Genomic DNA, 60,948 nt, shown 5'->3' with positions numbered 1-60,948 from the left:
AGCAAAAAAATATTTTCCCTCAATTTTAAAAGATAAATGTTTCGATACGCATTAGATTTTAATTTAAAAAGAAAAAAGAGAACATAATCTTTTTCTTTGGACTCTCTTCTATTGAGAGGGTTGTGGTACCATCACCAAAATAGTTGTAAACTTTCCCAGACTCAGGAGAAGCTACATTGTAAAGGAGAATCATAACGGTTCAGTGGTTAGCAAGATCCTTCGGAACCCACAGACAGACAAACAGTCATCCTGTTACTTTTATATAATGATAAAAAAGGTAAAAAAGATAATCAGTTACCTTTTTTCATATTTACTGCTAAGTATCTTTTATATCTAAGTCAGGAGTATATATCAAAGAACTGCAGTTCAATACCCGTTAAATACCACATCAGCAATCTCATAAACAGAGCAATTTAACCAGAAAATCCGGGGATCTAAAGGGATAGGACAATGGCCAATAAATTGATGTACATCCCTAAAAATAATACAAAAAATAACCCTTTTTGTAGATTACAATTAGCAGTTGAAAGCTGTGGACTCTCAACTTAATGCACCAACCAATCAAACTTCAATAATAGTCCCCAAAGTTGTTGAACCAACGAATTATAAAACTTTGGAGACTAGTGTAAAAAACAGCCTATGTCCCCTACCTCCCTGAAGAAATCCGTGATAGGACAACAGATGCTAAATGACTTAAATTTTTAAAATCTGGTATTTTTTAAGGGAAATTTAAAGTTGTTGGAAATTCAATCTCATCATTCTTTATTTTAACAATTTGATAACATCAATAAAAGCGAAGCTCTGAAACGGTAGGACAAACGAACATTAATACTTATAAATTATCAAAACTGAAAAATTAAAATAATTCTTTTGAAAAACTGCTTAAATACTGGATAATGTTTAAGGACATGCTTACATCTTTGGACGCTTCGCCTATAATATTGTACTTTGTTGTCCAAGGAATCGGTATTCCAAAAATCAGATCGATCGGATAATCATATTACATAAAAATTGTTGTTGTTAAAAAAGTTAAGAATAAACATGCTTGAAATGAACATACGGACATTCTGATAACGATTATAGAGTTGCTCTGCTTTCTAAATCATACCTAACTACTACAGGAATCACCATGTAAAGTTTAAAATTGATGGGACAAATATAACATTTATGAATTTACGGAAAGAGCTAACTGTTTCTCAAAGTACAGAATGTTTGATATGGAGAAAGAAAAAGCTCAAAAAGCATGTTTAAATGGTCATACTAACTTCCTCTTAATGATTATAGAGTTGCTACGCTTTCTAAAATGCACCTATTTTTTTACAGAAGAATAATAATCCTTAGTCGTATCTGATCGCGGTTTCCTGTAGATATATGATCGACAGGGAACACATGCAGGGGTTAATCATAGGAAAACAAAATATAATCTCTCAATCATCTTATCTTTTTCACATGAAGCATTGGGGTTTAAGTGCTCGATAGGCCCATTAAGGGACAGCACCACGTAAGTAAATAAAACAGAGCCGCCTAGTCGCAATAAGGCTGGGCGGTTACCGAGCCATTGTTGAAATTTAAATTGTAAAATGATGACATTGGCATTGAAACTAATGGAAAAGAGATATCAGAGAAATAGATCCCTGTCAAGCTGGAAGCTTTGTATTGACATACCATTCTTCTGGTATATGTCAACTATATGACATATAATAAAGTGGTCATGGTTGACATATCATTGAAATTTTTTCAATCCAATAAAATTATGATTATGATTGTTGATAAAATTATATCACAAAAGATTGACTTGAATGATGAGGGGCAAATATGGAAAATATCTGATAACTATAAATGGGTGGGATTAGGGTAAGGGGTACAGTTAGATACATAAATAGATTTATGTGAATTTGTATTGATTTTATCTTTCAGAGATCTTGGTACAACACTATTTAAAATAAGATTTATCATCATTAGTTTAAATAAAAAATGATTTATTCATTATTGTAAGATCTCGCTAACCACTGAACCGATTAAGAAATTCTTTTTTGGGAAGCTTCACAGGTCCTGGGAAATTTTAAGGCTGCTTTTATCTTTTCCTACCTTAGATGTTTGGGGAGCTGCCACTAGTCTGATATATTAAAAGACCCTGATTTGGTTTTTAAAACAAATAGATAATATTTCTAATTATACTAAAACAAAAAGTATAAACTGATTCATATTGTAATTAGATTATACAAAACTAACTAAGAAAATCATCTGAAATATAGTGGAAATATTTAGTGGCTACGCCCCTAGCATCTAGGGGCTCTGTACTCGTAGGGGAAGAGAAGGGCTAGAAAAATAGCCAATAACTATTCCAAGATTTAGATTTGATTATAAAATAGCCTAAAACCCTCAAAGGGCCCATGTTAAGCTTGCCTAAAATAAGAACCCAATCGGTTCAATAGCTATCGAGAACTTAAGCTCCAGACAAAAAAACCTTACTACTTTTTATAGTAGGATAATTGCTATATTAATTGACAATAATCCATTGATGTATATATGGCCAAGGGGACGAAGAATGGGGAGTGGGGGAGGGAACAACTATTTTAACTTCCAAATGAATTCATCTCTATTCTCCCAGATCAAATATTGAATCAGAATTCATAATGGAGAAACTTAAATTTTCACAAGAGGCTGAAATTTTTGTTGTTGTAAATTATGGTTCAATTGAAGTTTACTGATTACGCCAAAAAATTTCATATATAATCTGTTTGTCATTCCGTAATGCTAAAGAGCAAATGTGACTTTCTTGGTTGTTATTCAAGTTAGATTCCCATTTTTTTGTGTGTAAAGATGCCCCTAACCAAAAATCATGCAGTAAACGACTCACTTTTGTTGGTCCATCGGTGATGCTAAAAAGATAATTGTAAAAAAAATCTTCTAACACCTATTCGCGTGTACTTCTTTCTCTTTTTTATCCTTCTCTTATGTTATAGCCACTAAACATTTACTTTATAATTCACTTTGTCCATTTGTCAATCCATAATAAATTTTGGTTCTTCGCTACCTATAAATGTTTACATCCTTGTTTTATACTTAGTGTGTACTTTATGGAATTTATGAAAGCATTGGTAAATTTCCAAAAATACATTTATGTAAAAATCATTTGATCTTACATTCAAATGTTTTCCTCGAATTTTGGAAAATTTGTTGATTTTGCTTGTTTGATTAGAGCCAAAGATGTGCTTTTTGTCAAATAATTTTTATATTTACTTATACTTTGATAGTTTAAGGCTTTTCAAGTTTTTTTTTCTCAGTGGCGTGGGAAGAACTTTGTCTGGGGGGGGGGGGGCATTTTGCACATTTTGCAACCCCCCCCCTAAATAAAAGTGTCCCTGGGGGGTAAATAGCTTTTAGGTACCAAGGCCAATTTAGAATAAAAAAATATATAATTCTCTTACTTATGAAGTTAATCAAGTAATGGTTACAGAATATCCCTGATTCATTTTATAAACATTTTTTATGCTAATTCTTTTTAATTTTCATGATGCAAATAAAATTTTAAAATATTGAACCCTTTACATTACTCTAAAATGCATAATATCATTTTTCTTTTAAAACGAAACTTCCAATTTAAGTATGTCATATTTCTCATCTAAAATTCAAAAAAATATTTACATTTCTTTACATAGCGCAATCATGCACTTATTAAACTTTTTTTTATTAATTTCTTGTTGAAATAAAAATTAATAAAATTTATTCTAAAAAACGTACCACTTTATATTATAGGATATATAATATCTTTATTTTAAAGGATATTGAACATAGGAAGGAACTGTCGGCCAACACAAAATTGAAAACTTGAAAGAACTACAAAAAACTTTTTGATTTTCAAATAATTTTTCATCAATATTGGAGATTTTCTTTTCCTATACATATATACAGTTTGACAAAAAGTTTTGCCATTTAATATGTATAAAGAACATATGAATAGATAATAGATAGTTAGTAGCGCAGTTCCTCTATAATTTGGGTATGACCGTCCATTCGTCCGTCACTCGTTAAAAACACTAGGTATCTTTTATCAAAACTTTAAATAACTGAGTATTTGTTTCCTTCTTCTTCTCTTTTCTTATATAAAAGTAAGAGGGTGTTCGTCTGTCTGTCTGTATCGAAGGTTCTTGCTAACCGATATGGTTCTCCTTTGCGGCGAAGTTTTTTATTGGTGAAGGCAAGTTCTATAACTATTTTAGGGGAGGTTACCCTCCTAAGAGAAATCGTCCCCAGGGATGGCTTTCTTTTCGCCCTTTTCCTGAAGAGTCCCAAGAGACATCTAGTGGTGTAAAAGCTTCTATGAATAACACATACTCTTTTTATTCCCTTTCCTAGTCTTCATTTTCCTGCTATAGCTAAACCATCTTCAACCTTACCCTTTTGCTTTGTCAAATATAATCGGTTTGTTATTGTTGTGCTATTTATTAACTGTATTATCCTTGTTTAAATTTAAATTTCTTATCATCTATTATTTATCTTTTATTCACGAATTGAAAGGGATAAGACAATCAACGATGAATTTATGTATATCCTCAATGATGATAAATAAACACTTTAGTATATTAAAATTATTGGCTGAAAAGATTGGAACCAAACAATCAAGATTGAATAGAAGTACCCAAAGTTTTAAGCTAACGAATATGACAAAAACTTTGAGTACCAGTGTGACTTACAGATCAATGTCCCCAACTTCCCTGCTTTTATTCAACTTTGTATATTTGTGCACAATAAAATAAAATGATAAAGTTGAAAATGAATTTTATATCTTTCGCATTTCTATATATGCTCTCTTTTTAATATTAATAGATTCTTTTAAAACATCTTTGTATCCTGTTCAAAAAAATGCAAATATTATAAATATTCCCTTTGTTACTGATTTTAGTCCTTTGAAATAAAAGTAATATTATATTTTGTTTCATTTAAAACTATGATTATATTATTAGGAATTATTAGTTTAGATGCCTTAGAATAAGCTTAGAATTTAACAACAAAACAATAAGTTGATGAAAACCCTAAAAATTAACAAAATTAATATTCTTTAGATTAAGATTATCAATGGAAAAGTTTTGACAACGCTAGTTTGTACTACCTAATCAAGATTTGGTTTAAGTCCCTAAAATTTTGAAAACTAGTTACGACAGAGCGTTTATAAAACCTTGGGGACAAGTATACAGTATGACCCTCGAAAAAGTATTTTTAAGCATCTGCAGCCCTTATTTCTCAATGAATTATTAAAAATTGCATATGTCCTTGTTCTCCATAGTATTCCACGTAAGTAGATATAAAAATATTTTTTTTACCTCCATTAACACCGGAGATTTTTAGAGCTAAAGTTTTGAAAAAGTGACTGAGAAAAAGAATTTTTTTTTGTTTCTCTTATTTTTTGGATGGTTATACTATGGTTACTGGCAACTGAATAATGAGACACAAAGAAAAACAAGTTAACTAAATATTTCTTTTTTATTCCACAAAAAAATAAAAATTTTTAATGGCAAAAAATACTACTGAATGAATTGATTATTTGCAAATTTTAAGTTATTTATTAACCCTTATTTATAGAAAAGGATTAATTATGACAGTTGCTCCGCCTACTTTTCTGACATCTCAATTATTTAATAGGGGGTAAATTAAGCTTTTTAGACTAAAATATCATTATGTTTTATTTTTATTTTCTTTATAACTTTTTTGTTATTAAAGTTAGGATTGTGAAAAAAAAACAATTTTCCTGCTATATTCATAAAGATTTATTTGTTTTTTTAATCTTAAACAATTTTGCCTAATAAGTAAGTTTTTCAAAATATCATTAAACTAAAAAGACTCAAAAAATATGTGTAAAAAAATGCTTTTTACTCAAAAACTAAATTTTTTATTTCATTTTTGTATAAAGTTTCTGCTAGTAACAAAAATAAAAGGATTTCTAGCTTAATTTTGCTAAAAAAATCGTTTCATGTTAAAAGTTACTTTTTCCTCAGTCACTTTTTCAAAACTTTAGCACTAAAAATCTCTGGTGTTAATGGAGGTAAAAAGAATATTTTTATATCTACTTACGTGGAATACTATGGAGAACAAGGACATATGCATTTTTTAATAATTCATTGAGAAATAAGGGCTGCAGATGCTTAAAAATACTTTTTCGAGGGTCATACTGTATATTACAGTTTAATGTCTCCCTCCTCACTGTTTTACCTCTTATAACCATAGCCATAAGTTTTCTTATTGGTCAATATTTTAGACCTTGCCATAAAAGGTTCAAATCCTTGCAATAAAAAGTGATTTTTTGAAAATTATTTCAAACCTTTGAGATATTATAAATATCATGAATAATCTATCTGGTAGTATTATTCTATGGAATCTATTGGTATGATCTTTACAAAAGCTATATTTCTATGATTTATTATGTTGGTATATACCAGTTGGGTAATTGAAAGTGTATTCTTTTCAAACAAATTTCTTAGTGTTATCAGATGAAACCTTAATCTTGACAACTAAACCCTTAGCACTGATTATTTCCAGCTTTTGCTAAATTTCTACTGCCCTCATAAACCAAAATCAAGGGGGTGTAGAGTTGTGTGGGATTTATAATACAGACAATTTAAGGGGGTGTTATATTATCATTAAAGATTTTAACAGAGGGGTTCCAACCTCATATACAAACCTCTTTCTTTCTTTAGTTGAGTGTTGACAACGGTGTCACTGTTTAACACTTTGAAATGTAAAAAAATTATTGCCCGTACTGGTATCAGAAAAGAAATATTTCTAGTTGAAAGTGGTCTCGTTTGGTCTAGTTGAAAAGCAACAGGATACCAGATATTCCTAGGAAAACAGATTTATTTTTAAAATTCTGAAGAATTGTTGTTATGACTATAAACATATATTCCAAAACTATCTAGTAAAATGGCTATGTTTGTTCTGGTTAAAAGTCAGCCGTTTTCAGATTCCTATGTTTTTGAAATATTTTCAAGGTTTAGATCTATAACCAGAATTAATACCAAATTTAGTTAAGGACGAGTAATAAATACTAATATTTAAAATATCCCAATTATTATTAACTCGGAGAGGTTTTGTTAACTTTTTTTCTAGAATTATTTTAAAGAAGCACAGTCCCTTGTCTCGGATTGTTATATGTATCTACAGGATTCATTGCACATTAATATATTTTCTTGTTGAGGTTTTGCACCCATTTTTGTAAAACTCATTTGTCAATCATTTTCATTGTTGAGATGTTAGTTGTTTTAGATGCACAGCAACTCAATAATTCAAATGTTTTCCCCGAATTTTGGAAAATTTGTTGATTTTGCTTGTTTGATTAGAGCCAAAGATGTGCTTTTTGTCAAATAATTTTCATATTTACTCATACTTTGATAATTTTAAGACTTTTCAAGTTTTTTTCTCTCAGTGGCGTGCGAAGAACTTTGTCTGGGGGGGGGGGGTGCATATGGCACATTTTGCAACCCCCCCCCCTGAATAAAAGTGTCCCTGGGGGGTAATTAGCTTTTAGGTACCAAGGGCAATTTAGAATCAAAAAGTATATAATTCTCTTACTTATGAAGTTAATCAACTAATGGTGCATAATATCTCTGATTGATTTTATAAACATTTTTTTATGCTAATTCTTTTTAATTTTCATGATGCTAATAAAATTTGAAAATATTGAACTCTTTACATTACTCTAAAATGCATAATATCATTTTTCTATAGTACTATTAAAGATAAACTTTTAACAATTTAAGTATGTCATATTTCTCATCTAAAATTCAAAAAAATATTTACATTTCTTTACATAGAGCAATTATTCTAAAAAACGTACTACTTTATATTATAGGATATATAATATCTTTATTTTAAAGGATATTGAACATAGGAAGGAACTGTCGGCCAACACAAAATTGAAAACTTGAAAGAACTACAAAAAACTTTTTGATTTTCAAATAATTTTTCATCAATATTGGAGATTTTCTTTTCCTATACATATATGTATACAGTTTGACAAAAAGTTTTGCCATTTAATATGTATAAAGAACATATGAATAGATAATAGATAGTTAGTAGCGCAGTTCCTCAATGATTTGGTTGTGACCGTCCATTCGTCCGTCACTCTTTAAAAACACTATTTTTTATCAGATTAAAGATAACTGGGTATTTGTTTCCTTCTTCTTATATAAAAGTAACAGGGTGTCTGTCTGTATCGAAGGTTCTTGCTAACCGATATGGTTTTCCTTTGCGGCAAAGCTTTTGATTGGTGAAGGCAAGTTCTATAACTATTTTAGGGGAGGTTACCCTCCTAAGAGAAATCGTCCCCAGGGATGGTTTTATTTTTGCCCTTTTCCTGAAGTGCCCCAAGAGACATCTAGTGGTGTAATAGGTACTATGATTAACACATAATCTTTTTATTCCCTTTCCTAGCCTTCCTTTTCCTGTGATAGCTAAACCATCTTCAACCTTACCCTTTTGCTTTGTCAAATATAATAGGTTTGTTATTGCTGTGCTATTTATTATCTGAATAAGCCTTGTTTAAATTTAAATTTCTTATCATCTATTATTTATCTTTTATTCACGAATTGAAAGGGATAAGACAATCAACGATGAATTTATGTATATCCCCAATGATGATAAATAAACACTTCTGTATATTAAAATTATTAGCTGAAAAGATTGGAACCAAACAATCAAGATTGAATAGAAGTACCCAAAGTTTTAAGCTAACGAATATTAAAAAAAACTTTGAGTACCAGTGTGACTTACATATCAATGTCCCCAACTTCCCTGCTTTTATTCAACTTTGTATATATGTGCACAATAAAATAAAATGATAAAGTTGAAAATGAATTTTATATCTTTCGCATTTCTATATATGCTCTCTTTTTAATATTAATAGATTCTTTTAAAACATCTTTGTATCCTTTACAAAAAAAATGCAAATATCATAAATATTTCCTTTGTTATTGATTTTAGTCTTTTGAAATAAAATTAATATTATAGTTATTGAATTTTGTTTCATTTAAAACTATGATTATATTATTGGGGATTATTAGTTTAGATGCCTTGGAATAAGCTTAGAATTTAACAACAAAACAATAAGTTGATGAAAACCCTAAAAAAATAACAAAATTGTTATTGTTTAGATTAAGTTTATCAATGGAAAAGTTTTGACACTGCTAGTTTGTACTACCTAATCAAGATTTGGTTTAAGTCCCTAAAATTTTGAAAACTAGTTACGACAGAGCGTTTATAAAACCTTGGGGACAAGTATATATTACAGTTTAATGTCTCCCTCCTCACTGTTTTACCTCTTATAACCATAGCCATAAGTTTTCTTATTGGTCAATATTTTAGACCTTGACATAAAAGGTTCAAATCCTTGCAATAAAAAGTGATTTTTTGAAAATTATTTCAAACCTTTGAGATATTATAAATATCATGAATAATCTATCTGGTAGTATTATTCTATGGAATCTATTGGTATGATCTTTACAAAAGCTATATTTCTATGATTTATTATGTTGGTATATACCAGTTGGGTAATTGAAAGTGTATTCTTTTCAAACAAATTTCTTAGTGTTATCAGATGAAACCTTAATCTTGACAACTAAACCCTTAGCACTGATTATTTCCAGCTTTTGCTAAATTTCTACTGCCCTCATAAACCAAAATCAAGGGGGTGTAGAGTTGTGTGGGATTTATAATACAGACAATTTAAGGGGGTGTTATATTATCATTAAAGATTTTAACAGAGGGGTTCCAACCTCATATACAAACCTCTTTCTTTCTTTAGTTGAGTGTTGACAACGGTGTCACTGTTTAACACTTTGAAATGTAAAAAAATTATTGCCCGTACTGGTATCAGAAAAGAAATATTTCTAGTTGAAAGTGGTCTCGTTTGGTCTAGTTGAAAAGCAACAGGATACCAGATATTCCTAGGAAAACAGATTTATTTTTAAAATTCTGAAGAATTGTTGTTATGACTATAAACATATATTCCAAAACTATCTAGTAAAATGGCTATGTTTGTTCTGGTTAAAAGTCAGCCGTTTTCAGATTCCTATGTTTTTGAAATATTTTCAAGGTTTAGATCTATAACCAGAATTAATACCAAATTTAGTTAAGGACGAGTAATAAATACTAATATTTAAAATATCCCAATTATTATTAACTCGGAGAGGTTTTGTTAACTTTTTTTCTAGAATTATTTTAAAGAAGCACAGTCCCTTGTCTCGGATTGTTATATGTATCTACAGGATTCATTGCACATTAATATATTTTCTTGTTGAGGTTTTGCACCCATTTTTGTAAAACTCATTTGTCAATCATTTTCATTGTTGAGATGTTAGCTGTTTTAGATGCACAGAAACTCAATAATTGTCCTCTCACCTTTCAGATTGTCTGTCTTCTACAAAGTTTGATACATTTTTATATGAACATAAATAAATAAAAATTAATAATGCCACAAGACGAATAAATGTTTACCGATGATAAGTCAATTAAGACCATTTTTTACATGTCATAAAGTCAGCTTAGACTATTACAGTTGCAAATTGACTGAATGGTTCTTAGCTGTTTTGTAAATGTTCTAACAATATAAAATACAATATTACTTTTTTATCCTATTCTATTCTTATCTCAGTAAAGGAAAGAAACCCGTCAAAATAAATTAAGCATGAAAAGTTGTAGATATACAGTGTGTTTTTTTTATGAGAACTTTTTTGAAAGCAATTTTACCCCACTTATAGTTATCAGAATTTAATGATTAATGGCTTATTTTCTTCGTTTTTTAAGGGAAATTATGAAACAAACAAAAAAAATTACAGTTTTTGTTGAAAAAGTACAGTAAAGTTGAAAATTAAAACTTAGGTGTCAACATCTAAAAATGGTTTTAGCGCATTTTTCTTATGTTCAAATATTCTACCTTTTGCAAGAATGGCTGCAAAACGCTTCAAAGTTGAGATATAGAGCTATAAATTTATACAGATACTATTGGGGACATGTACTAGAATAGGTCAAAGTTTGAAGGCCATATCTCAATCAGGGAGAAAGTACTGGCCCCCCAAAGTCGACTACTGAAAATCCAATTTTTTTCTTGCAAAGGGTAGAAGATTTGAGCATAAGAAAAATGCGCTAAAACCATTTTTAGATGTTGTCACCTAAGTTTTTAATTTTCAACTTTACTGTACTTTTTCAACAAAAACTGTAATTTTTTTTGGTTGTTTCATAATTTCCCTTAAAAAACGAAGAAAATAAGCCATTAATCATTAAATTCTGATAACTATAAGTGGGGTAAAATTGCTTTCAAAAAAGTTCTCATAAAAAAAAACACACTGTATATGCTATATTTTCCTTCTTTCTATGTATATTTTAAATAATCTATATATTTATCATATCCTTATACAATACATATTCTTTTCTTTTCATATAATTTGGTTTAATTAATACAGGGGTCGGCAGCCGCGCGTCAGACGCGACTAAGTCCCTAATTTAAACCATTTTGGATGCTTTGATAAACTTTTGGAAAAGAGAGACTGCAATAATAAGGATAGGTTTACAGCGTGAAAAGCTGTCTATAATACTATGCAATAAATAACTTTTCTTAATTTTTCTAACGTTAATAGTTTCAGATTAGAATGGTGAATGCTGCAGTGATAATGTAATGATATTATGAAAAGACCTGATCCTATTCTCATATGGAAATCAATTCTTGTGCTTCTTCAATTCATTTACTGGGTAAGCAGCAATATACAGACAGACATACATCTTTATTTGTATAATGTAGTTCTGTTGAATATCAAAGAATATTAAGGCTATTAGAGCAACAACTTATAAAGTTTAGATGAGATATCAAATCACGTCCAAGCTTTTTATTTGATGGGTAATAATGTCTATAATTAAACATTTTGTGATAAAATTTTTTTTTGAATGAATAATCAAAATTTTATTAGGCTTTAAATCATGACATGATGTGCCCAAACATTTTTGGGCTTCTTTTGAGATTTTTTATTGTGAATTTAGCATCTAAGAGCGATGCTATCAAAAAAGCTAATACATGGAATCAATATTATTTTTTTTATATCAGACTGGAGGGCTATTTCTGTTTTGCGTATCAATATGGGCCTACCTCAATCCTATAAGGTATAAATGTTAGTTTTAAACAAGAACAATTAGATACATTACAATATTTTTCTAATTCTGTGTATCAATATGAGCCTACCTCAATCCTATAAGGTATAAATATTAGTTTTAAACAAGAACAAGATCCATGGCAATATTTCTCTAATTCTGTGTATCAATATGGGCCTACCTTAATCCTAAAAGGTATACATATTAGTTTTAAACAAGAACAATTAGATCCATGACAATATTTCTACTTTTTGTACCAATCCAATATGGACCTAACTATATCCTATAAGGTATAAATATTAGTTTAAAACGAGAACAATTAGATCCATGACACTAATTCTGTGTATCAATATGGGCCTTATTCTATTTGTTTCAAGTTATTCCAATTCATTTAAAATTATTGTAAGTTAGACCTCATAATAGCATTTGACATGTTACCATTTTTGTGCTTTTTTAAAATTAATTTGTTTAATTTTTTTCTTGTTCAAAGTTGTTCTTGCCAATCGGTCAGTGTCCCTTTTTTCGGTTATGAAATTTAGAATATAAATCGCTATTTGAGAATAATAGAATACTTCAAATAATAAATATAACTGACAGGGATTGATTCAAAGACAATTATTTAATATTTACTTTAAATTATTTTAAACACGTGATTTTACATGATGTCTCTGAATTGGTTATAATCTTATCGACATAAATCAGAATTAGAAAAATGTGTTTTAGGGGAGCTTTCCTGACAATTATTCAAACAGCGGGAGAGGTAAATCTTTTTTAGTAACGAAGATACTCTATAATTCGAAATACCTCTCTGTCAGTCACCTAAAATTAGTAGAAAATGTGATAATCTTTATTTCTGACCAATGACCATATTCTAAAACACCCTTCCTGTATGTCCATCTATTAGTTTGCTTTACATATATTTCTAGTTGACTATTCTTAATATTTAGGACCTGCTATAGTTTATATGCCTACTAACAGCTGTACTGGGTTGTTGGATATTTCTAGTTAAATATTCCTAATATTTAGAACCTGCTACAGTTTCTATTGATATTTTTAGTTGAATATTCTTAATATTTAGGACCTGCTACAGTTTCTCTGCCTGCTAACAGCTGTACTGGGTTGCTGTATATTTCTTATTGAATATTCTTAATATTTAGGGAACACAGTAATAGTGTCTGACTGATTATGACGTAACAAAAAAAAATTAGCCAATGAGAGGCCGTTATTGACCAATGGTAAAATTTATAGTGGCCTCTCATTGGCTAATTTTTTTTGTTACGTCATAATCAGTCAGACACTATTACTGTGTTCATATTTAGGACCTGCTGCAATTTCTATGGATATTTCTAGTTGAATATTCTTAATATTTAGGACCTGCTACAGTTTCTATGGATATTTCTAGTTGAATATTCTTAATATTTAGGACCTGCTACAGTTTCTATGGATATTTCTAGTTGAATATTCTTTATATTTAGGACCTGCTACAGTTTCTATGGACATTCCTAGTTGAATATTCTTAATATTTAGGACCTTCTACAGTTTCTATGGATATTTCTAGTTGAATATTTTAAGTAATTAGGACCTGCTACAGTTTTTATGCCTAGTAACAGCTGTACTGGGTTGCTGTATATTTCTAGTTGAATATTCTTAATATTTAGGACTTGCTACAGTTTCTATGCCTGCTAACAGCTGTACTGGGTTGCTGGATATTTCTAGTTGGATTCACCGGAACTATAGGAACATTTATTTTCAATAAATCAAAAAAATAAATCCACTAAAAAATTTATAATCTTTCGCTGCAGACAAAGCTAGCGGCTTTGCTCCTAGAATCTGGGAGCTCTGTATTGCAAGGGTAAGTAGGGAACATAAAAACTACCCCAAACACCGCCAAGACTTAAATCTAAATATAAGATAGGGAATAAAGGCTTTCTTAGAATGGAGAATTCAATGAAGAAAGCTTATGCTTCAGACAAATACAAACATAACTTTATATAATAGGATACCCGCCAATTATTAAACTTTAGCCTCAGCAATTAACAATATGCCTTAAAAAATTTTCAGAATCAATTAAAATGTACTTCTAGCTAGCCAGATCCCTAGCAAGGATTTATGTGTATGTGTTACTGTTTGTATTTTTCTTTGTTTAATGAGACCTGATTATTAATGGACTTAAAAACGTACATTGATTACCCTTATTTACATAATCATCGCTATAAAATGAATCTTCAAACTTTTATTTTTAGACTTTACATACGTTGTATGTTTGAATGGATGTTTAGAGGTAGACAAACTATTTAGGCCTCATTTATTATTGCTGATTACCTACAATCAACAATTTGTGTGTGCTTGCAGGGATCTTAAGGGATAAGACAATGGATAATATATTGGTGTACATTTGAACATCCCTTAAAATAAAAAATGAAATTTTCCTGTAGTTTAAAATTGTTTGTTAAAAATGTTGAACAAACCAATAAAGTATCAAGAAATGTATTTATAGTTTTTAAGCCAGTAAATGTGACAATGTGTTTATAAATCTTTGGATATAAGTGTAGTTTAAAGTCCAATGTTCCCTGCCTCCCTGGTCTGTATGTTTAACCCCAGGGATCTAGAGGGATAAGACAATGACCGATAAATTATTGTAATTATTGGTCGAAACGTTTGGACACTGAACTTAATAAATTCAATAAAAAGAAAATGAAATTATATAACTTTGGGGACAAGTGTAATAAACATCCCAATGTCCCCTACCTCCCTGGTCTGTATGTTTAGTCCTAACTTTGTGATTACAAGTAAACACATTAAATTAATTGATTATATATAATTATAGATAACAATATACATGAATAGTCCACAAAAAAATATTCTGTTTTTAGAGAGAAGTGGTTATAAATTTCGAATCTTTAATATTTTTTTTCAAAATGTATTTTATTTGATAAATAGGAGTAACTGGACAAAGTGTCTCAAAAATTAGCCACGTGACGTCAAAAAATAAGAGATCTCTTTTTTAGGGGCTTTCTTTTTCACTTCTCCTCGCATCTCCCTCATTTTTATGACGTCACATGGCTGATTTTTGAGACACTTTGTCCATTTACAAAATTGGCTATCAAAACAAGTATGACACTATCAATAAAAAAAGATATCAATAAATGAGATAAAGGAACGAAAACAGTAAAAGTGTCTGACTATGACGTCAGAAAAAATTAACAATTAACCAATGAGAAGCCAGTATTCACAATGGTAAAATATATAGCGGTCTCTCATTGGTTAATTGTTAATTTTTTCTGACGTCATAGTCAGACACTTTTACTGTTTTCAAAGGAACAAAATTAACAATTACAGACAAGCAACGGTTTTAGTATTTGAATTTTAATAAATAAAGCAATAAAATGTACTTGTATACATATGTTATATGTACTTGAATATCTTTATATTATGACGGACAGAACGACAGATACAGACATATAGATTAGCTTCGCTACTAATCAATTTGTTAGACAAACTTTATATAATCAGAATACATCATATAATGCTTGTTACTATAATTGAAAAGCATGAGCGTGCACAGTATAATGCCAGGTTGGTGCTCTATCATTCACTTTGTCTGTCCGTCCGTAATTCTGTCCGTAACGCTATGGGGGAAATGTGATTTTCTCAGCTCCTATTCACGATAGACAGCTGATTTTTTGTGTGTAAAAATTCCCTTTACCAATGAGCATCAAGTATGTAATTTACTTTTGTATGCTACAAAATGTAGATACTAAACAATAACACATAAATATAACTGAGAAATGTTAAGTGATGTTTTATGATGTTATGGATGTTATCATCCTTGTTGAATTTTTGACTGCCTCCTCTTGTATATATAATTGAGGAGAGGTTTATATCAAATTTTAGGGGAGTTTAAAATTGGATGCAAAAAGTATAGGAGGCAAAATTCAGTTATTGCAATTAAGGTTTGCAAAGAGGCCTCAATACTTTTCTCATGCTCGCCCCTGGTTTCAAACTTTAAAATGAGTTTGTGTTAACTTTGAAATAACTTTTAGTAGGACAGTAATTCACTTGTAAACTCATTTAAAAGCTTAATATTCACCAATTATGTACATAGTATGGAAGATAAAATTCAAATTCAAATTCAATTTATTAACCATAGATCCAAGAAGCCCCCGATCTTGGCCAATTATCCTCCACCGGGAAATAATATTTAATATTGAATATTAAAATGATAAAGATAAATTATATACAATTTTAATAAAATTAGGTATATAATATCACATGGTTATATATATATGATGGTTTATATTTTATTTCCCATCCAATCATTATGGCATATTTATTAGCAGTAATAATATAAGATAATAATTATATTAATAATAACTATAATGATTAAGTTTGCGGATAATGCCCTTGTCTAGCTGGCCAAAAACAAAAAGTTTGAACTTAATTTAATCTTAGAAAGAGTTTCTTCGTATTCATTCGAATCCGGTGGATAGGAACCGGTTCTTATCCATACGAAAAAAACTATGTCTAGCATCGTATCATATCCAGCTTTCTACGAATATAAAAATGTACAAACATAAGATTAAAACCAGTTTTTTTTAGCCCGTGCCTTCGGGGTAATAGAACGTACATAATTTTTGAATTTTTTAAAGTCCTTACTTATTGACTGTAATATTCATTAAAGTTTGGCCTAACTAAATTGTAGCTATTATTCTAGATAAATCTGGTTTTGAAAACTATTCATCTATAACTCTAAAATTTAATTTATTGCTTATTGTCCTCTCCCTATATTCCAGGCATATCTTTTACTTTTGTTGAAAATATGAATATACAAAGTATATACATAATCTTTACATAATGGTTTTAATATGTTCTACCATAATCCAATTTCCTATCATTGACTCCTATCACTTTAAAGGTCGGGCATAGAGTTAACAAATATTGATATAACAGTAAACATTCCAGAATAAAGCTAACCTTTTTATTTGTTACTGGCGGCTTTGTCCCTAATGGCCTCTAGACACACGTAAAATTGTTTATTTTTAATCTATGTTAAAATCGATCTCTCTCCCAAAATAGTTATAACCCTTCCTGGGACCTATGAGAAGCTACCCTGTAAAGGAGAATCATAACGGTTAGCGAGATCCTTTGAAACAAACAGACAGACAAACAGACACACATCATGTTGCTTTTTTTTATAAGGATTTAAGAATTTTAAAACATTAGATATTGGAAAATAACTTAATGAACATCACCAATTATGCCAAACTAAGTTATCCCTTCTGTAGAACATTGGAAATTGTTAGTTTGAGCCAACCAATAATAATTAGGGTTGTCCCCTTATTCACTGTTATTTAAGATAAAGGTATAATTTAGCTCTATATAATTAATCAAATTTAATCAAAGCAAACTTAAAAATTATAAGGGGTAAAAAACAGTGATAATAAAAAGGAAATACTAAAACATACTAAAAAAAAGATAATAAAATTGTTGGATGTAAAATTCATTATCTTAAAGTTTTATTCCCCCTCCCCCTATAAATGCCAGATATTTTAAAACATGGAATGTCAGAAAAGGCTTTGATCTTAGCATTCAAATTTACTTAATTACCCTCTTGGCTAGGCAATAAGTTGTGTGACATCATTTTGTAAATATCCTTAGAACCAAGAGGAAGTGTGAAAGTATGAAGAATAGATATAGTACATCTGGATGATCAATCTGGCCCTATAGACATTTTTCGGCGATATAATTTGCCGACAGCTAATTTTATCCTAAGAAATTAAACTATTCATAGGTGACTTATTAATATACTAGCGGCTACGCCCCTAGAGGCCTCTAGTGGCACTTTAAATGTTTTTGTTTGTTAAAGTTTACGATAATTCTTTATATTACGGATACCTCTTAATGTTACGTTGAAGTCTCCCAGATATTAAGAAAATTTTCCATTTTTTTGTCATTTCTTTTGGGAGGGTGGTAGTACCCTCCCCCAAAATAGTTAAAAACCTTCCCAGGACATATGAGAATCTACCCTGTTAAGGAGAACCCGATCGGTTCAGCGGTTAGCGAGATCCTTCGGTACAGACACACAGACAGACAAACTCCATAGAATTAATATTGTCTTAGTAAATGATCTATGTATGAAACTGCGTTGATAAGTTGTTAAACCGATTTAAAACAAATTAAAAAATGATAAATTATAAATTTTTTTCTTCATAGAATGCTGAATTATTAAAAATAAATTTATGTAGGTGTTGTGCAAGATAGAAAGAGATTTCTTGTCATAGTAAGCAAGTTTTAGTAGCGAAATTACTCAACAAGTTATTTCTATTGGTGGGTCTGTCAACAAGGACATCCAAGCTTTTTATCATCGAGGGAGGGGGGGGGGGGGGTAAGTAAGGTTTATGACAACAAGGTTATTTTTGGGGTAATTACCGTTCCTAAAACTTTTTAATGGTGCCAATAACTCACATAAAATAAAAATGTCAAAAACTAAGGTCTTTTACCCTTGCGCGAAGCACTGCAAATTTTTAACTACCTGTTCCTTCACAGATAGATGTAAAAATCCGACTGGAAGTTAATTTCTAATACAAGCTTTATTATCAGCAGGAGCAAAGCTGCTCTATAATTATTCTGTTTCAGAGCCTTGTAGTGAATGTTTGTTTAATTCTGGTGGAGCTCCTTGGATTATGTCTCATTCTTGGCAATTATTCTACCATTAAACTTTCATTCAGGTAACTTTTAAAAATAACAATTGTATCCATTTGGACAAGGTATTTCTTTATTTAACGCACTTACTATTGACAGAAGTTAATAATAAATATCTCATTTTTTTCATTGACGTTGGTCATTTGGACAAAAAAAAACCATTTTATTGTTTTCAACAAATTAAGCCTTAAAAATTTATGACGATTCTAACGGTGTATATAATTTTTCTAATATTAACAAAAGCCGAAAAAACAAAATCTTTAAAATGGATGCATTTTTGCACACCCATTAAATTGGTCATGGTCCATTAATCTTTGAAAAAACTTTTAAAGGCATAACTTGTTAAAAACCATGTAACCAGTCAATGAAAAAACTGAGATATTATTAATTTTTGTCAATAGTAAGTAGGTTAAGAAAGTAAAACGTTTGTTCAATTAATAAAAACACACTGTATTAGATTTGAAATAATAAGGATTAAGGAAGGTGGTGGGTTCGAATCTAGGCTTAACAACGAGTCATAACTAAAGAAAACAGGTGCAAGCAACTCATTACCATGTTCAGTCAGGACGTTCAGACAAAGGTTGTGGAATCAAAGTTTTGGCTGTCTGTTGGGTGTTACTTGACCTAATATCACGATTGTCCTTGGTTGTTGGACCTGACGTAAATTATTTTGAAGAGCAATATTTAACTAGTAGGTCAGATAAAGGGCATGGTTGCCCACCACTAAGCCTCGAATGTAAACCCGTTTGGTTGCTTATAATTAAAATTGTTTTGAAAAGAGGGATTGTCATATTTGGGTAAGGTTTAAGCTTCCAGTTAATTTTTTAAATTGTGAGTGGTTGAGGCTTACATGCGGCTGACGCTCGGCAGCCGAGCCCTGGAAAGATTTTTTGTTCTTTATTTGAAGCAGCCTATCCAGCAGTTTTAGAGATATTTGATTTAAAAATACCTTTCTAATTTCAAAGGAAATAATGTTATGAAACGTTTCTTACTTAAGTATTTCCTGATACAATGAAGGATATCTACTAGAAGAATATTAATATAAATACATAAGAAGGAAAATTGTATCCAAAATTAGCGCAGCAATATCAAGATAATATAATTTAAGTAATTATTAAACACTTATTTATACAATAATAGATTTTTATGATCACATAAAGATAATTCTATGTTTCAAACGTTGAATAACCTGCCACTCACTAGGACGTATTAACGTTGTGACACACAGACAAACCCCAGTAATAGCTACGCTGCAACAAAATAAACTGTCGTATATACATTAACATTCTTTCTGCCCTCCAATCCATTTATGTAAGAAGATTATTTTTGTGTAAAAACATAATCTCATACAACTAAGAAAAAGGGGTCCGTGTAGAGTAATTTGTCAGGGATCTAAAGGGATAAGACAATGGCCGATGAATTAATGTACATCCCCAATGATGATATACAAAATTACCTCTTCTGTAACCTACAATTAGTGGTTGAGACGTTTGTACACCCAACTTAATAGACCATTCAAAAAAAGTTCCCAAAGTTGTTGATTCACCGAATTAGAATACATTATAAAACTTTGGAACCAGTGTAACAAACAACCCAATGTCCCCTCTCTCCTGGTAATTTGTACATTGTACCTGTTGGACTTTTGGATGGTATTGTATCGACTTTTGAAAATTTTCGTTATTAAATTGCGTTGGAAAACTAGCGGCTTTGCCCCTAGCTCTTGGCCTCTAGGGGCTTTGCCCTAAGTGGTTATGGGAAGTCCATATCATATGATGAATCGTTATTAAAGCTAAAGAGATAATAAATATTTTAAAATTTCCCTGGGTCATTATGTATATTCCCTGAAGAGTAGAACATAGACGTCCAAGGGGGGGGTAATGGGGCGATTACCCCCCCAATATAAAATTTACCCCTACCCTGGGGGTGCCGTAGGCACCCCCAACAATTTAGGAGGGGGTATTTACCCCCCCAAACAATTTTGGGGGGGTAAATACCCCCCCCAAAATAAAAAATCTCTAATAAAAAAAATTTTTGCATTTGCATTTTTAATACTATATATTTAATAAAATTTAAATTACCCCCCAAAAAATTTTACCCCGGGGGTAAATTTTGGGGGGGGGGTAAACTAAATTTACCCCTGCCAACAGATTTCAGGGGGGGTAATTTACTAATTACCCCCCCAAGAAAATTTTACCCCCAGGGTAAAAATTTTGGGGGGGGGGGGGTATAAAAAATTTGCGGCACACTTCGCGCGCCATTTTACCCCCCACAAAATGAATTACCCCCCCTTTAAAAATTTTTTACCCCCCCCAAAAAAAAGCTTGGACGCCCCTGGAGTAGAACCTAATCGATTCAGTGGTTACCGATATCTTAAACTTCAAAGGACAGACGGATGGGCATTCATCGTTTTACTTTATGTTATAGATAACAGAAGGACCTCTTTTAACAGCATGTCGACAATTTATCAGTTTCGGTCAATTTTAAATGGTAAATTGTACGTCAACAAAATGCTTCTACGTTTATCAAGGGTTACTTCATATACATTTGGTAAATATAGTAATTATAAATATTTTTCTTTCTAGTAAATCTTTTTTTTCTCTTTCCAAAAGTGATGACGTAAGAGTAGATTACAGAACGTTAAAGGTATCTTAAGGGGGAAGGTGAAGGGTAAGTTTTTCGATTGTTGGTTTACAACTTTAGGTCAGGTTAGGTTAGGTTATATTTGTTACAAGGTAGCTCCCAGTCCCGCGGTGGTTAGGCTTGAAAAAAAACTCCCCAATCCTAATTTCAATTTATTAAAAAGAGAGGAAGGGGGGAGTCAGTGTTCGACAGGCACTTTGTAGGAAAGCAACAATTACGTTAATTATTCTTTTTTAGGGATGTGCTAAAACTGAGAATAGTGTCAGAATATGGCAAACCAGAATATCAACATTTCATCAAGGAACAATTTACAGATTTACTTAATCAGCTAATAATGAAAAAAATATAGTACAGGAGCTATGTGCAACTCTCCTTCAGGGCAGAGACCTTTAAAGAACAGAAAGCAATTTGCTAGAAGACGAACAGGGTCTCTGCCACTTAAGGCAGATAGTTGTCTGGATTATATATCTATACTTATACATTTATTAATCGGCTGCACTGGCTTTAATTTTCATTGTTCTTGATTAAAAAGTAATTATCTACTTAATTTATTTTGTCCATACATACAAATTGTTCCTTGTGCTACTATGTCAAATGCATGGCATAATTTTGTGTGTTGGACATGTCTTGGTCCATAAATAGGCACAATGCTCTACTTTGAAATAATAGGACTTCTAAACAAAGATTAAATGGCACTAAACATTTTGAAATGAAAAAAAAGGGATTACTTGTAGAAAAGTTTCTCTTCTAAAAATTACTTAATAACTGTTTAATAATTTTGCAAAATTTATAAGAATTTAAAAATAAAGTTTCATAAATAAAAGAGATTATGGTATAATATGATATAAATAAAACTAAATTTAAGATCTGCTCAGAAAAACAAAGTAGAGCCTTTTTGATAACTTTTAAAGGTTAGTAGCACATAGAAATAATTTGAATTTAACCAAGACCGATTCATAATAAAAAAATTCTCTGAATTTATGTAATAGGCGACTTTACTTATTTTTCATGCACTTTCCGTGTATTTTTGGTTCAAATCTATTCCAGTAGATCATGTATAATGTCCTTTTGGTTTTCAACTTTAGGTCAGCTGTTTGGCTGCTAGCAGACTTTCAATTTAAGAAAGGTCTTTTTTATAATTCTGACTAGATCCTAAATTTGTGTTTATCTTATGGAATAGTGACGTAGTATGAAAAATCTACATAATTTATTTTATTTTCAAAGTTGAATAAAATTCCAGCACACATCAGGAAGGGAGAGAACAATGGATGATTGTTACACTAGTCCCCAAAGTATTTTGATAATGTTTTTTATTCCCTAGCTTTGGGAACTTTTATTGTTTTGTTCATTAAGTTGAGTGTCCAAACGTTTCAACCACCAATTGTAATCTACAGAAGGGGTAATTTTGTTTATCATCATTAGAGTAAGTAAATCAATTTCTAGTTCATTGGCTTATCCCTTTTATCCCTGAGTACAAATACATATTTGTTCAGAAAACTTTTACAAGATACACAAAATCCATGAGAAGCAAAGCTTTAAAGTTTATGTTTCCGCTTATTAATTGGTTAGTTGAGAAATGGGTATGGCAAATTAGTTAAAATGACGACTTGAATTTGAATTTATGACTTTGACAATGGACGATAGATTGACACTCATCCCAAATGATGAGAAAAAAAATTACCCCTTCTATATTAATATTACAGTTGAGAGTTTAGATACTTCTATTATCAACCAATCAAAATTCAGTTAAATTATTCAAAAGTTTTGAGCCGACGAATAAGGTAGAGTGGTTATGAAATAATTTGCAGTCTAATGTCCCCTCCCTTCCCTGTAGAACCCAAAAGAAAATCATAATGTTTGTTTTGGTTTTCCTTAAGAAAAAAAAACAAAACACTTTGCACTTTTTTTTTAACTTACTTTGTCATTATGTCCTTACAACAATTGAGAAAAGTTAATTTTCTCAGGTGTTATTAAATTGTGTTGGCTTTGTTCGATTTGCATGTTATCTATAATTCTTAAATTACTTATATACCTCACTGTTATGGATGTTGTCATCCTTGTTTCTCCATTATTTTAATCACTTAAATCTTTTTTTAAACTTGCAAAATGAAAAATTACAGAAAAGCTGCACTGCTAGAAATGATGATTTGTGTAGAATTGAAATTCCAGCTCCCCCCCCCCCCCTTCATCTAGTCCCTTCGCACCTCAAGACTATTAATAATATCATTTGGAATGCAAACTTTCAAACTCTCTCTCTCTCTCTCTCTCTCTCTCTCTCTCTCTCTCTCTCTCTCTCTCTATCTTTCTTTCACTCTCTCTCCCTCTTCTCTTATACATTATGGGTGTTAGAATATACAAAAAAATATACAATAGTTTAATTAATTAATAGTTAGATTTGGCAAAGAAGCATAAAGGTAAAAGAAGTAAATATCAACTGGCTAATAATGTAGATATGTCTTACTCTTGAAAACACACAAAAAATTGTGTATTTTGGTTTGCACTATTATCATTTGTTTGTTGGACGAACCGACCGCAAACTACTGCTAGCCAGGCAAACCAACATACTCGTAATCTACGGACTAAATTATAAAAATACTCTAACCAATATTATCGCCATTCGTCGTTGCTTAACCTCAAATTAACCATCCAGCACCCCCTTGTTTGAGAAAAATTAGTGGCATGCGGTGTTCTAACCCTGCGGTTAGTACCCAATATAACCTAGCCTTACCAGATCTAAAGTAATAAACAAACAAATAGAATAACTCCACCCCCCCACTTGTTATTTTCAATTTATTTCAAAATAAGGGAGGACAAGGAATGATAAAGAAGAAAGACGACATTTAACATTACAAAAGATTTTGCCTTGGGGTAAATAAATAATTGTGGCACCCTTAACTTAAGAATGCACTCCTATCTTCTCTTCCGCACAAATTTAAAGTGTGACTTAATTTGTGCGAGAAAACAGTTGAGAGGATGAAATATCTCACAAATCTTAAAAAGAAATTTGAAAAAAAAAAACTTTAGATAGATATTAACAATCATTTCGCCATAGAATAAGGAAGCCCACATATTTTTTCATGAATTTTTTGCATAGTACAGTTTTTGTGACTTACTTACGGCTTATTGTTATGAACTATTATATAGAATAAACAAAAGTAGGGCACCTGCCACACTGTTATGAGATTCAAATATTAACTATTATAAAGAATAAACAAAAGTAGGACACCTGCCACACTGTTATGAAATTCAGATATTAACTATTATAAAGAATAAACAAAAGTAGGACACCTGCAACACTGTTATGAAATTCAAATATTAACTATTATGAAGAATAAACAAAAGTAGGACACCTGCCACACTGTTATGAAATTCAGATGTTGTGCATATATGTATATTGCCTTCCTATAATTGTATCTTATAAATAACACACTTAAATAAAGGTTACTGTAGGGTAAAGCTTATAAAAACATAACAAATAGCATTTTTACTTTATCCAGAGCTATACTAGATAAAAAGCTACCCTTTAAAATTTATTAAAGTAATATAATTAATTACAAACAATTATAATATAGCATAAGTTCATAAGTATTTTTTAATAATAAATTTTAAAATTTAATTTCTAGTCGATTAGAATTTTGGAAATACCCTAATTATAGAATAGCTTAGTCATAGAAAAGAGGTAACATGTCAACATAAAAAAATCTGACATGAGAAATAATTGCCACACCCAACTGTGAAAATCTTCTTTATTTTGGCTCTGCAACTCTACAGTGTGAGATGCAACAAAACTTTTCAAATAAATTTCTTTGTTTTTAGCTAAAAATAAGAGAATTTATACTTTTTGTTATACCTGCACTTTCTAAACAAACAAATTAGTAGAGAATTAATCAGTTCTGTAAAAACAACTTGCAGCTGCACCTCTAGCCTCTGTGTATGTACTCAATTTAGAGCTTGGAAATGTAATATGGGCTTTGCCTTTACAACTTTTCTGAGCATAAGGAAAAAGGATAAGAGGATGAATACTCACCCCTTTTTCATGGTAAAATACTACTTCCCCATCCCTAAATTTAGAAGCAGACGAAAATCAAAAACCGCCCAGGGCTTTTTGTAAGTCAATCATAAATAATAATGTGAATAAAAAGAAAAGCGATATGAAGCAAACAGCCGTGGGCGGTCAGAATCAGCTGAATGTTCATTATGAAAAAAATTTCCCCCTTTTTAGAAATAGAAGGATTCATCTTTAATGAACAAATTTTTTTAAATAAAAAAAAAATTCTATGTAATTTTTAATAAAACATTAAAACGAAAATATCTAATCTAATATTCTTGCCCTAAATATGGAAATAGTAAAAAATAAAAAAAATATTTTTTTAAATAATTTTTAATCCTCCCATTTGAAAAGTAGTGGAATAGCAATAAATTTTAGCGCGGCAACAGCGCTAAGTAGGCCTCTAGGCCCACTGCCTATTTTCGTCTTCTAGTTGCTTCGATTCCTCTCTTTTATTTTTTTCTCTATGTTTCTGAGCAATTGTAAAAGAATCAATGCTACTTTAATTATCTAGGTGGGCATTAAAAAAGAATTAAATAAAAATATTTGTTTACTCTATACATTAGATTTTTTTGTAAGCACAATGTGATGCATCCATAAAATATAAATTTTAAGTAAAATTTCTTTTACCAAAAAAATCTTTATACCTTTCACCTATTTTATATTTATATTTATACAATTCATATACATATTTCTCGTATTCATTTGAATCCGGTGGATAGGAACCGGTTCTCATGAATACGAAAAAACTATGTCTAGCATCGTATTATATCCAGTTTTCTACGAAAATAGAAATGTACAATCATAAGATTAAAACTAGTTTTTTTAGCCGGTGCCTTCGGCACCACGGGGCTAAAAAAACTAGTTTTATTCTTATAATTGTACATTCTATATCCGCGGAAAGCCGTTTATAATACGATACGAGAAATAACTATTATATTATTTCCTACATATTAATTTTTAAAGAAAAAGCATATAATCATCAAATTTTTGAATTTGTAAGGATTTTTTTTCTTAATCTAAAAACGTAATCATGTACATTCTTATGTTTGTTAATTTTTACATAAAAACATGTAAAGAATAATTTTGTTAGACTTTCTCTGAAATATCAATAAAACATTCATCTACCAATCAGTCCCACTATTGTTTTCATGCTGACAATTTTATGGGAAAGATTAATGATATCATCTACAGATTTTACAATTTGAAATGCATTTTATTTTAAATTTCCTGATGCTGAAGCAATGAGCTGTTAATGTTAAAAGTTAAACTGTAAACTGTTCCATGCAGGCTGTTGACATCACACAGTTCCAGGTAATAAACATTATAACTTTGTTACTTTACTGGCAGCATAGATACTCTATATCCTAAGTAATTTGCATGGACTTTTCAGGGTTAAGACAATAGCTGATAAATTGATGTACATGCCAATGATTATACAGAAAATTAGCCCTTCTGCAGATTAAAATTAGTGATTGAAGTGTTGAAACTCACCATTTAATAAACCAATTAAAATTACCTTAGGTTCGCAAGATAAGCCAATGAATATGAAAACATTATTATTGAACTTTGAGGAATAGTGTAATAAACAGCCCTTTGTCTCTTCTCTCTCTGTGGGCATTAGGGTGTGCTTTTCAATAAACTTTATTAATATTAAAAACTCATAAATTTTTTACACTTAGTTACATGTTAATAGACCAAAAAAATTTAAATTGAGTTAGTCTGTCTGATTTTTAATATATATATCCAAGACATTCAAATTCAAAGTCTTGGACGTAAAATAGACATCACATTTATTAATAAATATGTTTCTTAACGGTATATCTCATGTAAGATAATTCTCTTATACTGGGTAATTTAAAGACAAATATCTAATTAAACAAAAACAAAAAATTAATAGTTTTGAAAGGGAATCTAACAGGACATGCTTTGTATTTATATTTTTTTCACAAAGGGAAATGTAGCTTCTGCAATATTGTCAAATGCGGTTATTAAGTCTAACTGTTCTTAAACACATAGTATTATCAACGCATAATTAAAAACAGTTTGACCTAATAAGCACATTTGGCTGGAATCTTACTCACAACTTAATGCAATATTGCAGAAGCTACTGTTCCCATTGTCATGATTTTTATAATTCATCAAATATGTTTAGAATTTTCTATAAAAATTAATCTTTTACAGGAAAAAGTTAAAAAGTGCTGAAGAGTTTGATAAATAGTTTTTAATATGTATGGCTTTGAAGCATACAAAATTAATGGGACTATCTTTCATATTTAAATTTCAATACAAATTCTCAGGTCATTGAAATAGTGAAAATGAAATATGCATTCGTATTATTATTATTGCACATATATTATACAAAAAAGATTTACAGCAACTGTTACCACAGATCTCTAAAACGGTAAAAGTGTATACATAATGAATCTTAACACCAACTCTTTTTAAAGAAAACATAAACTTTTCTGCAACTCTTTTTTCATTTTTATTTCTTTTTCAAATTGCATTAAAAAGAAATATTATATTCTTTGAAAAATTTCCTTCAAATTTATTAACAATACTCTTGAACAGTGGTGTGAAGAGGATTTTTTTCTGGGGGGTTGGGTGTGCGAAGCAAAAGGGGAGTGTAACGGGTGGGTACAGGAGTTGTAGACCTTAACAGGGGGGAGAGGGGTTTATAGGGTTGGACACCTATGGTGTATCTAACCCCCTCCTGCACGCCCTTGCTCTTGAATGAGATATGATATGATTTTCATCCTACATCATCATTTTATTTATCATATTATGAAGTAATTATTATCCCCAAACAAAAAAAGTTTTACAGAACAATTTGATATGAGTTAAACAATTTTTGCCTTTTTAGATAATGGTCTAAAAATTTTTCATTTAATAAAGAATTTTTTTTATCTTCCAAGCAAAAAATTTAATCTTCAGTGAACCAAATGTATTTTACTTACAAATTGTAATTTTGCCAATTCAAGGTTTCATCAAGATTATGTTTTTAAAATACAACAGATTCTTAAACTAAATTGTTGTTTTGATGGGGTCTAGGGAGGGTTGTATTTCTTTTCACATAATGCAGACAGAGAGATAGAAATCATCTAAATTAGAAAGATTTTACAGTAATAGGTAATTTATTTTTTGAAAATTACTTCTTATATAAAGATAAGACTTAAGCAAGAACTATCTATGTATATGTATAATTAAATTTTTTGCTAAATTAAGTAGGAAATCTTTCATTATAAATCTTCTATCCCTTTTCATAGAATAAAGAAATCGACGAAACAGGAAAACCCTGTAATTTTGTCCATATAAATCTAAATTTTATCTATATAATCTTCCATTACCCATCCTTGTTTCTCTATTTTGATGAAGGAGATCTTGATACAATGTGCTATTATTTTCGATATAAAAAGCACCAACTGGGTATACTGCACAAAAGATGATACTAAATTTTTACTACACTAAACGATTTAAAGATACAGCTAAGGCAAGTTTAACATTGCCTGATATATTTTTAGGATTCATATATGACAATAAGATGTTAAATTGTTAATCTTTTTGCGAATATGTAGGGCACATTAATCTGGCTATTTTGACAGTTTTATAAAACCATTTTAGTGCGGAATTGTATTGACACCAACTATTAATTGTCTCCATTATAGAGATGAACAAACAGCCTGAAGATATTCTCTCTAGGACACAAAATAAATACACAGACCAAACAAACAGAAAAACTATATTGCTTTTTAAACTTATACAATGGTGATATATAACAACTAGAGGCTTCGCTCCTGTATGAAAGGGGGGGGGGGGTGAAAGTTCGAACTCCAACATAAAAAGAAAAAAAAATAAGGGCTGAGGGATAATCTTATTCTAGCACGTATTTCTTTTACTAGGATGGAGGTAACCTTCTTAAAAAAGTTAAAACATTACTATGGCCTATAAAAAGCCCTACTGAGTAATATTACAGACATCCTACCTTTTTTTTTATAAAAATTACTTGTAAACATAAAATTAAGATAACAACATTCATCTAAGCCTAACAAATTAGACACTCGGACAACCGAACATTAAAAATATATAGTAAAAGCATTTTTGATATTATAGTAACATAACATATTTCGAAATTCAAACAAGATTTTGTTAAAATCTTTCGTTGATAAAAATGCTAAATATATACGTACTTTTAAGACCCAATTATGGAAAAGCTAAATTATAAGACTATTCCTTACCGTTCATAATGGATCAAATAAGCAGTAGTACATTTAGATCATATAAAAATTGGCATTAAAGTGAATGTACAGACGTTCTGTTATTGATTATAGAGTTGCCTGGCTTTCTTATTAAAGGATTTATCATACTAAGTCATATTCAAATAGATATAAGAAATTAAACACTTTTCTAAAGTCAAAAATACACAAATAACCAATATGTTTAACCAATGATACACATGATTATGAAAACAATCTATGACTCGTTTGTTATTCTGATGTAACGGATAGCTCTGATATTTTTAAAAGCGATTTTTTTTATAATTAGGGTCAGTCCGTCCGTACGTCCGTACGTCCATACGTACGTCCGTCCGTAACGGATAGCTTTTTTCGTTAATTTAGGCATGTTAGAATTGTCCTATCGATTTCAAACTTTGCATGGTGATACCTTTAGTAGTTAGGTACGATTTAGAAACGTAGCAACTCTATAATCATTATCAGAATGTCCGTACATCCATTTTAAACATGTTGATGTTTTTACTTTTTTAACAACGAATTTTTATATGACCTAATTATCCGATTGATCTGATTTTTGGTATATTGATTCCTGGGACAACAAAGTATAATGTTATAAGCGAAGAAACTCTATAATCAAGTCCTAAAAATGTAAGTATGTCCATAAACATTATCCTGTATCAAGCGGTTTTTCAAGAAATTTACTTACAATTTTGCTTCGATTCTTATACATCTATATTGTGATTATTCAGTTCTGACACTATACAAGTGTTAATGTCCGTTTTTCCTACCGTTTCAGTGCTTCGTTTTTATGGATGTTGTCATCCTTGTTTCTATTTATTTATGGTACAATTTAGGAAGTGTAACAATTATCTCATCCTTGTCATTTCATAACAAATTTTTATGACATAATTGTTCTTTTTTGGGGGAAGATGGATTTCTAGGACGATATGGATCCTATATTTAAGAAATTTAGCAAAATATTTTAAATAGAGCTCAAGACTTCAATTATATAATATTCAGTTTATTATGTATGAAAGGAGCTGACACTTTAAAAATGTTTATTTTATTTTGTTGGATTGTATGCTTTGTTGATCTTCGCTTTTATTGAGGTTGACATCCTTGTTTTTTTTTATATGCATTGTACTACTATACATGTATTTATGCGTAACTTTGTGCAAAAAGAAAAAAAGAAAAATGCGAACAAAGTTTTTTAATCAGCTAACCTTTTCCGGCAAATTCACCTAAAACAAAAAAGGGCCACAAAAAATAACACATATCTGATTAGTTTAGGTTAAATTTAGTAAAGATTAAAAGATCCTTGCAGGGTTAGTACCTACTAGGGATATCCTACTGCAGGATAAGAGTTTTATTTTTGGAAAAAAATAAGGGGGGTTTCCAATGGTCCACATATAAAACCTTGGGATTTTACACCCTTTTTACCAGGTTAATAGTGAAACACAAATACACTTTTTTCTGAGTTTTAAATAGAAAAGCTTTACGATTATCTAGAAGTGGCTGTCTATAGAGCTCTAGCAAAATGGGAATAGGTGGCCTACCTATTCTATTGACGTCAGGAAATACCCTATACCTCATCTTTTTTTTAGGGTTTTTCCCCCTTCCCTTTCGCTTCCACTATACTATGACGTCAATAGAATAGGTAGACCAAAAGCAGAGACACCTAACCCCATTTTCCTAATGTAATATATAACCACAGCCACTATGGAGAATATTCACATTTAATTTCAGTCATCTATCTTTCATAAAAGCCTGGATATTAATCATCTTGTTAATAATAAACTTTGTTGTTACTATATTAATATAATTTTGTATTTAGTTTTCTTGTTGTGGAGTAGACAGCTGGACAGATTATACTAAAAATACACAAATGAGGTAAATTCTTAGACTCTGGATCAAATACAGATAGCTACTGCTAAACAAGTCTTTATTTAGCTGCTTAATTTTTTTTGAAAGGGTTGTACTTCTTAACATTTATTATACTTGCAGCTACGCCCCTAGTAGCCTCACTGTAAAGGAGAATCAGCGTTTAGTGAGATCCTTCGTTACAAGATGCTATCAAACCTTATTTACTGGATTGTTCACGATCAGGCCATAGGTGCCTGATGAAGGTCCCTAAAGGGTCCAAAGTGGACAGGATTAAATATACCTGGACTCGGCAGCCGCGACTAAGCCTCACATTTAAATTCATTTTGATGCCTTGACAATTTTTTGGAATGAGGAATTGCCATATAATGGTCAGGCTTAGACTTCCAGCTGATTTTTAAAATTGTAAAGGGTTGATTTCATACACGCGGCTAACGTTGGGCTGTCAAGCCCTGAAATATACCAATAAACATTAATATAAAAAATGTAGTAAGCACAAAAGCTTGCTGTACTTTAATAAAATTTCACACACTATTAGATTTGATCCATTGACGGGCTAAACAATTTTCCACAAATTTAGTAAAGAAACTAAAAAAGTAAAATGTTTTTTTTTGTTCATGGGAAAAATACTTCTTTAAAGACTGTAATTTTAGTAACTAATAGCGGTTTTGCTTTTTGTCTCTGAGGTCTTCTTTAATTAGGAAATAGAATGTATTACAATCTTTCAACTACCAATAAAAAATTACCTGAAATTGAGAATTCTTTTGTTTCATAAGTTGAATTCAAGTGATCGTAAAAGAACCATTTTGAAATGTATTAAAGAACTTATTGCCTTATTACTACTAACGTCTGCGCCTCTAGCATCTGTATTTGAAGGGGGAGAAGAAAGGCAGACAAATAGCATAAAACCATCTCAGAACCATGTATAGCTTCCATAAATTAAAGAATTTAATCGGTTCAGCTAATAGCAAGATCTTACGAGAGAAAAAAACAAAAATAATCTGATACTTATATAAGTGAATATAAAAAGACTTACCCAACTTTATAAACGTTTTTAAAAGCGAAGCTTTTCTATAATTAGGGTCGGTCCGTCCGTCCGTCCGTCCGTACGTCCGTCACGGATAGCTTTTTTCGTTAATTTAGACATGTTAGAATTGTCCTATCGATTTCAAATTTTGCATGGTGATTCCTTTAGTAGTTACGTACGATTTAGAAAGCGTAGCAACTCTATAAACATTACCAAAATGTCCGTACGTCCATTTTAAACATGTTGATTTTTTTACTTTTTTAAATAGCTTTTTTTGTTAATTTAGGCATGTTAGAATTGTCCTATCGATTTCAAATTTTGCATGGTGATTCCTGTAATAGTTAGGTACGAGTTAAAACGCGTAGCAACTCTATAATCATTACCAGAATGTCCGTACGTCCATTTTAAACATGTTGATTTTTTTACATTTTTAACAACAAATTTGTATGTAACCTAATTATCCGATTGGTCTGATTTTTGGTATACTGATTCCTAGGACAACAAAGTACAATATTATAAGCGAAGCAACTCTATAATCAAGTCCTAAAAATGTGAGTATGTCCATAATCATTATCCTGTATCAAGCAGTTTTTCAAATAATTTACTTAGAATTTTGCTTTGACTCTTATACATTCGCATTCTGATTATTCAGTTCTGACATTATACAAGTGTTAATGTCCGTTTGTCCTACCGTTTCAGAGCTTCGCTTTTTTGAATGTGTTTCATCCTTGTTTTTTCTATTTCTTCCTCGAAAGAATTACCACATCATATGTAAATGGGATGGAAAATTTTAGTTTAAGAAAAATTATGTAAGTTTTTTTTCTCAAAATTACTTAATTTCCTTTAAAAGCGATGCTTTTCTATAATTAGGATTGGACCGTCATTATATCCGTCCGTAACTGGTAGATCTTTTCGTTAATTTAGACATGCTAGAATTGTCCTACCGATTTCAAACTTTTTTTTGTGTGATATGATTATCTTCTATATCTGATTTTTTTAATACTGATTCCGAGAACAACAAAGTACAATATCATAAGCTAAGCAACTCTAAATCAAGTCTTAAGAATGTAAGTTTGTCCTTTTATATTCTGCTTGTTCAGTCATGACACTCTACAAGTGTTAATGTTCGTTTGTCCTCTCCTACTGTTTCATTGCATCACTTTTATGGATGTTGTCATCCATGTTAAATAAGAAAAAAATGATAAATTGTAATATAAACTTTTTCGAATAATTTACTCCTCTGTTTCTTTATTGCACTCATTCTACCTGTTACTAAAAATAGCCTGAAACCACCCAAATGAAATTGGTATTTGTGTTAAGTGATTCTGAAATCTAATTCAACATTATCAAACAATTTGAATTTTTAATTCAAATGTATAGTCTTAATTATATCTCTTAAGCTAAATAAAATACTTTGTTAACTATTTATAGGGCATTGTTCTGAAGCAGCTTATAGTGCCTAATAAAAATTACATCATACAATAAAAAGGACAAATGATAGGCCAGTATACTTTTATATTGACCAATGGTAAAATATATACTGGCCTATCATTGGTCATTTGTATTGTATTACGTCATTTTTGGAGTTTTGGAATAATGATTCCTAAAACATCAAAGAGCAATGTTATAAGCAAAGCATCTCTATAACAAAGTCCTACGAATTAAATATTCATCTTAAGCAGCTTACTATTTTTCAATGCTTGTATTGTGTATATTTTAAACGCTACTTTAAATATTTTCTCTCTTGTTTAATACAAAAATTTCTTAGATTATAATTGTGTGTTGAAAAAGAAAATTATAACAGAACCACAAAAGCAGTGTGTCATGATTTCCACATAATATCAACAGGGTATTTTGAAATTGCCGCCTTTAACAGAAAAATATTTTATTATGTTTTCAAGATGTTGCTTTAGTCGAAAACAACAATAAATGATATTTTGATATACGTCCCCAATGATGATAAACAAAAAAAGTAGATTAAAGCTATATTTGAAAAAAAAATTTAGATACTACACATGAAAACTAGTATATTAAAGTTTAATAAAAGTACTCGAAGTTTTTAAGCCTATGATAATAAAACTTTGGGTATCAGTGCAATTGACAGTCCAATGTTCATGGTATTATTATTTTTTACCGGTCTTAATTTGTTTGGCAGTAGAAATTTTTGTGTAAGTGATGATACACCCACAATAGCACATTTTCAACACATTGTATTAAAGGATTAGGAAAAAGTTTACCAAAAATATTAAACTTGTATCAAGATGAAAGTAGAACAAGTAAGAAAAGCATCCAATATTGAAGAAAAAAATAGTTTTGGATCCTATAATAATATATATGTATTATCATTCAAGATCGTCAAACAAAAAAATTTAATTATCTTAAAGTTTGAAAGGTCACTGTATTGGTATTTGAATAGTATGTTTCCCGTGTGGATTCGAACTCATTTCCTTTCCTTTCCTTATCCCAATAGGGTCACCGGAGGGACGCTAAAACTTTTGAATTTCATATGAGCGCGGCATTTCAAACAATAATATGCGTGCTATGTAAACAAACTTTCCTATTGCTTTGTTCCCCCCACAAGACACGGAGCTTGTGTGTATGAAAAATCATGTTTTGACAGAAAATGTGTATGCTCTGTGCTGAATATACCTCGAATGCTTCCCTGCTTGTCATGTTCAACGATTTGGTAAATATTTAATTCTTTTTTAAGCCTTAAAATTAGAATGGAATGATATTTTCAAAGGAAGCAAATTAATTTCCTTATTTTTTATTAAAATAGACCAAGTAATTGATTTATTTTTGTATCAGAACATTTTTATAGTTATTTAAAATGATTCTAAAGGGTGAGCAAAAAAAAATGCGTAGATTTTAAAAATTTAAATTGCACGGCTTGTGTTAATAGTAGAAAAATGTTACGCATACCATTAGAACCGATAAGAAGTCTATTTTTTGGAAGTATAAGAACGATTCCTCTGCTACGTATAGTTAGGGAGCTACGTGATAAAATGTCCCAACTGACTTAAAACTTGACTTGCGAGTATATTAGTAGATATTAGACAATAATTCTTGCAAAAAGACGTGCGTACATTTTTAAAATTCAAATTGCGCGGCTTGTGGTAATGGTAGAAAAATGTTACGCATATCGTTAGAACCGCTATGAATTGTATTTTTTGGAAATATAAGAATGGTTCCCGTGCTACAAATAATCTAGGAGCTAGGTGGTAAAATGTCCCAAAATTTACTTGCAAGTCAAGTTTTAAGTCAGTTGGGACATTTTAACATGTAGCTCCCTAACTATACGTAGCAGAGGAATCGTTCTTATATTTCCAAAAAATAGACTTCTTATCGGTTCTAATGGTATGCATAACATTTTTCTACTATTAACACAAGCCGCGCAATTTGAATTTTAAAAATCTACGCATTTTTTTATGCTCACCCTTTATCTAAAAATTATCAATTCGTATTATGTTTTTGATCTGATTTTTGAAGATTTAATTTTAATCTTTTGTTCGCGTATTTAAAAATCTATTGCAAATCACAAAACCTGGTTCGATTTTTAGACAATAAGAATTTTTAAGTTTTGATAACATTTTAATATATCTGTATTAATTTTGTTATTTTTATTTCAGTGCCCACCGTTTCATAGTGGTATTGTCAATAAATACACAATTTGTAACTGCACTTGTGTTTGTTCATGCGGGAAGTAGTGAGGAATCTTGCTTCTGCACGTTAAGATCTTGTATACGGCCACGTCAGCCCGTGTACCGAAACAGTCACATTCTTTAATCAAATCAATTAAGTCAATCAAAGCTTTTAATTGCTAAGTTTCATGAGGTGGTTTAGCATATTTATTTTGTATAAATGTTGTTCGGACGGTTATTTCTGAAACTACATAGTCGGGCACAGAAACCATCCCGCCTTATCTTATTTTGAAATAAACTTAAATTTTTTATGCCTGTGAAAATAGGCATATAGTTTTTTTCCCACGGTATTTGTTCTGTTTTACCTAAGAATAGGTAAGGTTATGTTATTTAGGATACAGGGTAGCCCCCCATTGTTTGAACCGCCGGGGTTAGAGAAGAAAAAAACCTACCCCATCATTAACTTCAATTTATTTATAAAACTAAGGGAGGGGTTTCTAATCTAGCAAGGCACGTTATTGGAAATCACAGTTCCACGTCTTCAAAGTTGTTTTAACTTGTGTGTGCATATATATAGTGAGTAATCTAAATTAGTTGAGAAACACCTACATTACTGACTTACAGACCAACTAATATTAATGGAGAATTAGGGCCAATCTACTTATAATTCTAGTTATGAAAGAATAACAATTTAATGCATTTATTATTACATGGATTTTACACCAGATTATCATATACTCTAATAAAGTGAAACTTGTAACTGGCTAAAATAACGATCTACGTTCTCCCCTTCCCTCTTTCTGGATAAAGGAACCGACCAATAAATAATGTCCATGTCAGCAACCTAAATAGACTCAATTTTCCACTGTCATAATATCCGTATATACTCTATATCCATTAAAAGGGTATGAGAGTACAAATGTATTTATTGGAAAAAAGAAGAATAATGAATGAAAATAGACTAAATAGAATATGACAGCCCTATCTCCAATACCAATATATATATAAGACTAATGTTTGCCTAAAAATATAATGCTTTAACCCTTTGGTGTTAGTATTTTGTATTAAATTAATGTTATCCTAGCCTACCCCGTTTTGTTGTTATTATCCGGGGTGGATTTAAACTATTTTCTGCCTTTCTCTACGCCTAAAGTTTTAAAGATAATTTGGTTATAAAACTATGGAAATCAATGTAATTTACAGTCTAATGTCTCCTCCCTCCCTAAGTATAAGAATTTAATTAATGGAGAAAGGGAAGATTGAAATCTAAATCTCACACTACACTATTTTTAGTTGGCGGAAGCTTGATATATCTGAAGGGTCCAAATTTTCTTTAACAGTACCAAGAACTTGTTGTAGACTTCTAAATCACCAGGTATACTTTCGTTTACAAGCTTTGGGTTTAAATAACATAAATGGCTGATTAATAGTGGCTGTAAATTGTAATTATGTGGAATAAATAGTTTGTGTAATTGGCTTGTTTTCAAATATTTTAAGTTCAACACTCAAAATATTTTGTATGTTAAGAATTGCACTAATTTTGATATGTTTTAGTACTTTGTGATGTTTGTAAGATTAGCCATAGTGTCTTAGGGTTTGTAACAAAAACTCCTGGAGTATGTTGAGACACTTTTGTATTGCCGTAAGGTCCACCTTAAACGCTCCACGTTCAAGTATGACTCATGAGAGCTCCTCATTATTACCTCACCCTCGCCGATTTTGAGTATGGCAGGTAACCCAGATTAAGTCTCAGAGGAGCCTGGGATTAAGGGGTGGTTGGTATTATACACTTAATTATTAGGCATCCAAACTAACTAACAATCTCCCTGGGGGAGGTTGCGTGATTCCACATTGGAGAATTTGAGACAACATGTTGTGATTGCAACATGAGTCTTATTTTGTGATGTTGCTTTTTCTTGGTTCTGGAAAAGAAAAAGGTATTCTTTTTATAAAATTACTGAGCTATCCTTAGATTTTATTACAAATTATAAAGAAAACTTCAATGTTTTAGTCCCAGCGAGCCTGGGAGAGACCCCAAGCAGAGAACCTTGCAGGCTGCCAGTCCCAAGCCATTCAAACCTATCCTGTGTTCAGACATACTGAGGTAAAGACCCTTAAACAAAAATAAAACAGCTTTTACTATTACCTCTAAGGGTTTCGTATCAAAAGAAAGTTTCAAATACCCTTACAATTTAATTTTGTTTGAAAAATAAGATATAAATTTTAAAATAAAGGAATGTTTCAAAATGTGTCATTTCTCTTAAGAGAGTTGAAAACCCTTCCCTAAAAATACATGAAAACTTCCTAAGGGGGGCTTAATGAAAATTTCTTGAAAAGGAGAATTTCATCAGACAAAAACAATTTTTTTGATATATTATTTTGTGAAAAGTAATGCAATGAAATTCAAATTGTATGTTCTAAAGATAATATATTTTTAGGGTTGTTTCACCGTGATAGACTCTTGGATAAAGTCCAACAATATAGCAATAATTATAGCCATAGTAGCATTTACATTAGTACAGGTAGTATGGTTAAATTTTCATACAAGGGCCTTTTTATAAAAGTAACAGAATGTTTGTTTGTTTATTAAGATTTTGACAACCGCCGCTGGACCAATATGATTCTCCTATACAGTGAAGATTTGTGTTGGGTCAGAATAGTTGAATAACTATTTTGGTGGAAGCTACCTTCACCTTCCAAGAGAAAAAGCCCTGAATTTATGTCAATTTCTTTTATTTAGATTGAATATTTCTCACAAATGCCCCTAGAGGCCTTTAGGGGTGCTATTCGGCAGTATAGCAATAATATGATTGTAAATATAAAATGAAGCTCTGTAAAAATTATGATTTTTATATTTTTAAATTTTGAATATAAAAAGACATTTGATGATATAATCCTGAAAATTAAAATTCAGCCAGTCAGCCAACACCTGTCTTTCTTTAGAAAATTTAAAAAAAAGTTTAAAATTCATAATGGGACAAGGATGAAATTCATAGGAAAGATGTTAAATTATCAATATAACAAAGAATAATAGATAATATGCATAAATTAAAAGAAATCACGAAATCTTTTAAAAGTTAGATTTATATCTTTTGAAACAAGACCGAAAGATAGACAGACGAAACAATATATAGAATAAATGCGCATACGTAAAAGGAATCTTTACAAAAGATTTCAGCTGTCTATCATCAAAAGCAGTCGAGAAAATCACATTTCCCCCATAGCGTTACGAACTGACGGACATACAAAGTGAATTGAAGAGTAGCTTCGCTCTTAAAAAGTGTTGAGAGAAAAGAGATCTAACAAAGTTCAAAGTAGTCAGGAGCTGTCAAAGATTAAACCCTTTGTTTTATTAGAATTTTAAGTTAAGATTTTGACATTTTATAACTCGTTTAGTAAGTTTTCCTATTGGCCAAAATAAATTATAAATTTTAAGCAGGGTTCGTCAGCCGCATGTTAGCCGACAATTAGCCTCAAATTTAAACCCGATTGTGTGCAAGAAATGACATCCAGCTGAATTTTTTAGTTTGAAATGACGATTTCAATGAGGCTTACACGCAGCTTACGCCCAGCTGCCGAGCCATGATTTTAGGATATAATTGTTTTGTACTAATATCATTTTAAGATGCAAAGCATCTCTATTAGTATCATCATCCCTCACTAACTTACTACTCAATACTCTTTCATTCCTCGAGGTCGTTTTAAACGGTCATACTAAAAAAACTAACTTTAAAAAGGTAATAAAAAATGAAGAAGAAAAAAAACATTTTACTGTACAATAAACGATTGGTTTTGTATTTGTAAATGTTTTTCTTTTCAAAAATACATGCGTTTTCTTTTCTGTTGAATATTTTCTATTTAATGAGCTGAAGTGTTTTACACATTTGTTTCTATACTGCCAATTCACACTATGGGCCAAAATTCATAAATTGATTTTAGTGTTGATTGCTTATGAAAGCCTTTATTGTTTTGTAAAATTAAGGTCTCATTAAGAACATCACACAGTGCGTATGAAGGTGCTTTGACTTTTGTGTCAAAACCTAAATTGGGACATAGTGCATTTCATTACCATAGGTTAGGTAACTTCATTTCACTTTTCAACAAAATCTTAAATGCAGCCGTTTTTGAGAAAGTTAGATTTGAAAATTTCAAGTTCAATTTTCATCCACTAGGAGTTACCGCATAATCACGACAAGAAAAGCAATTATTATTTATTTAAAATTTTGAACAACTTTGCTTTCATAAAGTCTGTCATAAAACCTCTCTATATATGATTTATTTAAGGCTGAATTTCCGTGACATTAGCAAAGCAACTGATAAAAATGGCAATTAATCAACTCACTTAAGGAGTGGTTTTATGAAGAACTTTATAAAAGCAAACTTGTTCAAATGTCCCAATTTAGGTTTTGACACAAAAGTCAAAGCACCCTCAAACGCACTGTGATCAAGGAATGATATTGAAGCTGCTTAAAGTACCACGTAAAAAAGGAAAAAATGTTACAACGTTTGGCCAAACTATTTTAAATTACGTCACACTAGAAAAGGATATAATATCAATGAATATAATTCGGCTAAAAGTTTTTTATTTTGTCCCCTATTTACATGGTTCTTTTACAAGCTTCAATTGTAGTTCTCAAGGATAAAATTTTTGTCCAATTTGAAACCATTGTGATGTATTGTATAACAAAATATTGGTGCCTAGGGCTGATCAAAATCTGCTGAAGGTTTTAAAACAAACTATTTTTTAAAAAAAATCTTTCTAATTTCCTTCATAGTTTGTCTTCTTTTAAAATGTAATACAGAACAAGTAGGATTGCATAAGATGCTGTCAAGATTATCTATATTCGATGAAAACAAAGTCCAAATAAATACAAAATCATTTGGCAAAAAATGCAATATAATAGGTATTAAAAAAAAGATAAAAAAGGTATTTGAATTTTAGAAAATTAATTAAGAAAAGAAAAGGCAAAAGATTCTTTGAATTTATAACAAAAAAAGGTTTTAAAAAAATCCTGTTAGTAAAAGTAAATAAGATACGATAATTATTCATAAAATTACGGTCGGTCCGTTCGTACGTCCGTAACAGATAGCTTTTATCGGTAATTTAGATAAGTAAGAATTGTCCTATGCTTAGGTGTTGATGTTTGTTTGTCCTACAGTTTCAGTCCTTCGTCATGTTGTCATAAAATTTCTCGATATTTTTCAATTTTTGTCACAAGCTTATAATCTAGGATATAAGAAATCGTATAAAACTTTACTTGTGTATAAATTTCAGATAATGACTGTATGGGGAACAATAACTATACTCAGAAACCTCATCAACAAGAGAAAAAACCTGGTTTATCTTTGATTAAAACAATCGGATCATGGAAAGAAAATGAAGTTTCCGGTTTCGTCGTTTTTTTCACAGTAGCCTTTCTCCTATTTCTAGCCCCTGCGGGGCATATTTTCTAACCCTGCGGGGCAAAAATTAACTTTTACTTAACCTAACCTAACCTAAAATAACCCTTCAAAAGCTACTGTGAAAATACGATAAAACCGGCAACTTCGTTTTCTTTCCATGATCCAAACAATCTTACTCCTTCACATTACTTATTATCATTTATGTTATATCAAAATGGAACATTTTTTTTGGAAAGCTGTAGATACGAGAGCAAGTATTTAAAGTAACTTAAAGGGCATCTAGCTTAATGGCCGCATAGAATGAATTTAAAAATAGCAAAGACTCAATTATGCAAAACAGAGCATGTATTATAAAATTAATTGTTTGCGCTTTTTCTCTAGTAATACGTTCCTTGTGAATTATGGATTTTAGACCATGTTTTGCCTATTCTAATAATGTACAGTCAGCTTTTATGCCATAATTGTACTTTTGAGTTACCGAAAAAATACCTTTCTTCGAATTTCTGACTTAAGACTTCAACAGTGCCAAAGCAGCCTTTAGAATAACATTCTTATTCTTTAAAAATTACACTTCGATTATTTTTAGGCAATACAAACTTAAGATTATCTTATGTAAGGAGTGGGTGATTGTTGTAGAGGTCTCGTAATCCTAGTCTCAACCCAGAAAGCTAAATGTGCTAGCATAGCCTACTAGAAACAGATATTAAGAGGCAAAATTGTATCTGTTTACATGAAATTTGTTTCCCGGATTTTTTTTTGTTTTCATTGCTGCTTTTAAGTGTTTTCTATTTACTTGATACTAATATGGATTATATTATCTCTACAATAACTCCCCCCCCCCCCCATCCATGAAAATGGAAACTTTCAGTTAATCATGTTAATGTAGTTATATTCTGTTATTTGTAGGGCTCGGCAGCCGTGCGTAAGCCTCTCTAAGCCTCAGTGAAATCAACCATTTACAAATTTATAAATCAGCTTAAAGTCTAAACTTGACCTATACATGGCAATCCATCTTTTCAAACTTGAGGCTAAGTCTCTGCTGGTGCGCGTTTGCCGAGCCCTGGTTTTTTATATTTGTATTTTTTTTTGAAAATGCCTTCTTATTAATTGTAAATGTTTGCAAGAAACATAAAGTGAAATAGCTTAAAAAGATTAAGCTATTTATTTCATAAATGCATAATAAATGTCCATAAATGCAAAGCGTAACAAATCTATTATAATTTTTTGCTTTGAAAACAAAATTCCCTCCTTACAAAGGGAAATATTTTTTTTCTTTGTCATTTATTATTTTTTAAATTTTGTTAATGTAAAGAAATAACAAACATGGCAATATCTATAAGTAGCGAAGTACAATAAAACTTGGGACATGGTGATTTAAAATGTGTAAATCAAGAACTAATCTATTAGAAAAAAACACAAAATCTTTTATAATTTATAAATTATATACTGAATGCTTATTGACAAAGGGAATATTCACTAAAAATCAGCTGTCTTTCTTAAATAGCAGCCAAGAAAATTACATTTACCCCACAGAATTATGGACTGACAAACGCAAACAAAAAGAATAGTGAATTATAGAGTAGCTTCGCTACTAACAACTTTATAGATCCTGTATTAGATCCTTTAGTGACAATCTTTGTACATATTTTTTGATGGGTCCATTTTTGTGATCTACATATGTTTTTTCATAATTTATTTAAATCATATTTATTCTTATATAAACAAGGATGACAACATCCATAAAAGCGAAGCTCTGAAACGGTAGGACAAACGGACATTAACACCTGTATAATGTCAGAACTGAATAATCAGAATGCGAATGTATAAGAGTCAAAGCAAAATTCTAAGTAAATTATTTGAAAAACTGCTTGATACAGGATAATGATTATGGACATACTCACATTTTTAGGACTTGATTATAGAGTTGCTTCGCTTATAATATTGTACTTTGTTGTCCCAGGAATCAGTATACCAAAAATCAGACCAATCGGATAATTAGGTTACATACAAATTTGTTGTTAAAAATGTAAAAAAAATCAACATGTTTAAAATGGACGTACGGACATTCTGGTAATGATTATAGAGTTGCTACGCTTTTTAACGCGTACCTAACTATTACAGGAATCACCATGCAAAATTTGAAATCGATAGGACAATTCTAACATGCCTAAATTAACAAAAAAAAGCTATTTAAAAAAGTAAAAAAATCAACATGTTTAAAATGGACGTACGGACATTTTGGTAATGTTTATAGAGTTGCTACGCTTTCTAAATCGTACGTAACTACTAAAGGAATCACCATGCAAAATTTGAAATCGATAGGACAATTCTAACATGTCTAAATTAACGAAAAAAGCTATCCGTGACGGACGGACGGACGTACGGACGGACGTACGGACGGACGGACGTACGGACGGACGGACCCTAATTATAGAAAAGCTTCGCTTTTAAAAATATCAGGATAATTATGTGTCTGTGTGTACCAAAGGATCTCTGTAACCGTTGAACCGATATGATTTTCCTTTACAGTATAGCTTCTCATAGGTCCTGGAAAGGTTTATAACTATTTTGGGGGAGAGACCAAAATCCCTTCCCAAATAATCATCCTTTGAAAATAATGATCCCCAAACATTCTTTTACTACAATTAAAAGGGGGGGGGGTGGGTGGGGTCGACATCCCTCCTCTTTCAAGGGCCTCTAGGGGCCGCTAGTTGTAAATACTACAGTTGTTAGTTAGTTTCCTGAAAAAAGTTTGTAGAAAGTTATTCAATTAGACAATGTATATAGATTGATATTCTAGAGAAATTAATTTTATAAAACATCAATAATAATTTCATTTTTATATATCAGCAAAGCTAAACTAAAATGTTTTTGTTGGTTAGTTTGTAAAACATACAATATATTATTATAAACGTAATGTACAGTGATCTAAAGGGATAAGATAATGGCGGTTGAATTGATGTACATTCTTAATGATGATACACAAAATTGCCCCTTTTTGAAGATTATTTACATTTAGTGGTTGAAACGATTGGACACTCAACGTTATGAACCAACCAATCAAAATTCATGAAAAGTCCCCAAAGTTGTTAAACCAATAAAAAACAATTATTATAAACTTTGGGACTAGTGTAATAAATAGCCCAATATCCCCTCCCTCTCTGGTAATTAAGTTATTGCCATTCTTACCAAGGAGGGAGGGGACATTGGACAGTAAATTACATTGGTAACTAAGGTTTTATAATCACTCTATCTTATTCGTTGGCAATATAACTTTGGTTACTTTTATTGAGTTTTGTTTGGCTGGTTCCAATTTCATAGAGAGCGTAATTTACTTTACTAGGGATGTATATCAATTTATCGTCCATTGTCTTATCCCTTAAGATCAGGGGCGTCCAAGCTTTTTATTTTGGGGGGGGGGGTAAAATGGCGCAAATTTTTTTTACCCCCCCCAAAATTTTTACCCCGGGGGTAAAATTTGCTTGGGGGGGGTAATTACCCCCCCTGAAATCTGTTGGCAGGGGTAAAATTTGTTTACCCCCCCCAAAATTTACCCCCGGGGTAAAATTTTTTGGGGGGGGTAATTTAAATTTTATCAAAAACTTAGTATTAAAAATGCGCGCGAAGCGCGCAAAAATTTTTTTTGTTAGAGATTTTCTTTTTTGGGGGGGGTATTTACCCCCCCAAAATTGTTTTGGGGAGGTAAATACCCCCTCCTAAATGTTTAGGGGTGCCTACGGCACCCCCTGGGTAGGGGTAAATTTTAAATGGGGGGGGGGGGTAATCGCCCCATTACCCCCCCCCTCTTGGACGCCTATGCTTAAGATCCCTGTAAATTTTAAATGGGGGGGGGGGTAATCGCCCCATTACCCCCCCCCTCTTGGACGCCTATGCTTAAGATCCCTGTTTTTTTTTAAAGTGAAGCTTTTCTGTAATTAGGGTCTGTCCGTCAATCCGTCTGTCCGTAACGGATAGCTTTTTTCGTAAATTTAGGCACGTTAGAATTGTCCTATAGACTTCAAATTTTGCACATGTTGATTTTTTTTACTTTTTTAACAACAAATTTTTATATGATCTAATTATCCGATTGATCTGAATTTTGGTATGTTAATTCCTGGGACAACAAGTACATTATTAAAAGCAAAGTAACTTTATAATCAAGTCCTAAAAATGTAAGTATGTCCTTAAACATTATCCGCCTTAAGCAATTTTTCAACAAATTTACTTACAATTTTGCTTCGACTGTTATACATTTATATTCTGATTATTCAGTTCTGACACCATATAAATGTTAATGCCCTTTTGTCCTACCGTTTCAGAGCTTCGCTTTTATGGATGTTGTCATCCTTGTTTTTTTATACAAAGTAGTAAAATAATTGCCTAAGAATTTTTTTTAGAATTTCCTGCTAAATCGCCCCTTTTATTCACAAGAAAAGTAGATTTACCTTAGATATTACAATAATAGTTATTTATCGCATTGTATTATAGACAGCTTTCAGCAGTTATTAAAATGAAAAAAAGATTAAAACCAGTTTTGTAAGCTCCTTGGGGTATAAGGCTCGGGCTAACAAAACTGGTATTATTATTTTTCTCGTGGAAAATTGCCTATAATACGATGATATATATGGCTAAGAACCGGTTCTAATCCAGCGGATATTAATCAGTTTCGAAGCTTTTCTAAGCTTTTCTGATTTTCTAAGCTTGCTACTAATGTACGTAATCGTGCTTGTCTTCTAAATATTTTATTTGTCAGCTGCTGGTTGAATAGGGACCAAATTTCAAAATCAACCTGTAGTTAATATTTCAAATCAAATAATATTATATACATATATATTAGGGCTCGGCAGCTGCGCGTCAGCATGAAAGCATTAGAGAAATCAACTTTTTGAAGTTTTAAAAATCGCTGGAAGTCTAAAACAGATCCAAATATGACTATCGCTTTGTTTTAAAATCAAAGCATCAAATAGGGTTTTTATTTAAGAATTAGCCACGGCTGACTGGCGGCTGCCGAGCCCTGAAAGATATATTGTGTTTCTTTAAGTTTAAATAATATTTTACTAGTCCTTAGCATCAATTGTGATTTTTTACATATGTTGTATTTAAGAAAAATGAATTATATCTGTTTTTTATGAATTATGCAATTTTTGACTTAAAAAACTGAAGATTCAGCAAAATAGGACTAGGAGTAAATTATTGCTTTATCAACTTTTTAAAATCTTGCAAAAATTTTCTAGAAAAATGGTTTGATTAACTGCTAAATAAGCATTTAAAGAACAAATATCAAGCTTGAATCGTATTATAGACAGCTTTCCACAGATATTAAAATAAAAAATATATGAATAAAACCTTTTTTGTTAGCCTCGAAGGGCCAAAGACCCAGGCTAACAAAACTGGTATTAATTTTATTATTCTTGAAAAATTGTCTGTTATACGATGCTGTACATGATTTTTCAGTATTACTGAGAACTGGTTCTCATTTAGAGGATATTTATCGGTTTTGAAGTCATACTGGAAAAAATCTAAATCATAAAAGTGTTTTTATTTACTTCATTAATAATTATTTATTCCTGAATAACACTAGCCTAGTATAGTTTTAATATTCCTTTATTCATAAATTGTTGATAGTTTATATGTTGTATTATATTGAAAAAATACATTTTTATAAAATATAAAAAAATATTTTTATTTGTTGTATTTGCTGGAGTGTGACTAATTTAAAAGTCACTGTGTTACCTCATCAATTACCTCATACGGGCGGGGATGCTGTCCATGACACTTAAATGCCATGGTCCAACAACCTAGGATTGCCAAGTGGAGCCAAATGTCTCCACCCGGAGTATTAAGTTAAGTACCCATAAGACAGCCAACTCTTTGATTGCCCAAACTTTGTCTCAGAAGTCCTAACTGTGCATGGGCCAAGTCATTCCCCATACTCTAACAATAAATGTCACACACCTAACATAGTAGCATTAGGAACAATTTTCAACGTCTTTAGTTATGGCGCGGTGTCGTACCGAGATTCAAACCTATTACCACCCGGACGAGAGCAAGCAGATGAGCTACGTGTTGAGCCACAGTCGTGAGTTCAGTCACTCTGTGTTAGCCTGTCTGTCCTTCATATATGTAAAATTGCTCTCTTCTTCCTAAATTTTATAACCTATAATATAAAGTACTAAGCTTTTTTTGTTTGTAACGAATGATCTTGCTCACCACTGAACCGATATGGTTCTCCTTTAGAGGGAAGCTTCTTATAGGCCTGAGATGGTTTCAGGCTATTTTAGTTTTAAAAACAAGGATGACAACATCCATAAAAGCGAAGTACTGAAACGGTAGGACAAACGGACATTAACACTTGTATAGTATCTGAACTGAAAAATCGGAACATAAATGTATAAATGTCGAATCAAAATTGTAGGTAAATTTGTTGAAAAACTGCTTAAAAACAGGATAATGTTTATGGACATACTTACATTTTTGGACTTGATTATAGAGTTGCTTATAATATTGTTCTTTGTTGTCCCAGGAATCAATATACCAAAAATCAGATCAAACGGATAATTAAAACACTTGAAAATTTGTTGTTAAAAAAGTAGAAAAATCAAAATGTTTAAAATGGACGTACGGACATTCTGGTAATGATTATAGAGTTGCTACGCTTTCTAAATCGTACCCAACTACTACAGGAATCATCATGCAAAGTTTGAAATCGATAGGACAATTCTAACATGCCTAAATTAACGAATAAAAGCTATCTATCTCGGACGGACGTACGGACGTACGGACGGACGGACCGACCCTAATTATAGAAAAGCTTCGCTTTTAATAATCATAGGTATGGTTTTAAGCTATTTTCTGCCCTTCCATATCCCTTCGAATATAGAGCCCCATAGATCATAGGCGTCCAAAATTTTTTTCATTTTACTCCCCCCATTTAAAATTTACCCCTACCCTGGGGGTGCCGTAGGCACCCCCAACCATTTAGGAGGGGGTATTTACCCCCCCAAAATAAAAAATCTCTAATAAAAAAAATTTTTGCGCGCTTCGCGCGCATTTTTAATACTATATATTTAATAAAATTTAAATTACCCCCCCCAAAAATTTTACCCTGGGGGTAAATTTTGGGGGGGGGGGGTAAACTAAATTTACCCCTGTTAACAGGTTTCAGGGGGGGGTAATTACCCCCCTCAAGCAAATTTTACCCCCGGGGTAAAAATTTTGGGGGGGGTAAAAAAAATTACCCCCCTTAAAAACGATTTAACCCCCCTTAAAAAAATGTTACCCCCCCCAAAATAAAAAGCTTGGACGCCCCTGCCATAGATGCTAGGGGCGCAGACGCTAGTTCTCTTATATTGCGCTATATCTCTTTATCTTTATTAAAATAAAATAAAAAGTCTTATTAAGTATTTTAAAAGTTAAGATGAAATAGAAAACAATCCTTTACTCAAGTTTTTATTATTTAATGGAAAAGCCTTGTATAAAATTTTCGATTAGATTTATTTTATATCTTCTTTCTCAATTTTGCTTAGCTCATATATATTTATATATTTGACAAATATATCTATCCTATCCAGTCAGACATAATGTTTGGCAGGCCCAATTTTAGATAGTTGTTGTTGTTTCGTTTCTGACACACAGACATTTACAAACACTTTAGGAGTAGCTTCGCTACTAATATTTTTATAAAAATATAATTTTCCTTCTATAAATCTCCTAACATATCCAGACAGAATGTAAGTTTGACAGGACCAATCTGAGAAGCGTTGTTGTTAGGGCCAAGTTAGATAAAACAGGAACAAAGTTTGCTTCCAAAGGATACCTCCCAATATTTGACATGTTAGCTACTGGGGATACAATTTATGTTTATTAACCCCTGTTTCCTTATTATGTTTTATGTAATAATTGTTATATTATTAACTAGCGGCTTCGCCCCTAGCCTCTAGGGGCTTTGCCCCAAGAGGTTTTATCAAACTAATTTTTCGTGTTTTGGATTTTAAAAAAATAAATTTTTTTTTGAGGGGTGGGGGTATTTCTCATTTTTTTTGGGGGGGGGGGTTAGGGGTGTCCCACCCTCCAAGAAAATAGTTATAAACCTTCCCGGGACCTATGAGAAGCTACCCTGTAATGGAGAACCCGATCGGTTTAGCGGCTAGCGAGATCCTTCGCTACAAACAAACAGACAGACAGACAGATAAACAAACATTGTTCTACTTTGTATTATAGATTGGGTGTTACACCAGGTTTTCATGTACCCTAATAAAGTGAAACTTGAAGCTAGTTTAAATAACTATACTCCTTAATCTTATACACCCCCATTACCCCAAATCCTTCGCTCCTACAGGATGAAAAAACATACCAATATAAATTGTCCCTGTTAGCAACCTAAATTAGCAACAAATCATAATATCCTCGTATATTCTTTATCCATTACTAAATGATATCTTAAATAACAGCCGAAAACAACTATTATTCATAACAAAAGCAATTTATATAGCATACAGGATATAAGTATCTTCATGGATATTTTAATTTATCAATTTTTTCTCGCCCATAATTATGGTAAACAAAATACTCCTTGCTTAGATTCATTTAGTTTCCCTACCCTATTAAAAACTAATGCCAGAACGAGTTAAAAATTGCCTATAGTTCCCTCTATATCCCAGAGATCTAAAGGGATAAGACAATTTACAAAATTATCAAATCTGTAGATTATAATAGTTTTTGAAACGTTTAATCACTCAACTTAACCCTTAACGGTAGGGGGGGGGGGGGGCGGTTTTTTCTATCTCATTTTCTGTGTTGGAAAGATAAAGAGCCCAAACTGCTCGACTTTTTAAGTATGGGTATGACACATAACTGAGAGTTAGAATTTTTTGAATATCTCCATCTTGGCGGGTACAGGATGCCAGCAAACCTGGCATGGTCATCCAGGTAAGGTGCAAAAATATTTTTTTGACTAAGACAAATCATTTTATCATACCAAAATACTAAAATAACCTCTAGTAGTACATCCTTATATGAAATACAGGTGTTCAAGTCACTTTCAGGTTCCAAGTATGATCCTGCAGGTCCTGATTCTCCAGGTCTCCAGAAATCTTTAAAAGGCTCCTGTGGCCGCAATTTTTACTTAGATACTTTAAATTTTAAACTTAAGCTTTTCTTACATGTCTACATAACATAAGATCCACCGCTGAAATTTATATTTTTATATTTCTAATGTAAAATTTACATAAAGATAAACATTTTCTGCAAAAAAATTGTTCTCCTAGCTTCAAAAATAAGAAAATTACAGCCGTTTGAAATTTTTAAGTAAAAAAAGACCTAAAAACATAGGTTGTTAAATAAAAGGGTAAAGGAAGCGAAAATTAACTTAGACCCATAATAGGTCTGAAATTCATTATCAAACAGGGGACTTGCACAAAAAAATTTAGCCCTCTAGCTCTAATAGGAACTGAGATAATAGGGGGGGGGGGGGCGTTCAACGATTAAGGTGTGGCAAGGGGCCCGACTGTAAAATGTTTAAAACTTTTGGGACTAGTGTAATAAACAGCCCAATGTCCCCTCCCTCCCTGTATATATCCAAACTATAGCATTAATTTGTAAATGTTTAATTGATAGCCAGTTATTAAATTAAGGAAATTAAAAGCAAACAATCTCTGTGGAAGTAAATAAATAGATAGAAATACGATGAGATAAAACTTTGGAACGAGGGTGGAATTTAGGATAAAGGAATAATTAATTCATACTAAAAATATATAAGATTTGTACCTGTAATACATGAATATAATAATTTATTTTATAAACGAGTGACTGCGCACCTAGCATCTGGAGGCTCTGTATTGGAAGATTAAAAAATAGCCTAAACCATCCCGGACCTATGTAAAGCGTACGTATTCAATCGGTTCAGCAGTTATCTGAATCTTAAGCTTCAGACAAAAAAAAACCTTTATATAATAGGATACATAATTTCTGTCTATAATAAAAGTAGAACAATGTCTGTCCGTCCTGATGAAGCATAGATCTCGCTAACTGCAAGAAAAAATGGATTTAGCATTTCCCCTTTTGATTATACCAATATTTTTTGCTAATTTCTTTAGTGGTAAACCCTCCTTAAAAATTCAAAACTTTCTCCATTCCAAAAAAGGTGTTGATTTTTTAAAACATGCATTAGATGTTTTGGTTTTCTCACACCCCTTTTACGAGCGAAGCCACTGGTATTATCAGCAGTTTTCTTGAGGGAGGGGACAATGGGCTGTTTATTATACTATTCCCCAAAGTCTTACAATAATGTGATCATATAATATAATCATTGTGAATGTATATCAATTTATCAGCCATTGTGTTATCCATTCAGATCACTGGTCAATAAATTTATAGTATAGATGTATAACAGTTAGGGACTTGAATCCATTTTTATAGAAGCAGAAACATAATCTATGATTATGGTTTGGACCCTCTAAAACTGTAATCTACCTTTCCACTTTCCCCTCTCTCGGGGAAGATATCTTCAACGCTGATACGATTTTTGAAATGTAAGATTCTACTTTCCCTTCTCTTGGTGAAGATATCTTCAACGCTGATACGATTTTTGAAATGTAAGATTCCACTTTCCTCTCTCTTGGTGAAGATATCTTCAACGCCGATACGGTTTTTGAAATGTAAGATTCCACTTTTGACTCTCTTGGTGAAGATATCTTCAACAAGAGAGACAAAAGTGGAATCTTATATTTCAAAAATTGTATCGGCGTTGAAGATATCTTCACCAAGAGAGGGGAAAGTGGAAGGGTAGATTACAGTTTTAGAGGGTCCAAACCATAATCATAGATTATGTTTCTGCTTCTATAAAAATGGATTCAACTCCCTAACTGTATAAAGAGCTTACTATTTGATTTCCAATTGCAAAGACCTAAAGCGTTGCAGACGAAAATTAATTTCATTAAACTTTGCTTTCTAATTTCAGCTGTTTAATGCTTTCTTCTGCTTTTTGAAAAAGAAAGGGACAATTTTAGTGTAAAATTGCCATTTCTGTCTAAACCTAAGTGAAGTATTTAAAACTGCCATTATCAATTTTTCACAACTAGGCTCCTGACTATAAAATTATATCAATAATCATCTTTTCCGATTTACAATACTGCATTTTAAAACCTAGTTATTTGTGATTAATAAGACATTTTTACTAATGATGCGAATACTTTGTTGCAAATCAAAATTATCAAGTTTTTAGTGACATCTAGCGACAAATGTAGAACTAATATATTGCAGATGTTCCCAAATTTATTTTTTGCCGGAATTTACGTTGTTTTCAATAATTTTTCCATGAAGGGTTGAGCTCTCTCTCAGGTTGTGGCAAATTAACTATGTCCTTATTTTAAGTTATTGGGTTATTGTCAGTTTTTTGAGATCAGTAGATATTTTTCAAAATATTTTTCAACAATTGAATAGTATTTTGACAATGCAAAACGAATTTAACTAGTATGAATGCAAATATCATTGCAGCTCATACATTGACGTCCAAGAAAAGGGGTAAAGGGGTGTTCACCACTTTAGACTTTGAAATTTCTTATTTTACACCCCACAAGTTTTTTTAAAAAATACGTTAGATTACTCCCCTTAAACATATGGAACCCCTCATTCAAAGTAAAAAGCTTGGGCGTCCTTGTGTTCACATTAGTTTCCAATTTGCTTTTTGTTCTTTTGCCAGCACCCGGTTGTATTTACATTTTTGAAAGATTCAGCTGATTTGAAAGACCCAACCCACAGACGGTACAAGGCCTTTGAGAAAGGAACAGGGTTACAAATACTATTTATCACTCTATATATATTACTTTAATCACTGGTCTTTATTTTAAATTATATTCATTTATATCCTTACATTCTTGTTTGGAACTAAGTTTAAACAGGGAAAAGGGAACTCTTGAAACTTTTTATTTGTCTTGTTAAAAAAGGCAATTAGTGTTATGGCTCATGCGGGCACTCAAAATACAAATTTACACACATTTAGAAGAAAATTAAAAATATTACTAACCAAATCAACTAATGTTATTACTTTACATTAAAGAAACATAGAAAGAAATAATAGATAGATAGTCCAACCAATAAAAACCATAGTTGATTTTACCAAAATCCTGTAATCCTAAAATAAACTACTTTCATAATAAACAGATTGCAGGTATGAATAAATATAAAAAAAAACGGGTATAGTCCTTTCTACGACATCCCTCCATAAGGAGCGATTCTTCGTATTTTTCAAAGTAGCTTTTCTCCTATTTCTAGCCCCTGCGGGGGGCTCTAACCCTGCGGGGCCAATTACCTAACCCTGTGGGGTACTCACCTAACACAATATAACCTAACCTAACCTAAAATAACCTATAAAAAGCCATTTTAAAAATACGACGAATCGCTCCTTTTGGAGGGATGTCGTGGAAAGGACTATACCCAAAAAAACTAGTAGTTACTCGTTTTATAATTGACTAGCAGCTACGCCACTAGAAGTCTAGGCGAACTTAAGGTAGGATGATGAAAATTCAACCCGTCCCCATTTTTTAATTATAGTTTTAAAAAAGTAAAAATCAGTTGTTTTTTTTTGGGGGGGGGGAGTAGATGATGTAATTTTTTATTGGGAGAGTCGAGATACCCTCCCCCAAAATAGTTTAAAACCTTCCCGTTTAAAAAAAATTACTTCACTGTAAAAGAGAACCGTATCGTCTTAGCGGTTTGTGAGATCCTTCGCTATAGACAAAAAAAGCTTACTACTGTATATAATAATCAATTAATCAATTCCTTCCTTCTACCTTAAGAAATGGCTTGGATCATAGCGACCCTCGACGCCCGACTTAAAGAAGCCATTCAATAAGCTGCTCGTCTTACTAAGCTACTCAATAAGCATAACACTACAAGCAAATCAAGCGGATTCGAGAAATCTTAGCTACACCATATGTCAGCCACAATCAGCTGCCGACTAATAATCTTAAAATTTAAGATAATAATCTTAAAATTTTAAATGTACTGTCATGACCTTTTAAAAGTAGGTACTTTCATATTTTTAGCATGTTCAAATAATCTATATTGAAATTTAACCCTAAAATATTTTAAAACCATTCTTGATTAATGATTATATTAGGGATGGCAATCCGGATCCGGATCCGGAATCCGTTTTTTAATAGCGGATTCCGGATTCTTAATTGTTAGGCTAAAATTACAAATACTAATAACAGTTTTTTTTCAGACAAAACTTATTTAAAATGTGGCAGACATATACCTAAAAAGTATTTTATTGTTTCTTCTTAACTACAGGTATAATGGTAGCTAGCATCCAAAGTTGCGTTTTTTGTAAGTATTTATTTTCATTTTACAGCTTTTCATGCTTCATTTTTTTTTTAAAAAAGCCTTTTAAAATACTGCTAGAATCCGGAATCCGAATCCGGAATTCGCAAGGAATCCGCCACTTTTTTGACGGATTCTTTTAAGAATCCGGAATCCGAATCCGGCCCAAAAATTCGACCGATTGCCATCACTAGATTATATACAAATTAAAAACTTAATATAAATCAGTATTGTTTAGTCCCTTATAAATATTAAGTTAATATTTTGCATCTAATGTTTTCTTCATACTGACTACAAAATAACCAACTGTTAGTCATTCAAAAGCTTAATTAGATATGTTGATCAACTAAATGGATGTAGAATATACTTGGATAATATGACAGGGAAAAATTGTCGTCAATTTAACTTGCAAAACTGGAACTCATTTATTGGTTAGTTCGTTCATGCAGTAAGAGGCAAGAGAATGGGGTATAGGGGGTGAAAAGGGGGGGAATCGTTGTTACTACGTGTTTCACTTTATTAAGATGATGAAAATCTGATGCAAGATCCAAGTAATAATATATCCATTATCTAACTGTATATTGTTTATAAACAAAAAACCCAATCACTTAAATAACCAAAAAACTTAAAATCCCCATTAATAGGGTTAATGAAAAAAAGTCAATCTTTTAATATTTCTCCGCCCATAACTAAACAGGGAATATTAGTCTGAAAAATAAAAGTAAAAGAACTATAATTTTCGGATATAACAAGGGTGGTTAATATTTTTTTTTATAACTAAAATGTTTAAAAAATATTTGCTACTGATTTTCATGTACTCTAATAAGAGGATACTCACAGATGGCTAAAATAACGATACAACCCATCAACCCTGTCTATCCCCTCCCCTCCCCTCCTAATGTAAGAACGATCTGGCCAATGAATGTTGTCCATTGAGCAATATATGTTCGTGTTTTTTATATCTAATGTGGCTATATAGACCTTATAATAAATGACTGGCTGTAAAAAATATTTTTTATTCTGTTGAAATATAATTTCAATGATTTAAGTCGACAATGTGGCACATGATAAAAGTAGCATTAGCTGACACAATATCAACCTATTTAACTATAGTAAAAAGTAGATAAATATATTTTTCTCAGCATAAATTTTCTAATCTTTGACCAAGGTTAGGCATGCAACTTATTGATAAGAAACTGATAACACAAATCAATTTGTATTTCTAGACACTAAATGTCTCATATTTTTGTATAAAATTTCGACTATATAGTTTGAATAAAAATGAACATAGCTGACATAATATCGACTTATCGATTGTTTAATGACGACACTGTTTTTTTTTACAGATGTCCTTTGTCGATGAAAAGTTTTAGCGACTGCCAGAAATCTGCGGCTGCTGATTGTAAAAAAATATCGATTTGGACTGGCTTAAAATGTTAAAACATTAAAATTAAACAAAGTTTTGAAAATGACATTTTCCTGACTTAATGTCTGTCTACCTGTCTGGGCCTGTCTCTTGATCCTTTTAAATTTTGTTAAATTATCTTTAAACTATTTAAATTGTAAGATTTTCTAATTTTAATAAAATGTAACTTTAATATATTAATAGTTAAAAAGTTTACTGCTCGTTTATTTAGCAATGTGTGAAACGTTCTATCGATTTGAAACTATGTACAAGAACTCCTAACAATAAGGAATAAGCTTTAACAAGTAGGTTCGTACGTCCTTATTATACGTATTGGTTACTCTCATCTAAGCTTCGCTCATATAGATGGTAGCATTCTAGTATCATCATACTTTTATTTTACTTTTGATATTTGTGAAAATGATAAAATGTTGTTAAAACATTAATTCTTTTACATTGATTTAATTTTAAAATGATTGTTTTCGTTCTTGTTTTACTTTTTCTACTTTGCATACTATTTCAACGTGATTAATAAAAAACAACAGTTAATAAATATTACGCCCAAGAAGGCGTCGGTGTTTGTCTCTCTATGTGTGTGCTTCAGAGATAAAGGGAAAAAAGTCAACATTTTTTTTGAATAAGCGAAGCTTTTTTATAATTAGAATAGGCTCTTCTGTCCTTAGCTGATAACTCTCATTTAGACATGTTATTGATTTCAACTGGGTATCTTGATATCTGTAATAGTTAAGTAACAGGATGTGTGTTTGTCTGTGTGTCTGTCTGTCTGTGTGTCTGTACCGAAGGATCTCGCTAACAGCTGATCCGATATGATTCTCCATCACAGGGTAGCTTCTCATACGACCTGGGAAGGATCTTAACTATTTTTAGGAAGGGTACCACCACCCCCCCTAGAGAAATCATATAATATAAAAAAAATTTCACCTATAGTAGCAACTCTATAATATCTAGCAGAACGACTGTAAGACAGTCAAAGGAAGCTTATTTTTTAAAAGATTTTTAAACATTATTTGATATGATTTTTTTATGTGATATAATTAGCCTATTAATTAGATATTGAAATATTGATTCTAGGACGATTAGGACATATGTTAAAAGCGAAGCATATCTATAATCAAGTTTTGAAGTTGGTGTGTTCGTCCGTACTAGATTATTAACTTATTTAAATTTTAATTGATTCGTTTATATCATGATCTACAATATCAAATAATGTTTATCCCTTTTGCTTGTTGATTTATCTATCATTTTATTCCCGCTACAGACATCAAGGGTCAAGAATAGATATTGTACTAGAAAGAATATATCCAACAGTAGCAACGCGATTTTGAAAAAAGCTTTAAATATCCGCAGGACTGCTAAAGGTTTATTATTAGTAATAGTCATGTTTTAGGCGTTGCTACAAAAGACCAACTCTACAAAAGACCAACGCCTACAAAAGACCAACTCTACAAAAGACCAACGCCTACAAAAGATCAACTCTACAAAAGACCAACGCCTACAAAAGACCAACTCTACAAAAGACCAACGCCTACAAAAGACCAACACCTATATATTGTTATATAGACATTAAATTTATTAATAATGTATTAAATGGCCGCAGCTCTCGGCCCCCTTGCCTATAACCTACCCTAACCTTACCTAAATATTGTAAAAAATATTAAAAAATTGAAAAAAATCTACCAACCACTTTTTGTAAAATCCACGATATTCTAAACTATAAATAAATTAATGTACATTAAACATTCATACATATAGGTTAGGTTAGGTTAGGTTATAGGCAGGGGGCCGAGCTCCCGCGGCTAGGCAGGCAAGGGTCTGTGGCTATGAACTTCTAGCATTACGATTTTTTTAATGTTGGTCTTTTGTAGGCGTTGGTCTTTTGTAGAGTTGGTCTTTTGTAGGCGTTGGTCTTTTGTAGAACCGTCTAGTTGGTCTTTTGTAGGCGTTGGTCTTTTGTAGCAACGCCATGTTTTATGCTATTTTAGTGGTTTAATACCCTATGAGCAATATCAAATCTAAGACACTTTGTATATTTTTCATCACTGCATTCATTATTGTCAACCCTTTTAATTTATTAGTATACAATAAGTACAAACAAACATACAGGCAACCACGTATGAATTGTAGAGTTGCCAAGCTCCTAAGAAGCGACGCCCCTAATGTGTTGAGACTGACTAAATGAACTAGATTTCCATGAGTGTGCCTTCGTTTCTGCATTATGTTAGATCCCAGCCAGCCAAAAGACAATTTTTGTATTTTTTTTTCTTGAAAAGATTATGATTTGTCACTTTGGTAATAAACTAGCATCTTGGGGCTTTTAAAGGAAATATAGCCTGAAACCATCCCAAGACTTAAACTCAAATATAAAATAGCCTAAAACCATTCTGAGACTCATGTACAGCTTCTCTGAAAAGAAAACTTAATCTGTTCAATAATCAGCAAAATATTAAGCTACATATCAAAAAAATGCACTAATTTATTTATTGGGATATATTGCTAATGACTTTGGATAATAATAAACTATTGGGGAAGTGTAGTAACACCAGGGTCCATGTTTACCGGTATGCCAATATTTAAAGCCATGTCAGACTTGACATTTCATCAGTCAATTCAGACTTATTCATCAACAATCAATATTCAATTCTAAAATGAAGGTATAATTGATTTATTATTTCTTATATTTAAATTTATTGTTGATTATTTTAGTTAAACCAGGGAAGTTAGGGACATTGAACTGTAAATTATACTAGTTCCCAAAGTTTTCTTACTCAATAGCTTAACAACTTCGTGAACTTTAATTAATTTTGGATTGGTTCAATAAGTTGAGTGTAAAAACGTTTCAACAAATAATGTAATCTACAGAAGGAGCAGTTTTGTGCATTATCATTGGGGATGTGCATTGTGCATCGATTTATCGGTCATTGTCTTATCCCTTTATATTCCTGGCTAAAAACCCTTCATCTAATACAGGAATTAAACCCAGGAAGGTCATGGACATTGTTAATTATTCTAGTACCCAAATTTTTATAAACACTTCCACTGTTTTTACCCTCAAACTTTCGGGACTTTCCTATCTTTATAATGGAGACCAACTAAAACATTTTTACTAAAATTTTTTTTTTATAATCAGGCCTTTGCTGTGTTTGCTCTTCTGGCTGTTGCTGGAGCTGACCTCGCTCCCAGGTAGAGTTTTATCATGATACCCTACACGAGGATTCCTAAAACAAATAGGTAAATCAAGGAAAGAGTTGCAACTCTAGTCTATATACAAGAAATTTATACGACAAAAATAATACGATATAGATGATATGAAATATTATTTGAAAATATGTCCTGTTTCTTTTTTAGTTCATTAACCTTTGTTTGTCTAAATTGTTGAGCTACGCCTGTATGAAAGTTTTAATCCTTGTTTTTTTCAAAGGTATGGTTATGTGCAGCCAAGCTACGGTTACGCCCCTAGCGTTGCCTACGCCGAGCCCAGCTACGCGCCGGTCAGAGTGGCCTACGCTGAGCCAAGCTATGACGAGGCTCCTGTTTATGCCTTCAACTATGCCGTTGCTGATGACTACTCTGGTGCTAACTTCCAGGTAAAGTTTAGAAATGTCCTCTGAGAGGAATTTTATCCATTTTTTCATTTATATTAAAATTTGTTATAGGCGAAGCTACTCTACAATCAACTTTGTCTGTCCGTCTGTAGGTAACGCTATGAAGAAAATGTAAAATTCTCAGATGCTATTTAAGAGAAAGTGCTCAAATGTTTGGTGAAGATACCCCTTATTAAAGAGCATTCAATAGACAATTAATTTGGTCCAAGTTTTTCAGTCATGCCACAAAAGACAAATATATTTATTTTAAGAAAGGTCTCGTTACTTTATACATTCAAATTACATATTATCTTTCTTTATTCTCCTTTGTATGCCAATTAAATATCTGCTCTATAATTAACTTTGACGTTTGTCCATCTAAATTTCTTCGCTACTGGATATTTTCAGCCTTAATGATCACTTAATAGACCTATCAAAACATATGGCTTGTAAAATTGCTTTGCCATATATTAAAATGCTATTGTTATTTAGGCTGGAGAGAACAGAGATGGGTACGCAACAAGTGGCTCTTACTCCGTGGTGTTACCCGACGGCAGGACCCAAACCGTGACCTACAAGGTTGCTGACGCCTACAGCGGATATGTTGCTGACGTCAGCTACTCTGGCGAGGCCAAGTACGCCCCTGTAGCCTACAAAGCTGCCCCTGCCTACCACGCCGCCCCTGCCTACCAAGCTGCCCCAGCCTATGAGGTGGAACAGGTTTATGAACCCCTCCCTGTCTACCAATCTGAAGCCTAAGATGCCCAAGAATCTAAACTGCCTAATAACCATTAGTCTATTAAAACATGTATTTATTTATTTAAAAATCTATTTATCAAAATAAACACAGCTCTAATTAAATGTATTTTTTGTTTAATTTGTTTTGTGTTAAAAAATCAAATTATGTTGTCAAAA

General features: G+C 31.5%; 2 protein-coding genes across 2 annotated transcripts; both read left to right on the top strand.

Annotated features, from left to right (window-relative positions):
• The first annotated feature begins 11,631 nt into the window (after window positions 1-11,631).
• On the top strand, window positions 11,632-43,422 carry LOC145325065 (tetraspanin-18B-like). Its single transcript, XM_080167888.1, has 13 exons — window positions 11,632-11,739; window positions 12,089-12,144; window positions 12,856-12,892; window positions 13,791-13,870; window positions 18,379-18,412; window positions 18,769-18,860; window positions 21,712-21,776; window positions 26,814-26,836; window positions 31,589-31,644; window positions 37,597-37,678; window positions 38,315-38,407; window positions 38,742-38,825; window positions 41,579-43,422. The coding sequence occupies exons 1-13, from the start codon at window positions 11,674-11,676 to the stop codon at window positions 41,651-41,653; spliced, it is 843 nt and encodes a 280-aa protein (XP_080024014.1). The 5' UTR covers window positions 11,632-11,673; the 3' UTR covers window positions 41,654-43,422.
• Window positions 43,423-59,030: 15,608 nt separating this feature from the next.
• LOC145324203 (cuticle protein-like) lies at window positions 59,031-60,878 on the top strand. Its single transcript, XM_080166824.1, has 4 exons — window positions 59,031-59,103; window positions 59,580-59,632; window positions 59,871-60,036; window positions 60,526-60,878. The coding sequence occupies exons 1-4, from the start codon at window positions 59,098-59,100 to the stop codon at window positions 60,790-60,792; spliced, it is 492 nt and encodes a 163-aa protein (XP_080022950.1). The 5' UTR covers window positions 59,031-59,097; the 3' UTR covers window positions 60,793-60,878.
• Window positions 60,879-60,948: the final 70 nt, after the last annotated feature.

Source organism: Acartia tonsa, chromosome 7, assembly GCF_053477335.1.
Source record: "Acartia tonsa isolate MP-2025a chromosome 7, ASM5347733v1, whole genome shotgun sequence".
Classification (NCBI taxonomy): domain Eukaryota; kingdom Metazoa; phylum Arthropoda; class Copepoda; order Calanoida; family Acartiidae; genus Acartia; species Acartia tonsa.
The sequence above is the reverse complement of the archived record's forward strand: the minus strand, read 5'-3'. Positions and strand labels throughout refer to the sequence as shown.

Excerpts from the sequence above, each read along its gene's own strand:
- LOC145324203 (XM_080166824.1), top strand. Across the intron at positions 59,633-59,870 it reads GGAGCTGACCTCGCTCCCAG|GTATGGTTATGTGCAGCCAA; the intron begins GTAGAGTTTTAT and ends TTTTTTTCAAAG. Across the intron at positions 60,037-60,525 it reads ACTCTGGTGCTAACTTCCAG|GCTGGAGAGAACAGAGATGG; the intron begins GTAAAGTTTAGA and ends ATTGTTATTTAG.
- LOC145325065 (XM_080167888.1), top strand. The coding sequence starts at position 11,674 with ATGAAAAGACCTGATCCTATTCTCATATGGAAATCAATTCTTGTGCTT. Across the intron at positions 18,413-18,768 it reads GAAAGAGATTTCTTGTCATA|AGCCTTGTAGTGAATGTTTG; the intron begins GTAAGCAAGTTT and ends ATTCTGTTTCAG. Across the intron at positions 38,826-41,578 it reads TAGCATTTACATTAGTACAG|ATAATGACTGTATGGGGAAC; the intron begins GTAGTATGGTTA and ends TATAAATTTCAG.